This window comes from Haliotis rubra, unplaced genomic scaffold (genome assembly GCF_003918875.1).
Source record: "Haliotis rubra isolate DU_JTF1 unplaced genomic scaffold, ASM391887v1 Scf4, whole genome shotgun sequence".
Taxonomy (NCBI): domain Eukaryota; kingdom Metazoa; phylum Mollusca; class Gastropoda; order Lepetellida; family Haliotidae; genus Haliotis; species Haliotis rubra.
Window position 1 is genome coordinate 6,884,659 of NW_025767079.1, and position 72,089 is coordinate 6,956,747.

The 72,089-nt window shown below is 38.7% G+C and overlaps 4 protein-coding genes across 5 annotated transcripts; 2 read left to right on the forward strand and 2 right to left on the reverse strand.

Annotated features, from left to right (window-relative positions):
* Positions 1-2,865: 2,865 nt before the first annotated feature.
* On the reverse strand, positions 2,866-20,961 carry LOC124287162 (28S rRNA (cytosine-C(5))-methyltransferase-like). Its single transcript, XM_046723646.1, is given in 11 exon segments — positions 2,866-3,639; positions 3,641-3,878; positions 5,452-5,630; positions 8,129-8,175; positions 8,177-8,245; positions 8,595-8,699; positions 8,701-8,737; positions 17,800-17,908; positions 18,920-19,025; positions 19,216-19,401; positions 20,752-20,961. Coding segments are annotated over 11 exon segments (1,299 nt in total). The 5' UTR covers positions 20,845-20,961; the 3' UTR covers positions 2,866-3,509.
* Positions 20,962-20,975: 14 nt separating this feature from the next.
* On the forward strand, positions 20,976-36,312 carry LOC124287161 (glycosyltransferase 8 domain-containing protein 1-like). 2 transcript variants are annotated; one of them, XM_046723643.1, is made up of 9 exons: positions 20,976-21,108; positions 23,457-23,561; positions 26,557-26,782; positions 28,246-28,363; positions 29,500-29,587; positions 30,211-30,311; positions 31,863-32,029; positions 33,440-33,552; positions 35,516-36,312. In XM_046723643.1, exons 1-9 carry the CDS (start codon positions 21,072-21,074, stop codon positions 35,683-35,685), a joined length of 1,125 nt encoding a protein of 374 aa, XP_046579599.1. In that variant the 5' UTR covers positions 20,976-21,071; the 3' UTR covers positions 35,686-36,312. The 2 variants fall into 2 exon arrangements, with proteins under 2 accessions (XP_046579599.1, XP_046579601.1); XM_046723645.1 differs by having other exon boundaries at positions 20,976-21,096.
* A 4,668-nt stretch (positions 36,313-40,980) lies between these two features.
* LOC124287274 lies at positions 40,981-45,934 on the reverse strand. Its single transcript, XM_046723774.1, has 5 exons — positions 45,853-45,934; positions 45,251-45,305; positions 43,759-43,909; positions 41,953-43,425; positions 40,981-41,680 (listed from the first exon to the last, which is right to left on the reverse strand). Exons 2-5 carry the CDS (start codon positions 45,290-45,292, stop codon positions 41,640-41,642), a joined length of 1,707 nt encoding a protein of 568 aa, XP_046579730.1. The 5' UTR covers positions 45,293-45,305; positions 45,853-45,934; the 3' UTR covers positions 40,981-41,639.
* Positions 45,935-47,170: 1,236 nt separating this feature from the next.
* On the forward strand, positions 47,171-60,083 carry LOC124287160 (adaptin ear-binding coat-associated protein 1-like). The gene is made up of 7 exons (XM_046723642.1): positions 47,171-47,308; positions 50,999-51,099; positions 53,033-53,137; positions 55,041-55,122; positions 55,458-55,566; positions 56,346-56,671; positions 57,532-60,083. The coding sequence occupies exons 1-7, from the start codon at positions 47,217-47,219 to the stop codon at positions 57,596-57,598; spliced, it is 882 nt and encodes a 293-aa protein (XP_046579598.1). The 5' UTR covers positions 47,171-47,216; the 3' UTR covers positions 57,599-60,083.
* Positions 60,084-72,089: the final 12,006 nt, after the last annotated feature.

The following is a 72,089-nucleotide window of genomic DNA, read 5'->3' on the forward strand; positions in this document are numbered from 1 at the left end:
AGTGTATCACTGGCCTCCCCGTGTTTGTATTCTATACCCCATCAAGTACCATGTTGTTTTAGTGTATCACTGGGCTCCTCATGTTTGTATTCTATACCCCATCAAGTACCATGTTGTGTTAGTGTATCACTGGACTCCCCACTGGCCTCCCCGTGTTTGTATTCTATACCCCATCAAGTACCATGTTGTTTTAGTGTATCACTGGGCTCCCCATGTTTGTATTCTATACCCCATCAAGTACCATGTTGTTTTAGTGTATCACTGGCCTCCTCATGTTTGTATTCTATACCCCATCAAGTACCATGTTGTGTTAGTGTATCACTGGCCTCCCCATCTACCATGTTTGTATTCTATACCCCATCAAGTACCATGTTGTGTTAGTGTATCACTGGCCTCCCCATGTTTGTATTCTATACCCCATCAAGTACCATGTTGTGTTAGTGTATCACTGGCCTCCCCATGTTTGTATTCTATACCCCATCAAGTACCATGTTGTGTTAGTGTATCACTGGTGTTTGTATTCTCCCCATCAAGTACCATGTTTGTATTCTATACCCCATCAAGTACCATGTTGTTTTAGTGTATCACTGGCTCCCCGTGTTTGTATTCTATATTCTATACCCATCAAGTACCATGTTGTTTTAGTGTATCACTGGCCTCCCCATGTGTTTGTATTCTATACCCCATCAACTACCATGTTGTTTGTTTTAGTGTATCACTGGTGACTCCCCAGTGTTTGTATTCTATATATTTTCCCATCAAATTACCAAAAATAAATAAATAAAAACGTCAATGGTTTTTTTTCAAAATGAACAAGAAAGCCTGGAACGCTTTCAATGCCAAAATCAATCACAAGACCAGTGTGTCCAACCAGTGTGCAAAATAGCCACTGGCCCAAGACTGACTGACTGACTGAGTTTGGTTTTACTCCGCTTTAAGCAATATTCTAGCAACATCACGGCGGGGGGCACCAGAAATGGGCTTGACACATTGTACCCATGTGGGGATTCGAACCCGGGTCTTCGGCGTGATGAGCCACCGCTTTAATCACTAAGCTACCCCACCGCCCCTCACTGGCCCAAGAGCTCATGGCTAGTAAAAATCCAGTCGCGCCATTAACTCTCCACGGTCACTGACATAGCTAGCCCAACTAGCCCCCCCCAAAAACAGTCACAACTTTGAACACACATTTACTGTGTCTTGTAACCATACAAGTCTGGTAATATGTGGTGTCACTGCCTCTTGCCACTTGCCTCAATCTTAGCACTCGTCTTCAAACCACTAGCAAACCATCAGCAACAAACATCTACCTCACACTAAATGGAAAAATGGGTACCATTTCTGGTGACAGTAATATTGCTGGAATATTGCTAAAAGCGATGAAACATAAACTCGCTCACTCACTGGACAAAATGTCTAAAATATATTTATAACTTAAAAAAACAGAACCATACCATTCATGTGGTTTATATATCGTCTCTAAATGTACAACACATTTCAGGCAGAATCAAATTAATTGACCACACATTCGTTTTTCCCCTTCACTCAGTCACACTAGCCAAGTGGTTAAAGGCATCCGCCCGTCACGCTGAATCCCCATTTTTGATTCCCCACATGGGTACAATGTGTGAAGCCCATTTCTGGTGTCGCCTGGCGTGACATTGCTGGAATATTGCTTAAGCTGCGTAAAACTCACTCACTCATTCACTCACTCAGCGGTTAATCTGGCACTGCAGCTTCACACTAAACTTTTCATGAGCTCATTTTTTTGCATCTTGCGTTTAAGAACATGGACCATACTTACTGCATCATTTTTTGTCAATATCCATGAGGAATCATTGGAATATTATTTGTTCCTAATAACAATATGATATGAATGATATGAATTGGTTGATAATACAAAAAAAATAGAATAGTGTACCCAGAATGATGCTGGAGGTGATCAGCCTTTTCTTTCATATTTCATGGGTTTTTTATAAAAAAACTAATGCCTGATAATAGTGATAGTATGGAAAAGAAATAAACTTGCCAGATTCAGACACACACACCCCCAAAAAAATAAAATTATAGCATACTCAACAGTTTAATAATAATATAGATCATTTGTAATGCGCTTGATTCCACAACACTAGGCCATGCTCTAAGCACAAACACAAGACAGTCAGTAGCGAAGAAAAAGAAATGTCTTTAGATGAGATTTGAAACTTGAGAGAGTTGGAGCAGATCTGATGTCTGTAGGGAGAGAGTTCCACAGGCAAGCAGCTGAATGTTTGAAGGATCTACGTCCGAAAGTACTGAGGCGCGTATCCCCCTAACCTTGGACCACGCATATGCACACTCCTCTGAAATCCTGGCTTCACCCCTGCAGATGTTTCATAAAAACAGAGAATTGTTTCCTGAACATGTTGGATGTCTAGGAAACTAGGAAACAAATATGTTGTGCAAGTGAAATTCAGTTGTTCATCCTTTTCTTTCAGGAAAAGAAATACTGTGTTGCAGAGGTTGGGAATACATTTTGCCTGCAATAAAAAAAACACCCACCCTACCTCATCCCATTGCTATTAATGTTCTGGTTTAAAACTATAGAACAATTACACATACCCCTCTCAGGCATTAATAAAATACTCAAAGTAGCATTTAAAAAAAAAACCAAATAACAAACAATTATTTCAAATGTAACTATTTTAATAAAACTGATCTTTCATTAAACTGATTCAGTAAAACGACACACAGCCTTTCATCATAAATGTTTAGCCACTGTAAAAGGTTACAGCATTTAATCAGAATGATTAAACAAAGTGTAACACAGCATGTTTCCATAACAACTATCCTAAAATGCTAAATCCCTTGTTTTGGGGGGGTGGGTTCTCATTAAATTTTTCAGTTTCCGCTTTTCTGCAGATGTGCGGTTCTTTACGCCTGTGACCAGTTCATGCCTGTCAGCTAAACCATGAGCAACATGTACATTCTCTGTTATTTCCCACTTCCCGAGCTTGGAGCCGAAGCCCATGTGGGTCGGTCTTGCACGTTTTGCCTCTGGAGGAGGCGTACATTGTAGAACGCAACAAGAACGGTTGCTGACATCCAGAAAGTCAATACTTCGTTTCCGGAACATTTCAACTCTCTTACCCTTAACTGAGGATTTTCCTGAGTGCTTTTGACTGCCACAAAACACGTTTTTGACTGGAGTGTCACAGGCCATGGAGTTATCTACCCTTAACACTTCTTCAGTTTCAGTAGCCAGGTATGAGGACTCTAAATCTTCAGATTTTGGGATAATTCTGTTTTTATTGTCATGTTTACTTGGCCAGGTATCTTCACCATCTCCATCGAAAACGTCATCTTCATCATTGACCCTTTCAACCTCATTTACAACTGAGCTCAGAAGAAGATTCTTCTGTGCCTTTTTGGCCTTTTTCTTTAGCCTCTTCTTTTCCTTTCTTGTCAACGTCCCGTTGTTTCCATTGTCCTTGATCCTGTTTTCTGAACATCCAACAGGATCCTTTTCATCACAAATACCGTTCCCCTTGAAATGTCTTCCTTTCAAAACAGGCCACAAAGAAACCATTAGTCAGATTGTCCTCAGGTGACATCCGCAGGCACATCTGAGCATGCTCATAACCTTTGACCCCCTCTGCTTGGCCAATCAGCGAAGATCAGTTTCAGTTTGAAGTCTTTGCCAACCTTCTGGATAACTTCCTCCACAACTTCCTCATTTTCCTGTGCATGTACCGAGCAGGTTGAATAGACCACCCTCTTCACTCTTGGAAAGGACAGGGCATGTTTCAACATGGTCACTTGGAAATTTGACAAGCTCTTCAGTCGAGCTTCAGTTGAGTTTTGGTCATCAGACAAGTGATTAAGTCTTCCCACGATTCCTGAAAGGGAAAAGAAATTGTCTTAATTTTCCTTGTATGTCATGCAGAGTGAAAGTCCCAAGTTTAATATTTTTCAAAGTTCTCCTTTCCTTGATTCAGAGGTATTTTATAATTGAATACAGACCCTGGCCCAATTGGAAGCTGCTTTACAGAGGATCAGGAGGCTGACGGGTATGAGGAGGAGAGTGCTGGCTGTCATACAGTCATATGGAGGTTACACTCAGTATTGACCTTGAATCGTGTAAGACACGCAAAACAACATTTTCAATGTTCACATTCACCGATAAATTCAACATTGAACATTCCAGGGCAATACTTGTACAGACATGGTTTTGAATAAATAATTTATTTTTAAATGAGCAATTATCATCATAAAATCAACATGGATTCCATTCATTTTGTCGTTTTTCATGAGTCAAAGGATTATACGGGTCAGAAAAACTCGTATTTCCATCGTGGTCACCAGGAGAAGTTTTATGTTCGTGTTAAAAACATATCATTGCAAAAATACAGGGGGTGCTTAATTAAGTTCTTTGTGTATATATTGATCTGCTCACCAGCAATATACAACTCACAACATCCAACTCAAAATTAGTTATAACTACAACAGCACAGGTTTTGCTTAAATCCAATTTGAGAATTTTAACTGAATAGTTATGAACTCTTGGCACCATGAATGAGCTTCAAAGCTAGATAAATCCCTGAATATTCTTTTCAGTACTGTAATTTCACCTGATAATTATGTATGTAATAGCAAAAAACAAAGAAAATGCTATCAGCAACAATCCTAGCAGTTGAATATAGTGACACATTGTCAGGAAAGTCACTGAGTTTGCCCACCCAATCCCCAATCAAGTCACCACCCGTGAAGATCTGGGTTAGAATTGGTCTTCAGTAACCCATGCTTGTCGTAATAGGTGACCAAAGGGATCGGGTGGTAAGGCTCGCTGACTTGGTTGACACATGTCATCATATCCCAATTGTATAGATCGATGCTCATGTTGCTGATCACTGGATTGTCTGGTCAAGACTTGATTATTTACAGACCACCGCCATATAGCTGGAATATTGCTGGGTATGGCGTAGAACTAAACTCACTCATTCATCAAGTTACCTCTTAAGATAAACGAAAATATTTTACTCTTCTTTCAATATATTATATTTCCATTTTGAAGTACATATCACCAAATTAATATAGTGGGCAAATACACCGACAATAAAAGACATGATAAACAATAACGATGAATGGTTTGAAAACATTGTTCAGGTTACTGTGTGAATCTGAATTTTCAACAACCACTGACACATGGAAACAAATTCTGGCAACTTTCAACACAGAACAAACAAATATTCTGAAAGTTTCTCTTTATTTCATATATTCCACCTACTGCCTTTCTATTCATAAATTTAAAACATCTTTGGGCCAAAGATTCTAAAAAGGTCTGGCTGAACAACATCAAATGGTGTGTCTGGTCCTGAGTCTTCTTTCGAGGTTGCCGTCACACACCTGTAATATTGTTGAGCTCTGCATTAAACAACAAAAAAATGAATAGACCAACTAGACAATTCTCACCAGACCCGCTGCATGACGGATCCACCAGCATGTATTCCACGTCAGAGTATTTCTCCTCCAGAGGGTCAACAGACAGGAAGTCCTGACACGTCTGCTCTGTGTTGGTGACTCCAGCCACCTCCAGCAGCTGTGACATTGTCTTCAGACGCCGACGGTCTTTGTCAAAGGCAAAGATTTTCCTGGAAAATTAGTTCAGTTTATAGTCATGGACAAACTAATGTTTTCACATATGAAATAATGTAAGTAAAACTAAATATTCCACATCTCCCACTTGAACTTTTGTTGAGAATAACATCATATATTCAGTCACACAAAAGTAACTTTCCCTGTTCTTTGGCCCTTCTCGCAAGACATGATCTTTATTGTTTTAGAGAGATTATACCAATATGATGGTGAAAACAATCTAAGTATGTGACAAGTCACAGCACATAATACATATTGTTAGTTCCAAATTCAAGATCCAGACATCTTTATTCAATTCAACAGGACCTGTAAGTCTCGCGAGGCGCTACTTCCGGTACTAAGCTGGTTCCCGGCTCTCTTTACAAGTACCAACTTGCAATATGCGAGATAGGGCCAAGCTTACTTCCGGTAGCAGATTTCCGGTGACAGGCTTATATAAAAAAAAACAGTTATGGTTCCAAATTGTGCAAGCGCCAAATATGACTCTACCAGACTGGACCAAGTGTACAACCATGCTTGGCTGTCACAGCTGTTGAAAGTCATCATAGTGGGGTATTTGGGGATGGTTAGATCGGAAATTTGTTATTCCTGCAAGGATTATCGGTTTCTTACTGTCAACTGACAACCATGAGACCATTCGAAAAGGTATGAAACATTGTTTGTCACCGGAAGTACTAAGGTCTCGCGGAGTGCCGTGACCTACTTACGGGCCCTATAACACCTGCGTATCTGAAAACAGAATCATGTCCATGTGGTGAACACTATTGCTGGTGTTACATTCTCATCTGTATTATGATATCACTGGTATAAAGTCATGACCAGTATAACTACTGTGACAGTGACAAGTGACAAGTTTATTGGTATTTGGGGCCACGTGACCCATATCACTAATACATAATAACTGCACACAGTGCACATACCGGTATATCATTCATTCACAAGTAATATCAAATTGGCAAGTTTCTTTTCAAATACAACGACAAAGATTTAATAAGTTTTGTGTCAGTGGATGCTAGCAGTTGATACATTCTTGAAGCAGACGGATTCTTATAACAATATTCAGGTAAAAACTGTTGTCTGCTTATCTCATAGTAAGGGCAAATAAATAGAAAGTGAAATTCATCTTCAATACAGCCCAGGAGACATTTGGTACATAGTAATGCATTTGGGTTATCCTAACATTTTTATCTATCTAACTGAACTTTCAATTTATGAGATGCACAGTGAAACTTACAATATACCCTCAACAGGTCTTTTTCGGGAAACAATTTAAGAATATACTTTTCAGCATCCAAAACAGATTTAAAACCACTGTAATGTTTTAGAAATGATGACCCTGAGGTTTTACAATGCCAGTTTGGGAATTGTATGTCTCTACATCTTTGTGAAAACAAATTCATGGAAACGTTAATACTACCGCAATCTTGAGTGAACCATATGTACGAAAAGCCAGTCAAACAATAATATTCGAATGCGAAAACCCCAACATATTCTATCCTGTTCATCAGAATGTTTCATCATTTCATAACCAGCCCTGGGATACCTTGATCTATCCATTCGAATAAGTCTGCACCAGTATCTAATACAATGACTATAATAATTAGCACACAAATAACCTGTATTATGCTATCACTGGTGTAAAGCCATCACCAGTATAACTACTAACTATTACTGAAAAATGCCTGAGCTAGCTGTAGTGCACGGATTGTATTGCTCATGAGATTAAGTGAGTGGGTGAGTGAGTTGAGTTTTACGCTGCACTCAGCAATACTCCAGCTATATGGTGGCGGTCTGTAAATAATCGAGTCTGGACCAGACAATCCAGTGATCAACAGCCTGACCATCGATCTGCGCAATTGGGAACCGATGAAATGTGTCAACCAAGTCAGCGAGCCTGACCACCCAATCCTGTTAGTCGCCTCTTACAACAAGCATAGTCGCCTTTTGTGGCAAGCCTGGGTTGCTGAAGACCTATTCTACCCAGGATCTTCTCATGAGATTAAATTAATATGTGGTGGCATGTGGTCCTGTGCGTAGAGCTCAGGTCACAAATCAGTTGAAATTAAGCAACGTTGAGCGCGGAGAGTCCTTGGATGGGTGACCATGTTTGGCAGCTTGACTCCTGAGGGTTTCTAGGACTTCAGTCCTGCCCCACAACGAAGCACATGTGATACATCTGCTCTCACCTCAGGCAAATGAGTTTGTTCAAAGTTGCCTCTGTTCACCCTGCAGAAAATGGGTACCCAGTGGGATAAGTCATGTGACTATTAACTTTCTAGCGCCTTACAGGCAGCTTGGATTATCCGGGGTAATAATAATCAGATTCTGATAACAGCTTCCAGTGAGCAACTTGTCAGATGGACACTAGGCGCTACATAAATGAATTATTATCATTATTAAATTGATATGTAATAAATAGCTTCAGAATGCATGAATCATTACTGCATTACTCGGCCAGAACCCATCACTAAATTCCTGAGCATAGAACACAAACCCTGAGTTTCTCAGTAGACTGGCAACATGGCTGGTCTTGTTGCCGGGGTGCTGCACAGCTGTCAATCACCACACTGCCCTCTGGTGGAAGCAACACATGGGCGGGGAAACAACTGGCCTGGAGGGGAAAATAGTCGTGTTGTGTATCAGCAAGGAAATTTTATTGCAATATGTTGCAATAGAGGTACTGCGATATAATGGGATGAACCTTATATATTAATGTCAAAAACACGTTAACATTCCAATGCTGACAAGACTGATGATTAAATTATGTTATAAAGTACAATCAAATAGTTTCTGTTTCAGCCCATTGATGTTTTTGTTGGAGCTGTCTACTTGGTACTAAATGATTAAAGAGTTTGGGGTAAATGTGCTCATCAAAATATAAAATTATAAATATGTTGATGAAAATCATGTTAAATAAACAGGAGTCCTGTCTCAACCTTCACTCTTCAATCTTTTCTCACCTTGTCCTGCAGGATTATCTCCCCTGTCGTACACAGTCTGTGTTTATGGAAGTCGGTTCCAGGAGGAAACACCAGCAGATCGGGGAGATGGTGATCCTGCAGAAACTCTCGCTGGCCCAGCTTCGGGCACGTCATCCACAATGCTGAAATAACACGGCTGATGAAGGTAAAAGCAATCTTTAACAATTAACAATCTGATTTACAGTTACATTGAATCAAGGAATAATCGAAACATGGACTTCATTAACAATCCAGGGTATTATACAGTGGAAACCTGATAAGTAAAATTTCAAGGGACTCGCCAAACTTGTTTACTTATCAGGTATTTTACTTATCCAAACTGATAAAAACCTGCAAATGAAAACCATAGGTATGTATATGTATGCATATGTAACAATGAACAACTTATCAGGGCTGGCCTCCAGTTGTCAGTGTATTGTCAACTGCTTGACGCCAGCGAGCTGTAAGTAGGATGTTTGTTTGACTGGAGACTGACACGACTGCCCCTCATGTCGGATTATGTAGTGATCGCTAATTTAGTTATCCAGTCTCTTTTGTTAAGTAATTTACTTCCAGGGACCGTGAGAAGACGTTTAGTTAAGCGGTATTGTTTACTTATCCGAGTTTAGTTAACAGGATTCTAATAGTGATAATTAATGAAGACATTTGCCCGGGACCGAAGAAAAGTGTTTACTTATCAGGTCTGTTTAGTTAAGCGGTCTTTACTTAGGCGGTTTCCACTGTATCTCCATTGTCTTGAGACAAGTACCCTTGATCCATGACCATGATAACTTTGATTCGGAAGTGACGCTTCAATCAATATCCCTTCTGGTACAAACATAGCTCAGAATTTTCCTTGATGTGCATTTTAGAAGTTGGGGTGATGAAGGGTGATGAAGAATGATGATAAAGAATAAAGAAGTTGTATATCCATAAAAAGTATCATCATTCAGCTCCGAATTTGACTACTGCCATAGTGTTGTAACATCATTTCAAAAGATGTTCAAATTAAAGATGGTACTTCTTTTTTATCTGCCTGGTGCCTGCGGTGAGATGACATATCAGGGAGTGGTCAGTCTGAGTAAACAGTGGCATGCATATAGTATCCAGGTGGGCTAGCACTATGAAAGTGGCATAAGTTTTGTCTGGCACAAATACCATATATTACCATAGATAAGCCAACCCCATAGATAGGCCGACCCCCAAACTTGACCCTTAAAATCAGTGTGAAAATGGTATGTTTCGTACATAAGCCGATCCCCTGTGATGGGGTCCTAATCGCGGCAAACACAGACCACAGACAACTAGCAGTTACCAATCATTATAACTTTGGTCCACATTATTCAAAGAATTCACAATCATATTGCGTCTACTCACGCATCGAAATGAAGTGTAGTTGACAGAAAATGGATAATATATTTTGTTTCGCTAAATATCATACTTATTGTATAGGGACGATCACAAGTCAACAAACTGGCTTGCTTATTTTACGTCAGAATTCATCACGTTATATTATTGTGCAAGTTTGAACATAATCGCCGTGAAACGTGTGCACAGCTGATTGCTATTTCCGGTCCAAATACACACGGTAATCTTAATCTTAATTTATTTATAGAGCAAAAACTGTAATTAAAATTACACAATTTATTTCTTGGGGTTACATAATAGTATTCTGTATTATATTTTACTGATGCTTACATCAGAATTCATCCCGTTATATGATTGTGCATGTTTGAACTTGATCGCCAGGAAAAGTGTGCACAGCTGAGTGCTATTTCCGGCTTAAATACACACGGTAATCTTAATCCCTGCAAATAATACAATGCCCCGCAAAAACAACTCAGAACTTAAAAGGTAAATAATCATGTCTAGTGATGTTTAATTGCAAATTTGACGTCTTTACTGACAGAGTCGTCTTCTGTTGTTTGTTCACGTGAAGTGATACGATGTTGTTTTCTTACCCCTGGAAAAAAAAAAGTTTGACGAAAGCGTAACCCATAGATCAGCCGACCCCCTTCTACAGACTGCTTTTTTTCCCCTCAAAATTCGGCTTATCTATGGTAATATACGGGTAACCTTCATTTAATTCATTGGTCAGCTTTTCTTGAACCAGCAAATGGGTTTGAGGGTATTTGTCATCATAGTATGACAATATAACATTCTGAATAATCAAGGTCGGGAAGAAAACGCCATGTTTTTAACTATTATCTATTACTTAAGAAACAAATTGGAAATTGTCCACATTAAAAACAATAATGTAATTTTTGGAATAAAATTGATATTTTATACTTATCCTGACTCATGCTCTTTTTGCTTGTCTTCTTCTTCTTGCGAACATAGTGGAACACTTGTATCTCCCTAATTGAAGCTCCCTTCAATTTAAAATCACTAATTAGTATTCACCACGAGTTACCTCCTTTCCACAAGCGCGGGAACGAGGGCGCCACCTCTACCCATGTGCCTCACTCTCTCCTCATATACTGAGCCCAACATTTGAATTTACAGGAAATCCAAAGTGTTATTTGGGGAGGATGGGAGGGCTGACCTCATGAGTCAGGATAAGTATAAAATATCAATTTTATTCCAAAATTACATATTTTTCCTTATCCTGACTCATGCTCTTTTTTGCTTGTAGCATCCTGACGGAACGGAGGTGGGAATATCTAATACTTTGGATTTTTAATAATTAGTGATTTGAACTGTGATGATTGTAATAACCCTATGGGAACTTCATAAAGGCACTGAACTGATGAATTCCTGCTGCTAACTTATCAGCTGCCATATAAATGGTTATTACCATGTACTTATTATGATAAAGTATATATAACATTAATACAATGCTTAAGACTAATAGACTTAAGCTTGTTAATATGCTAGTATAAACTCCTTAGAGTTTGTTAGCTAAAATACTTTAAGATATAACATAGTACTAAGCTTAAGATATGATTAAACTTAAGCTAATTATATAATAACAAACTCTTTAGAGTTTGTTAGTTAATATACTTATATGATATAGATATAATGCTGAGCTTAAGATATGAATAAGCTTTAGCTACATATATAATAGCAAAAACTCTGTAGAGTTTGTTAGCTAATATATTTTTATAATATGAGTATAGTACTGTGCTTAAGCTATAATTAACTTAAGCTACATATATAATAGCCAAACTCTGTAGAGTTTGTTAGCTAATATATTTTTATAATATGAGTATAGTACTGTGCTTAAGCTATAATTAACTTAAGCTACATATATAATAGCCAAACTCTGTAGAGTTTGTTAGCTAATATATATTTATAATATTAGTATAGTACTGAGCTTAAGATATAATTAACTTAAGCTACATATATATAGCAAAACTCTGTAGGGGTTTTGTTAGCTAATATATTTTTACAATATGAGTATAGTAGTGTGCTTAAGATATAATTAACTTAAGCTACATATATAATAGCAAAACTCCGTAGAGTTTGTTAGCTAATATATTTTACAATATGAGTATAGTAGTGTGCTTAAGATATAATGAACTTAAGCTACATATATAATAGCAAAACTCCGTAGAGTTTGTTAGCTAATATATTTTACAATATGAGTATAGTATTGTGCTTAAGATATTATTAACTTAAGCTACATATATATAATAGCCAAAAACTCTGTAGAGTTTATTAGCTAATATGTTTATAGTGTAACCATAGTACTAAGCTTAAGATAAGATTAGACTTAAGCTAAATGTATATAGCAAAATAAACTCCTTAGAGTTTATTAACTAATATACTTTTATGTTAAAAACATAGTACTGAGCTTAAGTTATGATGAAACTTAAGCTATATATATATAATAACAAAACTCCATTCGAGGTTTTGTTAGCTAATACCTTTATAATGTAAACATACTGCTTAAGATATGATGAAACTTAAGCTAATTGTATAATAGCGAAAACAACCCTTTAGAGTTTGTTAGCTATGATATAAACCTAGTATTGAGCTTATGAAGGAAAACTTAAGCTACATATATAATAGCAAAAGAACTCCATAGAGTTTGTTAGCTAATACATGTTATAATGTAACCATAAAGCTTAAAATATGATGAAACTTAAGCGAAAATATATAATAGCAAAACCCTCTTTTAGAGTTTTGATAGCTAATATACCTATATGATATAAACATAGTACTAAACTTAAGATATGAATAAGCTTAAGTTACATATATAATAGCTAAAACTCTGTAGAGTTTGTTAGCTAATACATGTTATAATATAACCATATTGCTTAGAAATATGATGATACTTAAGCCAAATAGCAAAAACTCTTTAGAGTTTGTTAGCTAATCTACTTATATGATATAAACATAGTACTAAGCTTAAGATATGAATAAGCTTAAGCTACCTATATAATAGCAAAACTCCTTAGAGTTTGTTAGCCAATATATTTTAATAATATGAGTATAGTACTATGCTTAAGGTATAATTAGCTTAAGTTACCTATATAATAGTAAAACTCCGTTAGAGTTTGTTAGCTTAATTAACTTAAGCTATGTATAAAATAGCCAAAAACTCTGTAGAGTTTGTTAGCTAATGCATTTATCATGTAACCATAGTATTACTCTTAAGATATGAATAACTTAAGGTAAATATATATAATAACAAACTCTGTAGAGTTGTTAACTTATATATTGTATGATGTAATAATCATAGTACTGTGATGATAAAAGGAACTTAAGTAAATTATACATAGCATGAAGCTATTTAGTATTGTTATAAGATAAGTAAAAATCTGTTAGATTGACTTATCTTCTCCGAGAACTGTCAGCTGTTGTCGAGGACCATGGGATCGAATTGGTGTATACCTGAGGGCGTCCTCGGTGGTGATATCTCTCAGATAATGGTTTGCAACCACCATGTCAGTTTCAGAAATAAACCCTCCATTATTTCAATCACATTGTGTAGAACAATTGTAGAAGTTAGCTATAATATCATGAGTATTAAGCTCATGGAGGGTCGAATAGGTCCATCCGCATATGCGCGTGGTATGACAGTTCTGATCCAAATGGAGATATAGTACATGAGACTTCACTCTCTTAGCGAAGTTGATGATAGAGAAATAATCTGTTGCATTTTTCCTCCTGTTTGGTTTGGTGGAGATAAATTAACAGTGCTCTTGCTGGCCATCTTGATAGAATCATCGTATCATGGGGTCCAAGTATGTCATCCAAGCGTGTTCATAAACCTCACTTGTGAGGTGTTGGAACACTATATTCATATCCCAGGTTGGCGAAATTTCCGTTTTATTCTCCAAACAGAAGTTTAGTAGGTTTACTAACCATCTAGTTGTGTTAATTAAACGATGAAATTCAGCTGTAGTCTGAAGCGCTGTGGATTTAGATCCACTTGTATCTTTCGTCTAGGTAATTAAGCTCTGAAGTCCTTGATGTAGGTGCACAACCAGGTGTGTCTGTCCTCGTTGAACTTTATGTAAAATCGCCTGACTGCCGATCCCTCGTCTTAACTTGACAGGGGGAGGTCTCTAACTTGAAGAAAAACAGTCTAATCATGAATGTTCAGGTTAACTGGACTGTAATGAGGCTTGCTTTCGATCACTGATATATAGTTGTCACTTGTGGCGTAAGTCTTGAACTGTGAATTGAGATGCGACCTCTGTGTAGAGTCGTTGTCCCTCAGTGGTCCAATCAGAACAAGGCATTTTGATTCTGTATAATACCAGCTGTGATGTCACCGGTGTAGCGGGGAAAAACCCACCTTGAATAAATTCTTGTCGTCGTTGATATTAGCATAAGCGTCGGTCTTCACCGTAGCTTCGAAGTTATCCGGTGACCACGTGTTTGAGGGTTAATGGTAATGTAGCTGAAACCTCCGGTAGAGAAATATCTCGCTCTGTAATTTTATGCTGGGTAGGTTATTTTCCTGGTTGTCGTGAAAGTAATTTCAGTTTTGAATATAATTCCGACTTCCTTATATATAAGGGTATAAACAACTTGCAAGTTGTGAGCTTGTAGACTGTATACATGAATGTATCGTCATAATTGTAGAATTAACGTTGAACTTGTTGTACATATTTCTTCTCAGAAACTTTGGCGATTAAGAGTTATACTGCGCTGTAACAAGGCTGCTGTTCAATTTCGATATTGAATTGTCTGCAGATATGCGTAATGGTCGCATGTAGATAATCGTATCGATCGTCGGGATTGTATATTAGCAATTTATCACGGAATAGTTGATTTCTGTGAAGATCTATGCAATGTCGTTGACTAATAATACAGCGGCGTTCTGTGTTGTAAATAGCCTGAGCAATTATCTTCCAGTAGGCTTAAAGGCGACATCTGGCATACAGTTGATAATCAACTTATGCGGCGTCTTGAAACGGACTGACAGTAGCTATATATGGCGAGTGGCTAGTATATGGAAACCTTGGAGGAGACTTCCTCGGTGAGCGCCGGAGACTTCGCGAAGTTCTCGAAGTAACCCTTCTAGATCTTCTGGGTGAAGTAGACTTGGAGCCACTTAGCCTTAGCGACCATCGCGAAGGTGTCGAAATCAAAGCCCGATTAGTATATATATATATATATAAATATATATATGGCTTGCCGTGAACAGCCTCTGTGTTTAACAGGATGTGGGATCGTGGCGCTTGCCTAAAAATAGGGCGCATGGATCATCTTATCATATTCAGAAGTGGGTGTTCTGAAGTCTGGTGATAAGTGTCTAATTGATCGTTCTAGATCTATTTAGGCCAGCGAACATCGTCGTCATGGATTCAACAGAACCAATATCGATTGTAGTTCTTATACTTGATATCGATGATCAACTTGTCTATGGGTTGATCTTCTGGGAGACTTGTGAGGAGCGTTGATAGTTTCGCGAAGCTCTTGTATAGTCCCTCGATGTCCTTCTAGATGATGATGATCTGGATTCAGGTGTCCTTGCGCATGCCTTCGCGAAGCTTCCTCTCGTCGGTCGGAGAGACGACGATATGACCTTCAGCGAAGGCTTCCGTGATGTCTGATGGTCGAGTCCACATCTAGGGATGAAACGCATAAGGTGATGATCTATCCTGCCTTCGCGAAGTCCTTAGCGAAGGCTGTATCTAGGTTCTTTCGCCTTTCAGCGAAGCTGTACATCTAGGTCGCCGTCCAAGGTGGTCCATTGACTTCGCCAGCGAAGGTGACATCGTCCTGGCTGCTTTCGTTGGCGGGGTGCCTCTGGGGTGCTGTCTACGTTGGAGCCTTCCAGCGGCTTCGGACCTGCTACCGCGAGATATAGTGGTCCTCCATGATGTTCATAATTTGTTAGTGCATCATGTCTTCTGGGATGGTCTGCGGCGAGGTCGTCGATGCTTTATCTGCGGTGTTAATGGGGGTCCACGGGAAAATCGTCCGACATCAGTGTAGAGGCATCAGGCTGCATGGTGATCTCTGCTGATGTCGTTGTAGCTGTCACGGTGCGTTTCTTGTGAAATGCGTCGGGGATGATGATCAGCTGATCATCGTAGAGGTCCAGGTCATCGGCTGGAACAATCTCGGTTGAAAGTCCTAGTAGACTTACGTTGATTTTCCCTCAGAATTCGGCGCTGCCCTGGGTGTGCGGCGTCTGCGTTGAGTGTTGGTAATGATGGGACCCTCAGGGCGATCATCCAGCATATCGCGTTGGTACATCAGGCTGCATGCTGATCTGTGCCGACATCGGTCAATCTTTGATGTACATCTGGTATGATGATGAGGCTGATCATCATACAGGCCCAAACTCGCGATAGGAGCGGTCTCCGGCTGTTGAGATGTGGTAGAAAAACCCTCTAGTCTTCTGCTGCGGCGATGGGATGTCTGGGGAAGCAGGATGCTTCTTGGAGATGGCGGACTACGTCCACACCTCTCCACCACTCTAGCGGAACACCACGCGGAGAGTCGGCCAACAGCAGTAGACTGGCGAGGGTTCGGTGTATCAGTCATACTAGACTCTGCATCGCCGACCTATCTGCTGTGGCGTGCCAAACGCCAAAGTAAATATTAATAAAAGGTAGAATTGGATAAATTAGTACCGCCCAACTGCAATGTGAATATAATAAACATGGCGCCGTACATCATATTAAAGGCGGATCAGCAGCAGCATAAAAGCGTAATCTGCAATAGTACAGAATTTTCATCAGCGTAATCCACTGAAACAAACACGGCGTCCATTGAATAAACTGTAAAAACGACTAAATATCAATATATAATGGTTGAAGGATACTAGCTAAACCTCTATAGCTGTCTATACGAGGTAACTAACTAAATATAATTCAAAGGATATAGTGTGTCGGGAGACACAGGCGCTCTCACGTCCAGCTCACTGGGCGAAGAAGGAGAGAGTGAGGCACATGGGTAGAGGTGGCGCCCTCGTTCCCGCGCTTGTGGAAAGGAGGTAACTCGTGGTGAATACTAATTAGTGATTTTAAATTGAAGGGAGCTTCAATTAGGGAGATACAAGTGTTCCACTATGTTCGCAAGAAGAAGAAGACAAGCAAAAAGAGCATGAGTCAGGATAAGGAAAAATGACACTTTTATTCACAGGCACTGAGTCATCAATGCTTTATCAGTCTCTGAACAGAAATAACAAATAGATATTCTGACATATTTGTAAACATGGCTACAAACTATCGGAATGTCAAATTCTATATTTATATTTAGATATATTTTGGTACACATACAGAATACCGGATACCTACCAGCCATATTGTTAAGTGTCACGTCACCCTAACGCTAACCCTAAACCTTACCCTAACCCTAACCAAAAGTAAACCTGCTTGCTTTCAAAGATGGCAGAAGGTATCCGGTATTCTGTAGTCTTACCTATATTTCAATACCAATTTTGCTACCCGTGAAGGTCCGGGTTAGAATGTGCCTTCAGTAACCCATGCTTGTCGTAAGAGGCGACTAACGGGATCGGGTGGTCAGGCTTGCTGACTTGGTTGACACATGGCATCGGTTCCCAATTGCGCAGATCGATGCGCATGCTGTTGATCACTGGACTGTCTGGTCCAGACTCGATTATTTACAGAACGCCGCCACATAGCTGGAATATTGCTGAGTGCGGCATAAAACTTAACTCACTCACTCACTCATACCAATTATGCTAACAACAACACTTGAAAACGAGCTTTTGGAACTTTTGTCAACATTGTAATAAAAAACTTTGGCAAAAGAAAATGGAGAATGTCCGTACTTCTTCGTTCCTTTCACAAGCCGCCAGCCTTCTTTCATGAAGGTTTCTGCTGCTTTCTGCAATGTAGTTTTCAGCAGGTTCACACGAACATATCTGGGCAGAGGTACAGCTGAAAAAGATCACGTGGAGACCAAAATGAGCAAAAATACTTCACATGCTGACACTGTCAGTATCTTAACTGATCAGTTAATGAGTGAGTTTAGTTTTATGCCGCTTATAGCAATATTTCAGCAATGTCACAGCGTGGAACAACACCAGAAATGGGATTCACACATTGAACCCATGCACGGAATCGAACCCGGGTCTTCGGCATGATGAGCGAACGCTTTAACCACTTGGCTTCCCCACCACCAACTTAACACTAGTGGTGGTCTGATTAACTGAAAAAATCGAAGATTGGTCGCAGTGACTAAACGACCAAGCAATCGAACATGTTTTCTCATAATCGAACCTACCAATCTTGGAACACTTGTTTGCATTAACAATATTTTTCACAAGGCTGGTTTTGTCTGTGTCATTAAATTTACATTTCATAAGCACTACATGTACAAGCTCGTTCCAAGTCATGATTGAATTTATCTTAAAGAATCCAGGAAATATGTGTTCCTAACATACTAATCATCATTTAAATATGCAAACTTTGCAAATGGACTTTATGCAATTTTCAAAAAACAAACAAATTACTACATGTTTTTTCTTTCTTTTTTTGTGCATTAACAAAAATAACAGGAACATTTGATAAATGACCCTAACCAATTATTTTCGATGATTGATCGGTTGTAACAGACCAATCATCAATTATTTGATTTTAACCAATTCCCAACACTACTTAACACATAAAGCATGTTTGACTTTGTTTGTTGTTCACACTGTATAACATTCCACCTATACATGAGTGTGTAAATGATCACCTCTGGACGAAACAAACCAGTGGTTGATAGCATGAGCAAAGATGCTGTACATTAATCACAAACAGTTGCTGTAATGATGAAGACATCTTACCATCTTTCAGTTGTCTGTGTATGGCGACCATGATTTCATTAATTGGTCAAAAGTATTTCCCCCAACAAAATTTATTTATTTTCAAAGGGTTTAAGAAAACAGTGATGTTTCACTCTACCATGTGCTTCCTCAGGGATAAGTTCTGACAGACTGGACACATGTTTCTCAGCAAGCAGACGGCCATGTTCCCTTTCTATCACATTCTTATGTCGCAAAAACTGTTTCTGAAATAACAAAATGACACACTTCATATTGGCAGTATTTCAATTTTTAATTATCTTCATATTACATTTTTCATAAGCATGACAAAGACACTTCACAGAGCTTTTAATGTCTTCATGAAGTTCTTTTGATTTTTTACATAAATATCTCTTTGATCTGATACCAAAACCACTTAATTCTGGATGAACTTACAGCTATTGCTCCAGCGTTGTCAAGTCCCTGTCCAATGAGAAACTCGTACAACAGGACAATCAATACATACTGCTTCTCATCATAGTTGCTGAGTTTCCGCGGAATCTTTGTCCTCTTCAGCAGCAGACTCAAAATCTGCCAGAACTTCAGAGTTTCGCACACCAAGGCATAAAGTTTGCGTTTATTCTGGAAGACAAATAGTAATGAGCTTGATAAGTAAGTTGTTGGAAAATGTCATCTTGAACCGTAATCAGTTTCATCACGGCATGTCAGTTTTGGGGAAGAATACCAGAGTCGCACACCACAGTAACTAGGTTGTGGCAAACACCAACGTTCGAAATACCTGCGTGCCCGACTGCCCGGGACCAGTTAGTTTCAACACGGACTGACAGATTCTCAAATTCACCTGCCCGACGGGCGGGGGGTTAAAATTTAGACATGTATATGAAGATATTTTGTGGGCAGGTAAGTTTTGGTCAGGGCTGGCAAGTTTTACATCTAACCAGACCTGTGGTCTGGCTGAAATTTTTGGGAGTTTCATACCCTGCAAACACTCATTCCACTCTACTGTAATGAATGAGTGAGTTTGGTTTTATGCCGCTTTTAGCAATATTCCAGCAATATCAAGGCGGAGGACTACAGTAATGAAATAAAAAAAGAAGATAAGACGAGGCCTGTCTTCCTTTACATCCTTGCAGCTAGGGGATGTCACTTTAAACTGCAATAAATTCTTTATCAACACTGCATATGAATACATATTTATGAAAATAGGTGCTAAAATTGAAATTCACTGCCAGAGAAACTGTGATATAAAGTTAGAAGGCAGAAAAATTCATTTTAAACAATTAACAGTGCAGTTCGATTTTAGCATTAAGTTGATTAATTGGAAATATGAAATGGCAATTTTGATATATACACCTAAAAAAATCGTATTTTAACCGCTACATAAATATGTATAAGTCTGCTACTAGACGATTTGACCATATCAAACAACAAAAGATTTATTACTCCCAAAATAATTTATTCAGGATTTTGATGACAATATATTGTTAGCACATTTTTCACACACAAAAAAACAACATCCATTTCAAACATTCATTCATTATATGCATTTCAGCATTCACTCATGATGCATTTCAAACATACATCCATCGTTCAATGATTGTACATTTCAAACACTCATTAATTCTAAACATTCATAAATTATTTATTTCAAAAAAGGCTTTCAGTCTGAAACACAAGAGAGTCATCAACAGCCATTAAGTCCAAGAGTGCATTCAAGTGTCCCGCGGTCACCATGCTGCGCCGTTTGCGTAACAGTGCTCAGTGGTCTCTGCGTGGTGGCACAAGTATGTATAAACTGTAAATATATATTCATTGGGTAAAGATTTGCCTTTATGGGTACGAGTCATCCATGTGATCATTTACGCGTGGCATATTTATTGAGTATGTTTGTTGGGACCATAAACAGGTCTGGGTATATGAACAGACGTTGTCGCATGATCATGAGCGAAAACAGAGGCCATTCTTTCTTACATGAAAACGGGAGGCAAACACGAGTGATTTGACCGTTCCTTTCTTCTGCTTGACTGACTTCACTATTTTGGCTGTCTCGTTGTATATATTCATCGTGTTGTCATTGGAATTGTGACTCCAGAAACAGAGTTAAGGGTACGATGTTCAGTTCAAAACATATCCGCGTGTTTCAGAGAAAGCTGCCATTTTGGGGGGATAACTCTCGACATCCGGTTGCTTTAGTTTTGTTTGTGCCATGTAAGCGATCGCAACGTGTCAGCTGAGATTGGTACACATCTATTGTTGAAGCCTGGTATCTTGCAAAGTTTTCAGCGTACAAGATGAATGTCCTTTCAGCGAAGAAAGGTTTCCTTTACAGTATGCATGCATTAATATTATTCACACTAACCATCCCGACAAAGCTTCATCGCAGAATGCAGATTCGTTATTCAGGCGAATGATTGCATGCACTGTAAAGCTGAGGCGAAATAAAAGCTAAATACTGTCTTAAACAAAGAGACCTGACATCTCGCTTCCCTCAAGTGAATACGTTGCTATTTAGTTGGAATATTTAGAAAATAATTTCGATTTTGCAGAATGAAAGGTTGTTGACTAAGATGAGTAAAATTAAAAACCAATTCCAAGAATTATCACTAAATACCTTGAATTGAGTTGAGACAGGATATAGGGCCATGTAGGTTATATGGGAAGCATTGCAAACTATCACCAACCCTTAATCCTCATCCTTGTGCACAAGAAACATATTTATCATTATGTAGGACCACAACAGCATTTTGTATTTACCAATATGGTTACATTTTTTTAGGAACCTGTGAAGTATGATTGTCTGCAAGTCTCCCGATTTGTTGCATTCATGTTTGCCCATTATGAGGCATTCTAAACTTGTACAGTCTCAAAAACTGGATTATCCATAAAGGAAATATTTCCTCTGACTGTGACCTTTTACTAACCAGATAATTTGTAAAATGGTCAAAGAGTTGGAAAAGTGTGTTATGCATGTGAAAGGGGTGAAAATATTTAACTTCTTAGTCTAACTAAAAGATCCAGTTTTCCATTTTAATGATGCATGTTAAGAAATAAGGTAGCAAGCGTACCAGTATGATGTATCTTAAACATTATTTAGAAAGGCTATTTTCTCATGTTGTGTCCTTTTGAAAGTCTCGAAACGTTCTCTAAATGATTCAGATTGCATGCAACTGTTTCCGATTTGAAAAAAGTATTTGATCATCTCAGATCCTGATGTATGAGCTTTGGTCTAATTATGACACATTCCAATTTCTGTTGTGATTTGTAAGTGCATGTGGTCAGGCTTGCTGACTTGTTTGATGTATGTCATCGTTTCCCAATTGCAAGATCAATGTTCATGTTAACAGGATTACAAACTGCTGTCATATAGCTGGAATATTGCTGAATGTCACACTGAACAACAAACTGCTGTCATACAGCTGGAATATTGCTGAATGTCACACTGAACAACAAACTGCTGTCATACAGCTGGAATATTGCTGAATGTCACACTGAACAACAAACTGCTGTCATACAGCTGGAATATTGCTGAATGTCACACTGAACAACAAACTGCTGTCATACAGCTGGAACATTGCTGAATGTCACACTGAACAACAAACCAAACATATTACTGCGTGATACATACAATTCAAGTTAACCTTAAACCCACTGTATCAGAATAAGATTAGAAGTGTTTAAAATGGTATTTTTTTCAATCCATGAAATGCACAGAAACTGATTTAATGTTTATGTCCTTGTGTCCTTAAATTCTGCAGGCCTGAGTTGTATACCATCTCTGCAGTGTTTATTGGGTGATAAACAACAATGGAGAGTTGTTTATCTCTTATACATTATGTTTGTGATTGGTGTCGTATTCACTAGGGATGCCACGATACATCGATGCATCAATACTTTTTCTAAGAAGATACAATTATCGATACATTCCAAACTGTATTGATATTTAGCTTTGAAAGTATTGGTTTAAATATGTTTTGGAATCGTTTACATTTTGCAAATGTTTTTTTATGTTATGAGAGTTATAAATGATTATTTTTCATGCACAAACATTGGAAATTCGAACTTTTTAATCGCTGAGAATGAAAAATGTTCATCTTTTCATGGACAATTATAAAATATGAAATATTAACGTTCAAAATGTAACTAAATTTACACAATAATACCACGATAATAGGTATCATGATACTAATGATTCATGAAACTTATGTATCGTGGCATCCCTAATATTCGTGACCACCTCCGTGGTGTAGTGGTAAGAGCGTCCGCCCGGAGAGAGGAAGGTCGCGGGTTCGACCCTCGACCACGTCATACCAAAAGACGTTTAAATATGGTACTTGTTGGTCCCTGCCTGGCGTTTGGCATTAATGGGTACAACAAGGACTGGTCGGCTCAGAGTCAGTATAATGTGTGTGAGTGGGGTTTTCATGCTTCACTGCTGCGTGGTATCTCAGTGGCCTCGCACTATAAAACCAGCTAAAGTCTGGGCTAGTACAAGCAGCCGCACATACACACGCATGCACATCGTCATATGAGCGAAATATTCTCAAGCACGTCGTTAAGCCCAATTTCACCTCACCTCACCTTAAAGATGATCTGATATTTACATCATATGTATTGACACACACACCTCATGGTGGGATCTACATTTGGATAGTCATGTGTTTCTCCATTGTTTCCAGTTGGAGGTATCCTGCTCGTGGTGTGGCTGAGTATTTTCTGCTACATCTGGTTCCCGGACATTATTCCAGATTTCCTCCATCTTCGAACTAAAGGATCCGCAGCCAGTAGGTAGAACTATTCAATTGTGTTTGTGAATAGCTTCATCTGACACATCTGTCGGTGGACATACAGTAGAACACGGATATAACGAACTCCAAGGGACCAAGAAATTAAGTTCGCTATATCCGGTGTTCGTTATTCACATTTGACCGCCATCTTGGATTGTAGAGATGTAGAGACACGTATATGCTGAGGCTACAAGAGAGTCGAAGATAGAATTATCTGTACCTTTGTTTTGTTTAACACGTTAATAACCATCGAACAATGTTGATTCGCCATCAACAAGGTTGATGTATACCGCTAAGTGGCTGAGCTGACACTGAGCTGACACTGAGTGAGTTGGCTAATCACGTCGTTAATTGGGGCTTGGGGGTAGTAAATCAGTTCGCTAAAGCCGTTAATTCGCTACTCACGAGTTCGTTATTCGCGTATAATTTTAATGATATTATAAAGGACTGTTGACGGGACTTTTAAATTTGTTCGCTATATCCGTTTGTTCGCTTTATCCGTTTGTACGCTATATCCGTGTTCGCTATATCCGTGTTCTACTGTAGTTCATTAATCTGTCTCACAGTCCCTGAACCACATTATTTTCCGTAATGCCTAGCCTTCCCTGCAATGCTAAAGCTCTAAATGAAGCAAGTCTTGACTTCCCCTGAATCTCCCAACTCACTGGGGCTCCTTTTCAGTTTAAATGGGTTTATTTGTTACTAGCAAAATTATATATATTCAGGGACTATGCGTTATTCTAATAGTTTAGTACTTCACTGTGATTATCATATTTTATAATGTCTATGAAAAGACAAGTCAAAATGTGTCTATACAGTAGATTTTACCATAACATTCAGTGGACAGGCTGTCTCTGTCAGGATGACTTCTTAGAAATGTGGTGTTTCAAATCCAACTTGTATGTTTTTTTAGACCTTCTCAGACTCTAAAACTCGTAAAGGTCCGGGTTATTAATGGTCGTCAGCAGCCCATGCTTGTTGTAAGTGGCGATTAAGGGATCAGGTTGTCAGGCTCGCTGGTTTGGTTGATAATGTCATTGTATCCCAGTTGCATAGATCAATGCTCATACTGTTGATCACTGGATTGTCTGGTCCAGACATGATTATTTACACAGCCCCGCCATAAGGCTGGAATATTGCTGAGTGTCGTGTTATATGCAGACAAACAGAGGATAGTATTTGGTGCAGGTCTGAAGCCAATACAGTGCACTCTGTCAAACTCGGACTCTGTCAAACTCGGATTGCTGTATAAACAGGACTGAACTCACGGTCCCGACGTAATCCTTCTTTGTTGTCATAAGAAAAAAGTTCTGTATCTCGGACTCTCATTATTTTGGATTTCGGACCAAAGTGTCGGCCCGATAAGGTAGTTACATGTAAATACATTGCTATATAATTCGGACTGAGCAGGAAGTCCGCTTGGCCAATAAACCTTGAATAAACATTCCGTTGATTGGTTTGTGTATTTTGTCTTATTTACTTAGCAGGAAGTCCGCTTGGCCAAGACCGCGTGGTCTAGCGGTGAACGCTTATTTACCTTTGATGCGACTAACACCAATTGTAAACTATAATTGAGCCGATAATGTCAACTCAGTGTCAATGTCACTATGCATTTAAGATGGCATCAGACACAGTGTGATATCAATCAGTTGTAAGAAGCGATTTTATTGGATAAAGATTGGTTTCTAATGAAGCTTTTTCGCCACTGTCTGCTATAAGGGTAGTGATTGGTCAAAATCGGACACATGACCCAAGGCAGCCAATCATATTACGGCAATGGATACCGTCCTCGTAAACGAAAACTTTTAGATATAGACGAAAGTTTTGGGTAAAATAATGCTATTCTGAACATATTAAGTAAGAAATTGCTACCTATACGTAAATTATGGAACGTATTCGACTTATCGTGCTAGGCTATGACCTGTGACAAAAATGCTTCATGTTTATATTTTCACATTGAACATCGTGTCCGAGTGTGAAGATTGAGGCGGCGAGAGCCGAGATGTCACTTGTCAGTGACTTGACTGACATTACATGATCGCACAAAAAGATGGAAATAGTAATTTTATATGTACGTTTGACAACTTTTATGAATGTTGTTGTTGATTTCATTCATTAGTTTATTCAATTTATTTCATGAATTCCTCTAACATCGTTACTTTGCTCTTTGACAATGATATTGTGGACCCGCTGCCGAAGCAGGTGTCCGAGAATCGTTGTTTTCAATAACATTGCGAAAAATAGTTTATAATTTTAATTCTGCTGATAATAGGGAGATAACTCCATTAAAATCTGTGTACTTCGGACTACTGTATAATTCGGACTTTTTAGTCGGTCCCAAGCTGGTCCGAATTAGACAGAGAGCACTGTATGAGTATAAATTCCACAATTGGAATTAAATATTTACCAATTCAAGTTGCCATGGTTATGCTTGATGTCATGGCTCAGTTGAGGTGACAGGTATTACACTAGCAGCATGCCTCATGAACAGGCTTCAATTCTTATTTTTTAGGCCATTGATTTGAAGTGAATGCCATGTTAAAATATCATGCATCGAAGAAAAAAGAATGTAATGTAAGAGTAAATTATGAAAAGACAAATAGACATGTATTTCAAATTTGTCTGCGCAGGCCATTGTGTTCTTATTTCTTCATCATTTGATGCTTGCAGTGACATACCTAAGGGAGACAACCCTCTGTAGCAAATCTCAGGATAGATATCTTGACTGACTACATTTCCCTACAGTTTCAATCATTTTGTCATCTAAGGTGACAGAACTCAGCGTGTAGAGTTATGTGCCTTTGACACCCCAGGAGCCTCTGAGTCTGGAATCAAATCCTAATTTTTCCCTGATTATGTTTTAAAAGGTTTGTCAGCACCTGTACCTGCGCTTGTGATCATCATTCTCCTTTTTCTCCCCAATCTGACACTCTGGGTAACTGGAACACTGTTGAAAGCAGCATTAAACCCAACTCACTCACTCCCTTTGTAGAAAAACTCCATGGAGGAACTGGATCTATTAAAGACGCTGCCATGGACAAACTGTCCAGCAACATCAACATCAACCCCTCCTCCCCTGATGTTGTCCACGTGTGCATCAGCACATCCAAGAACACTGTGGGTGGTGCCATCGCCCTCATCAACAGCATCGTCGCCAACACCAAAAGCCCTGTCATGTTCCACATCGTCTCTGACTTGGCCAGCATGGATCAGATCAGGTATGTACAAGGGCAATATTTACATCGTCTTGGCCTCTATACAGAATGTTTTGAGAACAGAAGTATTAGAATAACACTATTTGTTACAGATTATGTAGAACTCTCCATTCTGAAAGTGAATGTTCCAGAAACCAACCAACAAGACTTTTGATCATAGGTCTTTCATATTCTGTGCCCCAATACTTTAGAACAGGAACAAAGTTTAAGGATAAACTTCTTTATTGAAACAGATGCGACATTTCGGTGTTACACGATAACAGCGTTATCAGACAAGTTAGCATTTACACCAAAACTTTACATCTATGCAATAAAGAAGTTGTCAATCCATAAAAGTTGTTCCTCTTCATAATACCACCTTCTAAATGCCACTTAATGAAACTTTGACAACACATCTAAAGCTCTGACCATCACTCCCTGCGTTCAAGGCCGTTTAACGACCTATATTTAAGACAGTACTATGTAGTCTGAATTGTGCATCGCCATTATGGGTGGGAAATAATACCGGTTAACCGATATATTGCAATTCAAACTTCACAATACCATGTATTGCGGTACACTTTTCGCGAACCGGATCACCCGATACGATCGGTAATTTTCGTGATGTAGTCAAAACTACTAATAACATTTCTATTTTCTTTATATTATTATATATTAATAGTTTTGAGAATGTTTATTGTTCATATAATTGCATTTCCGTGACTTTTAAACCATATAAATACAAAAAATAGATTGGTAAGGGTAAACCAAAATGGCAGACGCCGATGCAAATGCTTTTTATCGAGTTCCAAAGTCTTCCGAAGTCTTCAGTTTGGAAACATTTTCAATTGATCTCTTGTACAAGTACATCTGATTCCGGTGGCATTGTTTCAAACGAAAGGAAACAGCAATTTCATTACATTAACCCATGTGTTACACTTTCACAATATATTGCAATACATATTGCAATACACCAACACATATAGCAATATATCGCAATACGAAAATTTTGGCTTTACCCAACCCTTAATCGCCATCCTACCCCTTCTTCCTCATTCCTGCTACAACATATGTAGTGCTGTGACCAGCAATTTGGTGAATGGAATCTGGTGCAATACATGTAAACGTCTTGCTGTTGCTGTTGTTACTGTTCAGTCGAAGTCAAGCTTCTTCCATTTTCCTAGTGCTGTTGTATTGTTGACAGCTCCAATGAGACTTCAAGGCCTATGGAGCTGGACTTTTGATTTGAACAGATGATCTCAGTTATGGTGTCTGTAAAATATGCTTATGATATCCAATGAATTTTAAAACTTGGTTGCCATGGTTTCCTCATAATTCAGATGAACTTTAGGGCCATGTGGATTGCGACCGCGACCATTGGCCATGGCTGTCACCTCCTAAAAACCTTTCATCCTGTTATACCAGCAAGCCAGGAAGCATGTCCTGCTTCTGACCAATATGATAATCTATTCTCAATCTGATTTCAGCATATGGATTAAGGAGACCAAACTTAAGACTATAAACTATGAACTGAAGGGATTTCCTGCAGATTTGGTGGCTGGGAAGATAAAAGTGAGAGGTGGTCGCCAAGAACTTGCCAGTCCAGTAAGTAGTTGTCTCCCTTTCAAGTATTTTACAGTTACTTTTCTGACCATGCTTAGGGAATTACCATTTGTTACAGGGATACTGCTGTTCAGGAAAGTGGGAGTTTATGTTAGTTTGTTGGTTTGTTTGTTTGTTTGTTGGATATAGTCGACGCCTCGTCCGTCTGTCCGCCCGTCCGTAATCATTTTGTTTCCGTAGCATAACTCCAAAAACGTTCAATATTTTTCAGCAAAAATTGGTAGATATATTCAACAGAACCTAAAGTGGTGCCTTTTGCTATTTACAGATTTTTGTCATTTAAATTTTTCTCGGTTACATGGAAACAATTCGGACTTAGTCTCAAAAAGGATGGGTTGGCTTCGTTTCCGGAGCACAACTCAAAACCGTTCAATATCTTTCAACAGAACTTGGCAGATATATGCGACAGATCCCAAAGTGGTGCTTTTGGCTATTTGCAGATTTTTGGCATTTTTACTTTTTCTGATTTCCATGGAAACAATTCAGACTTAGTCTCAAAAGGGAGGTGGGACTTCGTTTCCGGAGCACAACTCGAAAACCTTTCAATATCTTTCAACAGACATTGGCAGATATATGAGACAGATATTGAAGTGGTGCGTTTTGCTGTTTACAGATTTTTGCCAATTTTTCTTTTCCCGGTTTCCATGGAAACGATTTGGACTTAGTCTCAAAAGGGAGGGATGGGTTTTGTTTCCGGAGCACAACTTGCAAACCTTTCAATATCTTTCTTCAAGACTTGGCAAACTTATCAAACAGATCTTGAAGTGGTGCCTTTTGCTATTTATTTGTATTTTTCATGATTTCCATGGAACGATTTGGACTTCCTAGTCTTAAAATTAATCAAGTAGGGCTCTAAAATTAATCAAGTGGGGCTTTAAGTAACTTTCAGATGATTTGTTCTTTAAAATATGTGAGGGCCGGGGGGATTTGTCATCTTCTGATGACTCTTGTTTTTTCTTTTTCTTTTTAAGAAAACTGACAGCAACAGTGTATCTTGACTGAAATTAAACCAAATATATTCCTCTAAAAATTACATTTTTCGAAAATGTAAAAGAATATTTCATTCGATAATCTATGTAGTTAGCTGAAATTTGACATTGTTGTGTTTTTCCTCTCAGATGAACTACGCCAAATACTACCTTCCGCAGCTGTTTCCGAAGCTGAAAACCAGAATTATCTTCATCGATGATGACTGCATTGTGCAAGGTAAGATGATGGCGATGAATTCCATCATTTCATCTGAAGTAAATCAATGGAGACAAGGTCGTTTTGAAAACCAGTGCAGATAAAATGATGACATGTTGGGTTCATCTTTAGGGATATATACTGAGGGAAACAAATAAGGGAACACCACTTCATCACAGTGTTCCTCTATTTATTTTCAGATTTGCACCCACAGTGTGATACAAAGAGTGTGAAGAAACCTGGAAAAGAATAAAGGAACACTTGTGCTTTCATGTGTTCCTTTATTTGTTTCCCTCAGTATATGTGTTGATGTAGTTGAAAATGTTACAGAGTTATGGCCCTTGATTGATGTTTTGAACATCAGACACTGATTCCTAGGAAACCCCGATAGATGTCATTTAAAGAACATCATTACAGGATCCCTTTAATTTCAAATCTGAAAACCGCTTTTGAGAAATGAATAGCTTATGGAGTCAATTTCTTTGTATATGCTCAGATGAGAGTAAGATTTGTTTCTAGCAAAACTATCAACTGGTTCATATGTCACCATGAATCTTTGTATTTGTGATCTGTGATTTGTACCGCATCTGTAGTCTTGAACCATAATCCATCACTCCCTGAAACGTCTTCATCTTGTTGCCTAGGTGATATATCGGAACTCTACAACATGAAGATAGACCCTGATCACCTGGCTGCTTTCTCCTCAGATTGTGTTGGAGTGGGGAAACATCTCTCCCACATGGAGGTAGCACTTGCTGGTGTTCAATTCAATGTTCTATCTCTGTTCTTTATAGTTATCCAATAAGTTCTGATGAACACATGGTTTGTTCTCTGAGAGTGTCAGGCTACAACAGTTGAATATCTCGGGCCAAGTGACACCACATCACACTCGCTTGTAAATAAAGCCTTCTGGAGTAAAGATTGACCAAATGATAAACTAGCTTGCCTGCACATGTCTAGATCCTTACAGCTGGATCACATTTGCCACGGGCGCTGTACAATAAAGTAGTCTATGATTTTCAGTACGATTTTTTAGGCATCATGGGTGACTGCGGGTCATGACATTTGAGGGGCGGTGGGGTAGCCTAGTAGTTAAAGCATTGGCTCGTCACGCCGAAGACCCGGGTTCGTTTCCCCACATGGCCACAATGTGTTAAGCCCATTTCTGGTGTCCCCCGCCGTGATATTGCTGGAATATTGCTAAAAGCGGCGTAAAACTAAAGTCAGTCAGTCAGTCATGACATTTGATTTCACATTGTCTACGGGCATCGAGGCAAACCTGCATGGAGACTGCACAGAAAGAGTACGGAGATCTTACAGAGATCGTGCAGTTTCCATGCGGTTTCTTCAGCTCATACGGAGCCCAAGCAGCGTGTGCAGAGGTCAAGCGGAAATCGGTTTACCACGTACATCTTGGACCTCTCTCACGAACTGAGACAAATGATAGAACTGTTGTTCATGTATATACACATGGTAAAAATGATTGGTCCATCATAAGGCTGTCGCACAGCTATCATAAGGCTGCCATGGGATGACCGCAATTTCACGGGCACCGCACGGTGATTATGCGGTAGCGGTGCGATGGTCGTGCGGGTATCCCATGATTGCCATACGAATTTTTGGAACTAAAAAATCATGCGTTTACTGCACAATGACCATGCGGCCTTCGTGTGGTGGCCGTGCAATGCCACCTACAGGCTATGGGCTTACATTTTTTCAAATTTCGCTGTTTGACAAAATTGTAGAGGCTACGGCGCCCATAGAATTGTGTGATGATTGTACAACCGCCCCCTGCCGCCACATCTCATCCACACGGAAATGGAGTTACGGACAGTTTACGGGTACCGTAGACCCATCACAGGCCATATGTGAACCAGGCATTAAGTGTTAAACTCAGCCATCATGTCAAGAATGTGGTTACACATGCTTCAATTTCTGAACAAATGTTAAATTTGGAGTGAATGAGTGAGTGAAATATTGCTTAACACCGCATCAGCAATTTTGCAGCTATTCACTACGATTTATGTATGTAGACATTGGGTTTTTAAGTTGGTGGGTTTACTTTGAAAAGTTCCAATTACATTGCATGTCACGGACAGAAGTTTGACAGTTTTGCAGAACATGTTTCCTGTTTTGTCCTGTATCTGAACAATTATTATTTAAAAACATTTTAATCCTTTAGGCAATAAATTAGTGTTCTTTTTGTGTCTTAAGGGCAAAGTCAGATGTGTATTCCACCCAAAACATTTTTTAAAAGTCTCTGTAGAATTGCACAACTTCACTTTTCTTTCCACAGAACAATTATGCCAACTACATAGACTTCAAACACAAGGCGGTTGTTAGCATGGGTATCAAACCAACAGAGTGTGCCTTTAACACAGGTGTGTTTGTTTCTGACCTGTCCCTGTGGAGGAAGTTTAACATCACCAAGAAGCTGCAGTCATGGCTGGAACTGAATGTCAAGTAAGGCCTTTGGTTGACTTTTTGTTGCATTGAAGTTTGGGAGTTTAGCAGAGGAATACTTCACAAAACAAAGTGACTTATATACTAGTATAGGTACAGAGCCATGGGCATCAGAGAACTTGTATTGCCTTTTCCTGTGTAGTTAAATGATAAATTTGTCCATGTAACATGGATCAAAAGCCCACTTAATGTTCTTTTGCAGGTTGGAGTTATGTAGTTTCTACTGAACAAGACTGGACTGTGTTTGGTTCAGTTAGCAACCTTCTGACAAAATTATAAACCTCCAGTGACATCACTCTATTGTCTCGTCAGATACTCCTTTTATCGAGTAAACCTCTACAGTCTGTCTGAGTCAAAATCTCCCCAATGAATTGCACTCTAACTCAAAAACAAATAATCATAAATGACTTAAACCAACGCCAAAGTAAATAGGAAAAACACCAACTCTGCAGAATTTTGTTATAATTTTTGTCAACAAAATATAAAAGTTGTGTAACAAACCATCATTATTTTCATTTGATAATTCAAGATTTGTGACAATGGTGTAACACGCGTCATTTACGATTATTTGTTTTTGAGTTAGAGTGAAATTCATTGGGGAGATTTTGACTCAAATGGACTGACTATACAGGCAATTTCGCAGGCTTTCTCCAAGAAATCCCGGGTATTTTCTACAGAATTGACCACATCATGGGGATTTTCTGAGGAATAGCCCTTGACTTTGAATTATTTTACTTGTTTTGAAGACTTTGTCTTGCTATTACTGAATACGATCGTAAAATATCACATTATTGAAAACGTCCAATATATTGTGACGATGCCTGGTTTCGAACCTGCAACCCTTCATTAACTAGCTTGGCGGTTTTATCCACTAGGCTACGAAGGTTCGCTGTGAAGATTGAGATTGTTTGTCAGTATGAACCATGTGTTCCTCACAAGACAGGTAGTGTGGGCAGCGCACGTGCAGGACACAGGTAAGGCATGCAGAGCACATGTATTGCACGTGCAAGGCAAGGTATTGGCTGCCAGTCGCATCCAAGTTGATTTCATCAGTAAATACAAAATATTAAAATTATATCTAAAGAATATCTTCGGTCAGTTCATAAGTTCGATCAAAACCTCGGAGTCGGTTTTGATCCTTCTCGTATTAGTTACTTGATCCCTACACGTGACTGTGGCGGTTTTAACTATGGTTACCATTTTCATAGGACAGCTTCCCAGTAGATGACTGGACACTGAATGTCAGACAGAAGTTAGAACAAGCACAGGCATTTGTTGCTGGAGGAATATTGTTGTGATACAATGAGCATGCTGAAGGTTTACCAACTGCATTATTGTATTAATGCTGACTGTACAACCTATTTGAGTATAAATAGACTGTTATAAGTTTCCTTGTTGTCATGGTTACAGAGAGGAGGTTTATGGTAATGAAAAGGGAGGAGGAGGATCTCAGCCCCCAATGATGCTGGTTTTCCACAAGCTGTTCTCTAACATCAACCCCATGTGGAATGTCCGACACCTTGGTAAGTTCACTGTGGCCATCACTGCAGTTCTCAGGAAGACCCTTCTGTGTCCTTAAATCCATAGCAGTATGGTGCCATCACCAAGTCACACTTAGATCTTGTCAAACTTTGTGTAAATACTGCTTTGTGTTCTTGTATTGATGTGTCTGATGAGCGAGTGAGTGAGTTGTGTTTAACTTGGGGCCATGGGTGACAGTTAGTACAGGTGCTGCACATCACTGTGTTGTAATCTGTGATGGTTGGTTTGAATCCTGGTTGGCTCCAAAACAATTCAAGTTCTGTCAGTACCATATTCATGTTTGTGGGTTTCAATTTGTGCCTTGGAACACAGTTCCAAAGGGAAGAAACTTGGGTTGATATGGAGTGAGTGAGTGAGTGAGTATGGTTTTACGCCACTTTTAGCCATATTCCAGCTATATCACAGCAGGGGACACCAGAAATGGGCTTCACACATTGCACCCATGTGGGGAATCGAACCTGTATCTTAAGCGTGACGAGCGGGCGCTTTAACCATTAGGCTGCCCCAGCGCCCTGGTTAATATGGAAACTAATATGAATAATCCAATATGTCATGGGCTCAAAAGTACCAGTTGGTTGCATTTGTTGTCAACAGATAATATGAAGATGCATGGCTCCAAATAAGATACGTATCTGCGTAAATTATGCATGCATAATTCAGATGTATGCATTAAAGTCTATGAGTGAGAGATACGCCTAACATTCTCAGAATAAGAGTCAGATTTTGTTTACATGGCGTGAACCGAAGCTGTCATATTGTTTCAGTCTCCACATCCTATCATAAGATCTGGAATAGTGTTGGTTGTCTGTATTGAAGCGAAGATTGTCGGGTTTTTCCATTTGATCGCCGTTAATATTTCTAATCCACGTTTGGTTCACAATTAGTTTAAAAGCTAGCCCTTAAAAAGCGTTACTATCACAATGTTTCCGGTCCGTATCAGATATAATACAGCTTTAGGGCTACTGTGGATTACGTGATGGCCTTAAACCAGCGTATGAAATCATTTAATGCGCAATTGCCCAACGCGTATTGTCATTTATTTCCTGTCGTCTGCAGTAAGAATGACTAACCAAAAGAGCCTCGTCTAGTTTTTTTAAAGGAAAACTGTTTCAGTTAGCAAGGAAAAATAATAAAACCATGCAGCCTGTGAAATACTCCTCCTTTTATTTCCGTATGGTATTTTACTCCTCAATTGTAATTTTGAGGAGTGGAATACCCCTGAGTCAAAATAATTATCTGGAGCCCTGTGATGTTTGGGTTGTGATAAGATGTCAAGCTGAGATGATGATGTTTGGGTTCAGTTACAATGAGGTCTCGGTAAACTGATGTGATGATTTGACCATCATCATTCTGAGATGGTGTCTTGATGCAGCTGATTACATGGTGGTGTTGTACAGTCAGGTCATGTGTAGTGATTCGGAGGCTGTGATCTTGTCTTGTTACAATGTTGTCTGATAAGCTGATAAAATGCCATTGTGATAAGTCTATACATGGATGTCTTAGTTCAACTGTTACAATAACATCTTTCTCATTGTATGTCATTCCAATCCAGTGAGAAGGAGTTGTTAAGCATGCATGTTGGATAAGATAGTAAGATAGTAATCTTACTGTTAATATTGAAATTTGTTAGTATTTTTATGCTGCTCTCAGCAATATTTTAGCTATATGGCAGTGGTCTGTAAATAATTGAGTCTGGATCAGACAATCCAGTGATCAGCAGAATCAGCATCAATATACTGTTGTGTGGTCCAGATTCATTCATATTGTGAAACTTCTATCACCTCACAGGCAGCTTGTATACTTCCCAGGGAGTTGAAAATGAAAATGTGCACATCATTCCTTCGACGGGAATAAGAATGAACAGTTTGAGCATGTTTTTGGCTGGAGATTTGACGCATTGTAAACAACACATTATTATGATGATGATGCATGTGACTATTCCAGGTTTGACTCCCGGGTCCAGCTACACCGCCCACTTCCTTCAGGGAGGCAAGCTGCTCCACTGGAGCGGCCGCTACAAGCCATGGGGACGCAGCGCTCAACACTCAGAACTGTGGGAAAAATACTATATACCTGACCCAACAGGTCACTTCCAACTCATCAGGCGAGATTAATACAACTACTTCCAGGATGTCAGGACTTCAGCCGTACTGATACAGTCTAACCAAAATTAAATGGTACTTACACTTATTTGGGGCTTGTCATAAAGAAAGCTCTTCTCAAGGTGAGCTTACTGCCCATCTTGTTTTGGTTAGACTGTAATGAAACTATGGGTAAAATTGAGGCTTTAAGGGATATTATAGGTAACTAACTTTTTATCAAAAATGTCTTGTAAACAGTTTTTTTTTAAATGAGCAATATATATAAGTTACCGCATACTGGGTCAGGTATGATTTTTAAGTAGTTTTATTATGTAGAATGTGTACAGTAATATTTCATTTAGGAATTGGAAAATACTCAACAGTAAAAACGGTGACTGTATTCTTGGATCAGAAATGGATTATTATTCAGTTGCAACAAATATTTGAGAAATGTGAAAAAAAAGTCTGTTTGGTATGAAGTTTGTTTGAATTTCAATTTATGCTTTTTCATTCATGTTATTAGTGTTTCTAGTTGTAGCGGTTAGTTTAGTCACGTAAACTTTGGATGTTATATACTGAATTGCATTATGACCTTTATGGGGTAGTTGTAACACTGACAAGGATCTGTGGGCAGTGTGGCTCAACACACCATTCTTCACTGAATGTTTCAATATCAAACAGGGCCTATATTTTCAAAGCTCTCTTAGCGCTAAGATAGTCGTAAGTTAATGTTAATGTATGGCACTTATGACTATCTTAGCGCTAAGAGAGCTTCGAAAATCTTGGCGCAGGATGGTAGGGTAGCCTAGTGGTTAAAGAGATCCTTCATTAACTGAAGACCGGGTTTGATTCCCCACATGGGTACAACGTGTGAAGCCCATTTCTGGTGTCCCCCGCAGTGATTTTGCTGGAATATTGCTGAAAGAGGCATAAAATCATGCTCACTCATTATTAAACATGAATGGAACATGGTGCTTGGAATTCATCCAAGAACAGCAAACTCTCTAAACCTGAACCTCTGTACACCGAACCTCTCTCCACTCCAGTATGATATTCCATACGATTCAACACTAATACAATCCACTGGCATGAAGTGGATAATGCCTAGTCACACAGAGAACCATTCCATAGGTCCGAACTCTGTTGTTTTTGTCATGTGATATTTAAACAAGTAAGGTCATCAGGCTGTCTCATGTTTTTGCAATGTGCACTTTTTACATGTACATATCAGTAAACAGAAAGTTGTACCGACACATTTTGAAAACGCTTCTTTGAATTTGATATATATTTGGCAAAATGGCAACTTTAGGAAATTAAGATGCTCTTGTAACCAACCAAACACAAAAGTGTTGTTAAATGGTTTGAATCTCAAAGTTATGAGTTTTGAGATGTGCTAAATATTTTTTTGTCATATATTTCGAATTGGAGGTTATTGTTGATTTTCAGTGTTACAGTATATGTTCTGACTAAGAAAAGTGTAGATTACATTTAATGGCATGATATTTGAAAACGTGTGATTGTACATTTCAGTGAGCAACTCGTAAACAAATTTCATGTCAGGATCTCAACTCATGAAACCTGGATGAAACAGTAAACAGCATTAATGAAATATTTTGTCTGAAATTTGTTGCATATCAATGTTATGAGCATTCAGTACAATTCAGAAAACCAATGCAAGAATTTGTAATATCCGTCCACTTCAAATTTGTACATTGTACACCTGCCATACAGTTACTATGGAAGCCTCCTACATGAACAACAGCTTGAATAATCCCTCGGTGACTAACAACTGAACCTTAAGGCCAGACCAATTTTATTTCTTGCTTTTTACTGATAGTTTGTCCTCAGAAAACCTAAATGCAGGAGGAATTTTTTTTTTAAAAATCACCAATCAAAACAAAAACCCACATGAGTTTTTCAAGAGCATTGTTTTTCAAGTTAAGACTCGCTGAGGTGCTCGAAGCACTGATTTCAAACACAAATATTGTTAGATAATTCGGTTAAGAGTCTCTGAGAACAGGTACCATTGTTTTAGTGTCCAACAAACTGCCTGGTGTAGGGAAATTCTCACTCCCGAAAATCTAAACATTAGGATTTTGTTTTTAGAGCGGGAAAATTTAATTATTTTTTCTCCTTATTCTTGAAAAAATACGACCAGCGTATCCATAAAACAAGAAATAAAATTGGTCTGGCCTAATGAAATATTTTCTAGAAGCTAAATTAAGAACTTTCTTTTGCCCTGTTATTAAAATAGCAACTATCAGTTGACCTCAAAGACCTGTGTATTGTGTTGGTCAGTGCTTTTGGTCAAACATCTAGTCCCTTCTCTTGAACCTTTTTTGTATAATTTATGTGTTGAAAGATAGTAAAGAATTTTGTTATTCTGTTGAAGCGTTTATTGTTAGAATAAATGTCATCAAACACAGGTGAGCTACAGTCCCTTTCTTCTATTTATGATGTATTTATGTATTATGTTAGAGGAACTAGTGTGTGCATTACATATAACAAACATTTATTGCCCTTGAGCACTTGTAAATCAGTTATGAGTTCATATGGATTTTAATTTTGACAGTTACTGCACTTCTCTGATCTTGAGTATTGTTAAATTTGTTTTCATTTCATGGCAAAGTTGTGAAATGATTGGTAAATGTCATTGGGTAAATATAATGTTTGGGGTATATGAACTCGACAGGTATTGGTTAGGTGCTTGCTACTGAAGAATTCAAAATGAGTAAAGGAGGTGTTATGACATAAATACCAAAATTCCATGTGAGATAATGAGGTGTTAATCTGGTTCTTATGGTTACTAGAAACTCAAGATTCCCAACGAGGGTTTTTAGTTACCAATAGTTGGGTGCCATTGTCACAGCTTGAGGGAATCATACAGATTGTATTTTCATTTCAGCTTGTACGAGATATCATTTTGAAAGCTATATTTTGGGCATGAACTAGTTGCTTTGATTTTTCAGTGTCATGTTTCAGTGTAAAGTGCTGTATCAGATAGTGACGAGATGCATTCAGTACAACCATTTTCTGAAAATACATTCATGACACTTTATTATTTCAAATACTGTGGTATTTATGTCTTCCATTGTCTTTATTTATATGATGTTTGTAGCACTTGCATCTTCAATGTACAGTGTATCCCAAATTATATATTCACACATCACACTTTTTGATTTTGTGCTTATGAAAAGTGTCACAAATCTGTGTTGAACGGTTATACCAAACTATAACTGCAGTATATGATAAGCTCGGTTGAATCATTCTTCCAATTTCATTGACTGCCTTACATCCACATTAGTTGAAAACAAACATTTCACTGTCATGTCAAACTGTGCCATGAATTTTAGGCAAACAGTAGCATATGTTTAATCGTTAAGCTCTCACTCAGACAGAGTTTGGGATTTGAGAGTCTTTTCATCATCATCTGTTACAGCAGTAGTGTTGGGAATTGGTTAAAATCTCATAATTGATGATTGGTCCATTACAACCGATCAATCATCGAAAATAATTGGTTAGCATCATTTATCAAATTGTCCTGGTTATGTTTGTTAATGCACACAAAAATAATGAAAAAAAATGCAGTTCTTTCAGGGTTTTTTTGTGCAAATTTCACCTCTTTAAAAGATGACTAGTATGTTAGGAACATAAATTTCCTGGAGTCTTCAAGATAAATTTAATCCCCGACTTGGAACGAGCTTGTAGTGCTTATGAAACGTAACATTCAAAACCAACCTTGCGAAAAATATTGTTAATGCAAACAAGTGTTATAAACTTGTTACAAACTTGTTTGTGTTCGATTATGACAAAATGTGATCGATTGCTTGGTCGTTTAGTCATTGCGACCAATCTTCGATTATTTCAATTAATTGGACCACCACTATACAGCAGTGGCTTACAGTCCGCTTGACGTGAAATATTTCTGTAAATGTGTCCTTGAATCAAAATGAATACTCAGTGCTAATGGCTATTGAATCTCACATCGAACAAATATGCTCTGATCAAATACTAATATTATTGTATAACTGTGATAGAATATGGGCGTTTGTCAAACCATAGTGCCATTTGAAGGGATCTCTCTTTTATTTTTTATATTAATGTCTGTGACAGACAAAGGACCTCAGGTCATTGAAAATGATTTTCAGAAAAATTGTTCACTTGTTGGTTCCCAAGAAACTTTGAACTTGATTGCATTTTGAGAATGGAAAGAGGCTGTTTCTTGACCTTGATCAGGAAAACTTTAAGTCATTTATTTAGAAAACGTTTATGTTGAAGAATAATATTTAGACAATGGGTTTTGTTCCATTAGAAATGCTTAAAGAGGAACTCTTGTCAATGGCCTTGTTTGTTTTTTCCAGACATGTGTAAATGCCATGTGTAAACATTGGACATTGTCTGAGTTTGATACCGAGTAACAACTAAACTAAGAAATACTGCATCTGCATTTGGTAGCCAACGGGGTGGTTTAACAAATCACTTGAATCGAGTTCCTCTGTATATGTTTGTACCCAGCATGTTTCTCTTCAGATGGCACTGTGACAAGCAGGAAATAGTGCTTCTTTGTAAATCCATTAATGTTTTTGTCAGTATTGTAATGTTCTCTGTCAAATGATACAAACATTTTGCAATAAATCATGTCTTCATGCATGTCATCTTTTATTTACATTTATTCTGTCACAAGGGGCAGTTGGAAAGGTTTTACATCATGTTGTTTGAATTTTGCTGAATGGAGCTTTAAACATCACATTCTGCAGACATTCCTTTGTTAGACCCTTAAATATCCAGGTTAGAATTGTTTTTCAGCAACCCATGTTTGTGAAAGATGACCAGGCTCGCTTATTCCATTGATGCATGTCAGTATTTCACTAATTCATCCAGGGGCGGTGTGGGTAGGCTAGCGGTTAAAGCATTCGCTCGTCACGCCCAAGACCGGGAATCAACTCCCCACATGGGCACAATGTGTGAAGCCCATTTCTGGTGTCCCCAGCCTTTATATTACTGGAATATTGCTAAAAGCGGTGTAAAACTAAACTCACTCACTCACTCACCCCCAATTCATCTATGGATGCTCATCGTGCTTCAATCACTGGATTGTCTCGATCATTTACAGATGGCCATCAATATCAGCTTGAATATTGTTGAGTGCAACAAATATGCAATCCCCTTGATGTTTAATCCACACATGTAATAGCTGTGCTCAACTTCCCAGAAATGCCTTGCAGACATTCACACTTCAACAAAAGAACTACATCGAAACAGTGAGACCATACATTTACTTCAGTAATTTTCAAGTAATAAAAACAGTTTATAACACATAATGGTGGAGAAGCTCTTGTTTAGAAACATTGTTGCCTTCATGACCTAGGCATTGTGTTCATGGCCTCGACTTTAGTGGTCATCACCTTGACATTGTCTTCATGACCTTCACATTATGTACATGACCTTGATATTGTGTGTGTGCTGGAAACATTTTCCTTGTGACATGAACATTGATCATGTTATTTTAACATTGTCTTTGTGATATGAATACTGAATCCCAGTATGTTATGGTGAGACATTTTGTAAGCTATGAATATATCCATAAAATATGATATTTATATGTTAGATGGAAGTCAATGACAGCCAATGAATGCAGAGAGAAAACAAAACATAACATTAGAAAACAGAAAAAACATAGCTTCCAGATACTCGCTTATTTTGCAAGTATTCCCTTTACAGACCTTAAGTGGCCCCAGAATTTAAATCTCAATTATTTGTTACACACATTATGAATTTATCAAATGAAAGATTCATTTCATGTTGATTATGATTCTGTTACGATTGCATGTCATTAGCGATACATATATATATTAAAGACAAAAGTTCTCTCTCAAACACACTCATGTTTTGTAACTAAAACGTGAACAAGAAAGCTTCTTGAATCTTGATCTTCTCAGTGTATGAAGAATTATTAACAGTACACTACAACTTCTGTACTGGCTTTGCTATGAAATGTTCACTTGATCTTCAACAGTATTCTCTTGCCCTGAAACAATGAAGAAGAACCATGAGACATGTAACATACAAACAGTTGGATTACTGTTGGTGTTTGTTCTCCACTGTGTCAATATGGCAAACAATAAATATACCTTTTTGATGATCATTTGAAGGATCTCTTCACCTTCATCTAACAGTGTCAAGGTCACCCCCCAAATGGCTATAAGTGGGTGTCTGCCCTTTGTTATAGTGATGGGGATTATGTATTATAACTTTACTTGGTACAGAAAGTGTGCCTGTGGTTTTAATTATGGTCTTCACCTTGGATTTCACCAGGAATTTTCCTTTTCTTTAATCGAGTTGGATGTTGTGGAGGTTTGGCCATGGTGCCCTGAAAGTCTTTAGCCTGTTCACCGACCAGGGGCGCTTTTGTCAGCTTCACAACGGACTGTTCACCCACGACAGATGAATCCAGAACTTCAGGACAAGCTGTGGGAGATGTCTGAGGTTGTGATTGCCAAGAAGCATGTCCTGGTAAATCCTGCCAGTCCCCAGCCTCCTGCTTGTTTGATCTTGGAGTCTTTCCACTTGAACCTTCTTCATTGATGTCTTGCGTTTTATCTTTGGATTTATTTGAATCTGTTGTTTTGTGTCCATCAACGCGGATGGATACGGATATCTCAAATGATCCGTTTGTGAAGTCATCTTCTTCAGCCCTCTCTGGATCCTGTATGGAGGATCTGTCTCGTTGGCCATCATTGTGAGAACATTCGTCTGATGTTTTGTCAGGACCATGTGCTGTCAATTTGGAGGAAGCAGCATAGCTGTCAGTGGTGATTTCTTCATCATCATCATCATCATCATCATAATCGACATCCCCATCATAATAATCATCATCATCGTCATTATCATCTATATCCAAACCAACGCAGCGGGCAGTTAGCCTGTTTATTATCGGGGGATAGGCAGGGTCACTGAACACCCCTTGTGCATCCCCTTCTGCAGCGGAAATCACAGACTCTTCCGACGAGGACTCGTAAACAACAGCAGCATCAACCAAATCTGTGGTGCCTTCTTTATGCTTTTCAGACTCAAACTTGCCTCTGATAACCAGATCTCGTCCACCATTCGGCTCATTCTGCCCACTCACTTCGCCAGGAGTGCTCATACCTTCATATTCTTTGCCACTATCCTGGTTGATATCATAGACCTGTGTGTGATCGTCAACGTTCCTACCATGATTTGGCCCTATTGAAGCTTTACTAACGTGACTTTTACCAGGACGTCCTTTTACATGCACTGCATCATACGTTTCTTCCACTGAAGCAACATCACGCATGTGACCTTCACATTCAGCCCAGGCTGATTTGCAGTGGCCAAATCTCTTCTGAACCTTCTCATACACCTCCTTGTCAATCTGTGTCACAGTCAGCGAATGTCTCCGTTTGCCCCGACTCTTTGTCTTGAAGAATTTTTCAGAAAAAGGCCCCTTCTTTAATTCACTGATTCCGAGTTCATCAGAGTTTTTGACTGTTTGCAGGTCAAGATATCTTGACCTGAGGTCAATTGCGTTTTTCCTGGCCTGCAGCTTGCAGAGGAGGCGATCTCTCATCTTCCGCCGGCCGGATATCTTGCGTCTTTTATGCTTGTGTTTTCTTGTTCGGACTTTCCCTTCACGTTTGTGTCCGCCATCGCTCACAGTTTTAGTTGGGGAAGTAGGGTCGTGGTCCTTCGTACTTATTTGCTTATTTTGACAACCCTCTTCTCCAGTCACGGATTTGCTTTTTTGATCTCCTGGGTGAAACAAAGAAGATTCTGTTATCAAACATGCATTGATGTTTATGGGTAGACAGTGGAATCTGTCTATTACGGACTGGCCTGGGACCGACTCTTTTGTCCGGATTGTAAAGCGGTCCGAATAGGACAACTTTTGTCTGTTACCGTAGACACTGCCACGATGAGTTACCGTATATAACCGTAGATAAGCCGAATTTTGAAAGGGTTTCCATAACAATGTAATCAAAATCAGAACTTTTACTATACCTATCCTCGCAATCGTATCTTCTGTTATGCACAAACATTATCAAACTTTTTGATAGATGAAGAGTGCATGATAAATGTCCTTACCATCAACTCGAAGAGAACTTCCATGTCCACGACATATGTCCACGCCAATCCTCAAGACTTTCCCTATCATCCAGTATCTGCGCCTCTTCCTCTTGTTAGCTCGGGGCAGAAGAGTCCCCGCGCTAGCAGGACGCCAGCAAGCTGCACACAGCTATTAGGAGAAATGAGCTACTGTTAGCAGCTACTTGTACATGATAATGAAGAAGAAGATGATAGCAGGCACCACTTCAGTGGCTCTATTGGAGCGGTGGGGGTAGCCTAGTTGTTAAAGCGTGCGCTCGTCACGCCGGGTTTGATTCCTCACATGGGTACAATGTGTGAAGCCCATTATGGTTTCCCTAGCCGTGTTATTGCTGGATATTTCTTAAAGCGGCGTCCTAAAACCATACTCACCCACTCTGTCTCACGACTACTACTACTGCTACTACGACTGCTGCTGCTACTACTACTGCTAATTCTACAAATAATGTTGCTGATGATGACGGAGGTAAAAGGCGCTGTCACATAAGTGAGATCAACGATGCCCAGTGCTCCACTTGAAGCGCTCGTAAAAGAGGAAACACATACAATCAAGGTACTATCCCCTTACACGCTTCAGCTGTGAGGTACTTACTACAGATACAATTTTATAATGTTTATGCTTTAGAAATATTAGTAAATTCTGGAACTAAAATTGCACCTTCCAAAATATAAATAGGATAATACACACTTTCGCGGAGATGAACATGGACATGGACCGAAATCAGGGATGTCTTACGCGGTTCAGTTATTATTCAGTTCAACATAACATTGCTCCAAGACTGCATGGATGATATGTACAGTATATTAATAAAAAAATAATTCTAAGTATATTAATTCTCAGTAGGTAAATCTAGATAAGCCGACAGTGACTAGTCTTGTAATAGGGGCGACCTTTTTTGCTATTCCTATGATCTTGAAATTATGGTGCAAATATTTGTTGAATTAGGGACTTATACAAGTCTAAACGTTCAACAGTATACAGTCATATGATACTCAAAATAAGTTGGGGACCACTCTATTCTTTCATGTTACTATAGGTTACCTATCTTGACATGATCGATTAACAATAAGGTGGCTTGGGAAATGAGTCCCGTGAAGATCCGGGTTAGAATTGGTCTTCAGTAACCCATGCTTGTCGTAAGAGGCGACTAATGGGATCGGGTGGTCAGGCTTGCTGACTTGGCTGACACATGTCATCGTATCCCAAATGTGTAGATCGATGCTCATGCTGTTGATCACTGGATTATCTGGTCCAGACTCGTTTATTTACAGACCGCCACCATGTAGCTGGAATATTGTTGAGTGTTGTGCCAAACTAATCTCAATCACTCACTTGAGAAATGAACTATATTATGACAGATTAACGTTTGTCTCTAAAAACAATCGGGTGGTCCGTTACTTCTTTTGAGTAGCATAATATATTATGTGTATAGCTGAAACTGAAATGTATAGCTGAAATGCAGAAACTCACCTCAATGCCAGCTCGGATCCACCGTGTCACTTTGTTCGACATCGTCACCGAGAGACTGGAGATATAAAAGGTTTATTTCAAATCGCATAAAGCCAGACGCGTAGCAAGCCATTTTCTTCGTCTAAGCCCGATAGGTTGCAAAGCTTTATATTTAGATTGTATTGAGGGCTTGCCAAACCTTTTTAACAACAATTATGTGTAAGCCCGGGCTTTTTGTTAATGTTAATAATGGTAGCTACGCCCCTGAAAGCAAAGATGAGGAACGGAGTATTTTTTAAAAGATGCATCCCAGCTATTTAGACACTCACTTACAAACCCACGTTTGCCGCTATACATCGTTACAATAATAATAATAATAATAATAATAATAATAATAATAATAATAATGAGTATTTATAAAGCACTGTATCCATCCACAAGGTGCATGCTCAAAGCGCATAAAATGAGAGAAAAGACACAGGTAGTGAAATAATAGTATGAAATAAAACGTATGAATGAAAACATACAGTATAGATGCACGTTTTTTTTTTTATTAACATCGTGTAATTCCCCTTTAATAAGCATTTGATAAAGATAAGTCCTAAACAGTTCGTGAAACCTACCTAGCTCTACCTCTTGAATGTCATGTTCATACAAGAATCCCGTTAAGTTCCATCAGATTCCATTATGCAGTCATGGATGTACGGAGACAAGAGAAACAATGGGGTGACGTCACAATCAGACACCATCACCCTGTCATGTGGACCAAGTTCCCTGTCTCCAAGATATCATTTTCTAAACAATGTTTAAGTTATCTTGTCTGTAATATTTTTTCTTGATTTGATGTGTATTGGTGCTATGCGTCAAAGAAAAGGAATAATGATAACATATTTATTGTCATAAATAGCTGACGTTAAACGGAGCTTTGGCTACGTCACACACAGACGTCAGTAAGCGATGACGTCACATCTATATGATATAATACGCTCTGAGGTTACATTTATGAATGAGTTAGTGTGGTTTTACGCCGCTTTGAGCAATAATCCGGCAATATCACGGCGGGGCTAAATGTATGAGTTCTTTGGGTTCCTTAAATGGGAAGAACAAAATGTTTGTTGTATTGTTCTTTAGTTTGTGATATTTGAAGTTAGAATTGAAACTATATAGACGAATGGTCAAAGCATGACAACAATTCTGTGAGTGTTTATTATCTATTATAACAGACGTTTGCTGACATGGATATATTTGCGGGGAAAGGATGATCTTGAACTTATAAAGAGCAGACCACACTTGCCGAAAAGTATCAAAAGGTGTGATTACGAAATGTAAACCTTTACGTATACCCTTCACTGGTAAACAAGTTTAAAGACACACTCCCAAATCCCGAGACCACATACTTTGGGTTTTTTTTAAGTTTGATAAATTGATTATATTTGAAAATGAACAACGGCGAGCATGTTGATCAAACAGATTTGATAAATATCATATAAAATGTAATTTCGGACAATAGAAACACGTCCTAGATCTACGTACCAATTCAAATAAAATGTATATGATACATATATATCCCTTTAATTGTGGTGCATTCTCAGCTCATCTGTCGATTTGTATTCACATTTCAATTCCCGTGAACACTCACTTTTAAAAAAAAAGGTTCCCGAAAATAGTAAATGAATTTTGGTATATGACACCGACTGGCCATGTGTCCGATGGTGTGGAGTCGGGTGAGATCAACACATTATCATAATTACCGCTGTGATCCAAATATTCGTAAAAATAACAATAAAAACGAAATATATAAATGAAATGGAATCTTTATCATCATTAGTAAGCAAATCAGGTAATTAAATGACATGTCACGCCCCCTTTTGCTCCCCCTCGTTCAACCGTTACAACAAAACCGGTCAAATTTCATTGTATGGATAAACGAGTTTACGTAAATCCCAACAAGTAAAGCTAGCTCACATTCCACATCATCGCATCCAACATGTCGAATGCCGAGTATGAGAGTGTGTTGTGTGTCAAAAATGAGGTGTTCGTTTACCGAATACCCCCTAGAACCTCCAACAGAGGACACAGGTTAGTTTTCTGCACAATTCTCGACCCACTTGTCAAATATAGTGTCAGGTTGTAAACGTATCTCGAAGCTCTTTCATTCCGAACGAATGATTGAGACAGGCCCGAGAAGGGTTGTAATCAAAATGGGGAGTTTCCATGGAAATACAGTGCATGTGTCTTTGATCAAAATGATAACATAATTTTGCGTCCCCTTTCATGACGGAATGATAAAGCAGTGAGCCGTAAACTCTCCACGACGGCCTCGAAACACTGAAAATGTGAAACCATGTCTATGTGTTGCATATAATTAGTCCCACTAAGAGCCAGTTACAACGATGGCACGTTTAGCTTTCCCTAGCAGTTTAACACGCCTTCTATGTGAAGTCACTTTTCTCAGGGATTATGACACTTTATTTACCAATATGCCCTCAACTAATGAAACTCAGCTTAAGGTTTGTTGTTTGACACCAAGCTAAGCAATATATGATATTTCTTCACATATATGTGGGTGGTCTGTAAATATTCAGTCTGCACCTGGCACAATCCATTGATGGATCATCAGCATCAATCTATGCAATTTAGGATACAGTGACATGCATCACCCATGTCAGCGATCCTGAGGGCTACAGGACATTTTCATGACTTTATCAACTTAATCAGTGTGTGCTTACAGTATGTTATACCCTATTTGGATTTTTGTGTGTGGATATTTTGAATGACAGTAAGTCATGAGGATGCCTCGTGTTAAATCATTCGTTCTTCAAACTGAAGATGTGGGTTTGATTTCCCATATTGGTGTCCTCACTGTGATATTGCTAGAATATTGCCCAAAGCAGCCTGAAACCCTGAGATATAGATATGTCATTTATCAGATTGCTGATAGTCAGTATTTGTGTCCGTATGAATTAAGATATTGATTTGTGTCAGCATTATGACTATATACATAATCATTACTGTTGATTGAATAAAATGATAATTGTGAGAAATTACTTTGGTGTTGCAGAAAGCATGAGTTCTTTTTATGACCAAAGTGTCCTGGGTGCCGTTCCACTAACCGATCTTATCTAAGATCAATCTTAGCAAGTAACGCCAATTTTACAATCGTCTTAGCCAAAAGTTCCATTAACCGATCTTAGGCTGATCGTAGCCGGTCCCGATCTTATGATCCGATCCAGCTTTGATCGAGACTCTTTCGTGCGAGAGATAGAGGAATGCGAGGCACGAGTTATTTCCCTTTGCATAGTCTAGCAAATGATGGAAGTAGTTTTCGAACCAACTGAGTGAGTGAGTGAGTTTAGATTTACGCCGCACTCAGCAATAGTCAAGCTATATCGCGGCGGTCTGTAAATAATCTAGCTAATTAAGATGCATAGCGTTCACTAACATGAGCGTTCAAGCAGTGAACGCTATGTATCTTAGCTATAAATAATCGAGTCTGGACCAGACAATCCAGTGATCAACAGCATGAGGATCGATCTGCGCAGTTGGGAACCGATGACATGTAAGCCTGACCACCCGATCCCGTTAGTGGCCTCTTACGACAAGCATGGGTTATTGAAGTTCAATATTCTAATCCGGGCCTTCATGGGTATTTTTCCAACCAAGTGTAAACGTGGAGAAAAAACCTAGAGCAAAATATTAGGGTAATGAGCACCTTGGTTTCAGGTGCAAGTGTGTGTGTACGCTGGGTATCAGGCATAATATAATAATAATAATGCATATTTATAGTGTGCCTATTCCACATCCTGGGGCATGCTCAAAGCGCTATGTACAGATAATTTACACGAGAGTATTTACAGCCGAGATTATAAGTAATATACTGAGAACAGGTTTTAAGTCTGGACTTAAAAAATGTCAATTGTGTCAGAGCTTTTATTATGTGCCTGAACCTTGTCAATCAGAATAAACAAGGCATGACGAGGCATCCTCTATAACCTATCTAGAATCTGTCAGTGGTCTTGAGTAACATGCGGCCTGCCTTTAGAATCCTCCACCAAATAAGTGCATGTCAAATCAAACATATTTGTATCATTTTGTTTCAGAACATTGTTCACTTCATGGCTGTCCCTATTCTTAACCATGAGGTTGCAATATTGTTGTACAAATGTGTTACACCGACTGGGTTGTGTTCCCATGACGACAGTGGTCAGACTGGCCTGACATTTGTAAGGCTTCAGTGCAGTGTTTGTTTACATCACAGAAATATACAAATTCATTTCATGGGGCATTTTAGGGGACGCTCGGTGAAATGCTCGCTCTTATTTTTCACATAGAATAGGAAAGCCACCATTTTGGTTTCTCTACGATTGATTTTAGCTATCCTAAGTTGGTCATGAGCAACTTAGACTTTGAATCTTAACTTTACGATTGACTTGGGTAAGATTGGTTAGTGGAACGGTATGCCGATCGTAACTTCACGCTAAGATTGGGATTTTAGGGATTTACGAATGGCGTAGGGCTAAGATCGGTTAGTGGAACGGCACCCTGATGTTGACTTAAAAATATCAGAAATAGACCTTATCATTAAATGGGAATATTCAACTAAAAATTCTGAGGAATAGCTTATAATCAGAAAAGATTTTAGATTGAAGAATATAAGAAAGAAGAAAATTCTCCCCATCCCTCAAGATACTGAAAGGGATATCTAGCAACGGAACAAATTGCTTAAAACCATGATATCACGGAAACATAAGGAAACATTTTTGAATTGGCAGGTGGGGATATTTTTTGCCATTTTGGCTCTCCAGAATCTTTGCACAGCCAGGAACCACTTGTGGAATTTAGCTTGGGATTATTATCTTGATTTGTCAACACCAGACCTAAGAAGTATACGTGTATCAATTATGTACCAGCTGTGCACACAACAAATTGGTTGTATCTGAGAGTAAACAATTCCCCTTTCCATGCCAGGTCGAGCACATTTCTGCTGATGCTGTCATGATATTGCTGGAATATTCATAAATGTGGCGTAAAGCAGTATTCACTAAGAATATAAATAAGGGTTTTCTATACTGATGAACAGCTGTTGTCATAGTTACAGATAAATATGAGTCATGATTATTCATGATGTAAGAAATGAATCGGGCACTGGTTTATGCAAAGCTGTCTGCTCCACATTTCCTGGCCCTGTTTCTGTTACCTGGTGTCTTAAACCCTGCAAATATAGGGCTAATTTCAACCTATCCATAAACAGGTAATGTAAGTCATGTTGGTGGGGTTTTTTTTGTCCTTTTGTTTTTTGTCAATTAATTCCTGATTTAGAATTTGCAGAAGACACTTGTACTAGACTGATAACAGGATCAATATTGAGGAAGAGGCTGTATTTTTTTGTTTAATAATATTAATGTTTTGAATGCAGTACTTTTCAGTCAGGTCGCCAGATTAAAGCTGGTCTGGAGTGAGTAAGTCAGCTTGATGTTATGCCGCTTTTAGCAATATTCCAGCAATATCACAGCAGGGGACACCAGTGGGGTATACTAGTGGTTAAAGTGTTCGCTCGTCATGCCAAAGACCCAGGTTCAATTCCCCACGAGTACAATGCGAGAAGCCCATTTCTGGTGTCCCCTGCTGTGATATTTCTGGAATACTGCTAAAAGCGGCGCAAAACCAAACTCACTCACTCACCTGCATATAGGGACAGTAGGATAGCTCAGTTTTGATTTCTTGGCTGAACAGTATAAACATCATCTAACATTTTCATTGAACTTGCAGAGCTGCTGACTGGAAGTTGGATCAGCCAGACTGGACCGGCCGACTCAGGGTTGTGGCAAAGGGCAAGGCTCTGTCCATTAAACTAGAAGATAAAAATTCAGGTAAACTCCCTGGAGATATTTTAAATTAAAAGGAAATTTGTAAGAACTTGTGGACAGCTGAATAAGATAAACTGAACTTGTCATGTCTGCATCTGTGGCCCATACACTACTTTCAGTGCGTCTGAGAGGGTACGTAAGTCCCAAAACTTTCAAAGTAAAATATAAATTATCACATTTTAAACGTAGTATTTTTGTTATTTTAACTGTTGGCTAAATTTTCCTACAATCGCCAGCGGCTGAAGGGATGGTGTAAATCCAGCTAGGATCCATGCAGGTAGCAAAAGTAATGTAAGTCCCCATGGTTCCTAGTATGGTGATCTACCTTCAGTTGGTGGCGATCTATAGCCCATTTTTATATTGTGTTGTCCCCTATAGTTAAAATGTTTTAGATTCAATTACTAGTTTTACATGTATATCTGTGATACTCTAGTTGTTTTACTGTCCTTCGTCGGCAGGTGTTTTCTAATATACATATATTTTATTTCAATATCAAATGTTCTCGTCACGATATGGCTGAAATATTGCCGATGTGACGTTAAATAATAACTCACTCACTCACTCACTCACTTTCAGTGTGTGAAATAGTTTCCAAATTTTGCAAGTCAGTAGGGATAGCTATGACAGAAAGTTACTTGCCCACAGAATAATTCTCTATTCCGACATTTGAATGTAGACACGGGTTACATCATTAAGCTGTTAATATGATAAACATTTTCATCAGGCCATAATCTTGCATGATTTAAAAGTGTGTTATGGCTTAACAAGTCGGAGAGAGTGATATATTTACAATGTACCCCATGAAAATTCACAAGCCAGTCTGGCCAGTGACTGTGGAGATTTACTGGCCCGACTGGATTTTTACTAGCCATGGGCTAGCGGGTCAGTTTCTGTTTCGCACACTGACTACTTTGCCTGTCATTAGCCAATTATTGGGGTTAGATATTGGTGTCCAGGTACTGAAGGCGTTAAATTGTTGGATTCTCTGGCTTATAAATAGGATTCAGGATTTTGCATCCTGCAAACCCCTGTGTCGTGTTTGGGATTGTTGTCAGAAAATCGGAAAATATCAACAGTTAACGATCTTGTCTCAAAACCATCCTCTTCAAACGAGCATCGACTAAGCGCACATAGGTAGGACTCTGGATATGTAGCGCTATACAAGTGTCTAATTTGATTTGATTGATTTGATTTGGTGTAACATATTTTAAGTTAACCCATTACCAGTATTAAATATGTGAGCTTCAGTTGTATACCTCCCAGGCAAATTCGAAAGTATTGCTTGACCGGGTTGAAGATTGTGTAGCTTCACAGGATATGGGTACAGCTCAAATGGAAATTGCCTTTTTATCTTCTGACAAGCCTACTTCTCTTCAGATAGAGACCCATGAAGATCCGGGTTAGACTTGATCTTCAGTAACCCATGCTTGTCGTAAGAAGCGACTGACTGGATCGGGTGGTCAGACTCGCTGACTTGGTTGACAAATGTCATTTTATACCAATTGCGTAGATCAGTGCTCATGCTATTGATCACTGGATTGTCTGGTTTAGACTTGTTTATTTACAGACCACCCCCATTTAGCTGGAGTATTGCTGAGTGCGGCATAAAACTAAACTCACTCACTATAGTTCGAACAGACCACCGGACATCCTAAAGATACTCAGTGTCTTTGTCCTTGTCTGTCGGTCAGTGCCATCTTTGTCCTTGTCTGTCGGTCAGTGCTATCTTTGTCCTTGTCTGTCGGTCAGTGCCATCTTTGTCCTTGTTTGTCGGTCAGTGCCATCTTTGTCCTTGTCTGTCGGTCAGTGCCATCTTTGTCCTTGTCTGTCGGTCAGTGCCATCTTTGTCCTTGTCTGTCGGTAAGTGCCATCTTTGTCCTTGTCTGTCGGTCAGTGCCATCTTTGTTCTTCCTTATCCTTTGCTGTCCTTATTTAGGTGAGCTGTTTGCGGAATGTCCCATCACTGCATACCCGAGCATTGCAGTAGAGGCAGTAATGGATTCCAGTCGGTACTTCGTCCTCATGATCAAGGATGAGCAAGGTAAAACAACAGAGATATGGTCGGTCCATCACCACAGAATTGTCTTTTTGTTGATATTATTAAACATGCACATAGCTGAATTCAAACAGATGGCCCATTTCTGGTGCCTCTGTGATATTGCTGGAACATTGCTAAAAGCGGTGTTAAGCTAATCTCACTCGCTCATATGAATTAATGAAATTATACAATTACTTGCTTATTTACATTTGCATTGTTCAAATGGGGCAAATATTTCTTTCTTAGGGAAGAAAATGCATTGCATTTTACATTTAATCTGTTTATTAACAAAGTAAAACCCATAAATGTGTTTATTATGCTCGATGTCTTGACTGTGTGGTTGAATGAAAGTATTTAATACTGACTAAAGTACTGTCGGAAATAGAAAAAAACTGTTTTTCCACATTTATATCCACAATTTATGTAGTTAATATGTGAAAGTGTGAAATATCTGTTAAACTAAGTTCGGCCTAACTACAGTCTCAGTGGTGGGGAGATAGGAAACGTTGAAAAAGGACTTTACTGAGGAGAGATTAGTGCAGAAATGAGCAATGTGTTTTTTGTCCAAGTCCAAGTTGACTTATTTGGAACAGACCTTGGCTTTATGCAAATTAGTGTGCGATAATATTATATTACAATGGACATTTTTTAAATGCCCGTTTTGAAATTAGACTTAGCTTCATTAGAAACGATAGCTGACGTACAAAATAATATTTTCAATTGTGAAAGGATGAAGCTACGACGGAGTCTCACTACTACTATAAAAACAAACAGACATGGGGGGTCGTCTCAAAAGCAAAACCAGGCCGGGTGTCGCAGACGGTGGCTGGGGTCGGGCTGGGGGTGTTGTTCTCTAGTCGCGTACGTCCCAATTCGCCTACATTCTTTAAACAACATTTCATGGTCTGCTGACTGTTGATTATGCAATGATAAACTAGTGTCAACCCTATGATCTAAGGTGGACACTTCTAGTTGAAGTAGTTGATGGTCAAAGAGACAGTTTTTTTACGAATTTATCTATTTCTGTTACTTGTTATTTTTTGATCACAATGAAATGATAATTTATTTATCATATATCACATCATACCATGAGTAGAGATATCAGCTACGTTAAGATAATCCTTTAGGGGAATTAAACTGGGCAAGTAGCAATTTACAAATAATATCCAGTCCTGTCGATCTTCGGGTGGCCATGCTACCTATATATTTTGAGACATTTAATACGATGGCTTGTTTAAGCCTTTCTATGGGTATCATACTGTTTTACATATCTCAACATAAACTTTATGAAAGAAAGACACGTGAGATGTTAATCAATATATGAGACATATTCAACGTACAAGAAAAGGCATTGAATATTTTTGAGATGACCCCTTGCGCCTGTAGGCAGCGCATGCATTTCATGCCAGGTGAGTCCACGGTCCATCGTCATACCTGGCTGAAGGACCTAATTGCCATCTATAGTCTGATCTATTGCTTTCAGCAGCTATTCGTAATTTTTTAAAGTTTTGCCCAATTTTACGAGTAAACTTGCTTTTCTGGATATCCTATTACGCATCCCACTGAACGCCCAGTTAGGCCGTTGTGGGTTATTTCAACATATGCTATTTGCAATTGTGTAAATTTTAGGGATACAGAGTAACAGCCCAAAAACAGTTTTTTTCTATTTCCGACAGTACTTTAGTTAAGGCGTGTTAATAAAGACGTGTTGAAAACATTCAAAGTACTTTGTCAGGATTCATGGCAGCTTGTGATTGTTGCCATGTTGGTAAATTGCCACACATTTGAGACTTTGCATTGATTGTGATGTGTCTTTCATATAATGTGTGGTAAATATTATTATGTTACTGGTACAAAACTTTCGTCTTTTGTAGTCATAAAGATGTAAACTGTATATATGTTGCAGGTCGTAGTGCTTTCATTGGAATTGGGTTTCAAGACCGCGCAGATTCCTTTGATCTCAATGTCTCGCTTCAGGATCACTTCAAGTAAGTGAACTGGCATTTTGAAAGTTTGCTGCAAATTTTGTGTTTATTGTTTATGGTTTTGTTTTTTGAGTCATAAATAATATTTAAAAACACACAACTGCCTTGCCCATTGTAATTTTGTACATGGTATTAAGCTCAGATTAAATTGACCTCATGAAGATCCAAATAGAATTGGTCTTTGTCAACCCATGCTGTAAGAGGCAACCTATGGATTGAGTGGCCAGACTTAATTATATTAATGCTCTTTTTTTCATTGCCCCATTTTCCTATATTTTTTAAGCATGTTCATATCTCAGGATGAAGTTGTTGCATTTGTCTGTTGTTTTCATCTGCAGATGGCTAAAGCAAGAAGCCGAGGCTGAGAAGAGTGCAGCCTCTTTAGACAGTGGACCTAAACTGGACCTTGGCTTCAAGGAAGGGCAGACCATTACACTCAATATTGGGGTAAGTGATCTATCAGCAACATCCAACAGTCTTGGAGAGAGTGAAGTTTAACATTGCATCAGCATTGTTTCTGAGAGCTGTGGTGTTATGTCAGCTGAGGGCATGACAGTGTAATAGGCAGAATTACATGTCTTAATTGTCATGGTTTTCTGGTCTAGGCCATTATGATCCATGATCGGATACTCTTCTGAATTAGTAATTGCAAATGTCTGCAATGTGAGTCTCAGTCTGAGCTGTTCTACAGCATCAGTCCAAGATGCCATGGTTTTACTGAGTTATCAATCTTATTGAGATTTCATCTTGATCCTTTTGTTGAGACATTTGGAGTGCTGAGAACTAGTGTGCAAAATAGTTACCAAATTTGCCAGTCAGGCCAGCTATGCCTGAAAGTTACTAGTCCACAAAATAATTCACCAGCCCGAAATTTGAATGAAGAAACTAAGCAAAAGATTACAAAAATAGATGAGAATAAGATATTGTCAGCATGACACGGGTTTCATCATTAAGCTGCTAATAAGATGAACATTTTTATCAGGCCATAATCTTGCATGATTTAAAGGTGTATTGTAACTTAACAAGTCAGAGATAGTGATATATTTACAAAATTACCCCATGAAAATTGATTAGCCAGTCAGGCCAGTGACTGTGGAGATTTACTGGCCTGAATGGATTTTTACTAGCCATGGGCTAGCGGGCCAGTGGCTATTTTGCACACAATTGTCTACTACTGCCATAATTTTCTTTCCTTCTTTATCAACCTGACTCTTCCAACATTACAGGCTAAGAAAGATGGTGCTACCAAAGCCAGACCAAGAGCAAAAGCAGGAGGTGCAATAGGTTTACTCCCTCCACCACCAGGGGGAATTAAGTTGCCACCAGCAGGTGGTGCCAGTGTACAGCCACCACCTCAGGCAGCACAGCCAGTGGCCCAGCCAGTGGCCCAGCCGGCTAGTCAGCCAGCCAGTCAGCCAGCCAATCAGAGTGGAACTCAGAAACTGGACCTGCTGTTTGACCTGGGAGTGGCGCCATCGTCTGCACCATCACAACCTGTCCAGCCCACACAGAAGGCCACGCCTGACTTGTGGGGGGACTTCACCAGCGCAGAGTAAGGACAATTACGACAATTTGTTGGGTAGAGAATTAGAATTGGGGTGCAAGAACTCATGCTTGTCATAAGAGGCGACTAATGGGATCGGGTGGTCACGCTAGCTGACTTGGCTGACACATGTCATCGTATCCCAGTTTTGATCACTGGATTATCTGGTCCGGACTCGATTATTTACAGACTGCCGCCATGTAGCTGGAATATTGCTGAGTGCTGCGTTAAACAACAAACCAACCAACCACCCAGCATTTGTAATTGTTCAGGTGCATAACTATCCCAGTCAGTTTACTGTAATATAATTTTCGTCTTGTGTGTACAAGAGAATTGACCCAAATCTGCCAAATGACCAAAATAATTCATGATGGCTGTTCATTTTCTTTGATGATGGAAATGTTTCTTTGACATGTCAGTAATCAGGATTTCATGTGTCGTGTGGTACGTTGAATCACAACCTTAATATCAAGATGTGTTGTATGCCATATGGGTTCCTGCTGACATGAAGGGGCGGTGGGGTGGCCTACTGGTTAAAGTGTTCATCCATCACGCCAGAGACCCATGTTCTATTCCCCACATGGGTACAATGTGTGAAGCCCATTTCTGGTGTCCCCACCATGATACTACTGGAATATTGCTAAAAGCGGTGTAAAACCAAACTCACTCCTGCTGACATGAAGAAAAATTTGAATTTGGAGAATTTTACTGTTTATTCTGAAACATATATTTCAATTGTGCTCAACTTAATCTCACTTTCTTAACTGAAAATAGTATCTTTGGCCATGATTACAATGATAATTGTAGAAAAAATCATTTTTATCCATGGGAAAAATTGTTATTAATATCAACCACATTTTTTGTTCCAGTGGCGGGCAGAGTCAAAACAGTAATTCCAGCAGTGAAGGAGGAGGCGGGCCATGGGTCCAGTTTTGATGACAGTAAACAGTTACTTCCCTTTTCCCAATCCATTGTATATATGAAGAGAATCGGCGTTCATCGGAACGTCCACAGTGTAGCGTTCACGTCCAGTGACGACGTCAGAGTCACACACATCATCAACATAGCTGTACATAGCGGTTGTATATTTCACATCGTTATTAGAGTCATCTGTGTGGGAGGCAGATTGTGTAGGGTCTGCTGCGAACAGTAGATATCTACAGGAGCATCACCATATGTATTAGTGGATTTAAGACATTTCCTCACTCTTTTCTCTGCACAATTCCATTAATCTATTACACATCTGTTTATGACACTTTAGTATAGGTAGGACTTTGTGGAATAATTTCAATGATGGGACATTTGAATTAGGAAACAGTTAGGATTCTTAGTTAGGTTTCTTAATGGCCTTGATCTCGAGGTCTTTGTGCTAGATTCTTTCTATGTCAATGTTGTAGCTGAACAGTCTTTCTGAAGCTTGGTCAGGGTTGATGTGACGTATGTTATATAGGTGATGAAGATGCTATTGTTAGTGTTTAGAAGGCTATAGAACGTGTTGATAGGATCATCAGAATACACCAACATTTTGATGTTCCGAAATCTGAATTTTATGAGACTTATCTTCATTATTTTATTGAGTTTTCTGAGTTGAATTAATATTACCTTTCCATATTTCAGACACGTTAAATCATCGGAATTTCATGATAATTTGAATTAAAGTTGTTATTTTCTGACGTTGATTCAAGTGGATGTTATGTAAATTAATTAAACTGACATGATCATTTTCTAGTAAGGTTGAAATTGGTGCTTTTGACACTAATTTTATTTTTTGAATTTTGTAAAATTTGACATGATTTTAATTTAAGTAGTCGGATTTCATGTTTGACTTCGTAATGATCTTTGGAATATGAAAAATAGAAACTATATGGATTCCTATGAGCAGTATAGTGTAGTTTAGAATACGGGGATGAATGTTGATACGCCCTTTAGACTCGGTGTTGTAATATCTGTATTTCAAGACACTTACAGGGAATTCAGATCATTATCAAGCATTTTAGAACTTGGGCCAGCTGGAATGTTTCATTTATCCTTCCATAAGTTGAAGCACCATTTGATCAAGGTGCTGGTGTTATATTGTTCCCAACTGTTGTGATGGGGACTCATGCTGTCGACCACCAGTTTCATTTCCTCTGCATAAACATGTGTAGCCTGTTTCAAATATAGATGTAGGCTTGAGAACTATCTCAGGTGTGTACACTGCCGCATTGTGGAGTTTGTAGCAGAAATATAAGTATGTCAAACCTGTGGTTGATAGCAAGAGCACAATAAATCTTTACCATCAGTGAATGGGGACTCAAAGTCACTCACTCACCAGATCCTCATTTTAGTCGTCTTTGTATAGTACGGGCAACCTGTTCTGCTCTTATTTCTAACAGGGAAGGTTATCTTGAAACATGCTTCACGGGGAATGGTGTCTTCCTCCATTTTCAGGACCGAAATGTTACAGTATTCAAAACCAAGTAAACACAAAACAATGTTTAAAAATAACAAAAATATTCATCTTTTCAACATTTCCACATTGTAATATTTTGATGTTTTTGTGTAATGTATGATTTGTTATCACTATGAGTTTTAGCAGCGTGTTGCAGACACTCCTGCCACATATATATCTGAGAAATAGCCATACTGGCATGTTTCAGTTAGAAGCCATTGAGTTGTGAATTCCACACAACTACGTTTATGAATATGGTTTCTTTCATCTTTGAGTTTTTTTTCATTAAATCATTTCTTACTCAAAGGAGAATTTGTACTCACTTAAATCAGATTTTCATTTGTGTGTATTGCTTAAAATACAAACAGTTGAATCAAGTACAATCCAGTACAGTATATTTCAGAGACAGAACATGATTTAGGTCTGTGGTGTGAAAGCTATTGTATAGACGCTGATGTGGGTCAACAGTTATGTCCCTTTAATTTGCCAGAAGCTATGATCGTGGGTTCAAATCATGGTTCGTTGTGATTGTGTTTCCAGGTTTTTCAGCACCATACCTGTAGGTTTCTAAGTCTGAGTCAAGTAACACAGTTAGACAATTGTAATCTGCTGCATCTTGTCTCATAAACCGGCAATTATACATCCCTGGAAACCTTTTAGTGCAATCTATCATTATATTCAAGGGCTTTATGTTTTATTTATTTAGACTTTTCACTTCACTGAAAGGTTTAATGTTGAGGCAGTCTGTCCATTGATGTAACACTAACCATATCTGTGCCACTACTTTCTTACAACTACTCATCGACATGGTCAACCAGACGGGAAAATACTCACCCTCTGTTGGGATGGAAGATCATGGAAATAAACTCAACCGTAAATTCTTGCAGTAATAGCAGGAAACATAATGTTTTTCCCAATCAAGAACAGGTATAGATTTATGTAATATATTATATGTCATTTTGGTAAAATAATAAAGAAGTACCTGTTCGATCGGCATATTGGTCTTTTTGTCATCATGGTGAGAAATCTGAAGATATTAATCTTTGCCCTGGTCTGTATGTTATGTTCTAAGATAGCCCATGTACATTTTAGTGATCGAGAAACTGGTGGGGTGTTTTGTGATCTCTTGTGGATAGTAAAATATCTTTAAAATTAAAAATTTATGAACACATTTTTTTGTTTTGTTCACCTAATGGTCTTAAAAAAATGTTGTCTCCCAAAGAGTAAAGTTATTATGTTCATGTGTTGTGGCATGCGTATAAAATTTAGTATTTATAGTAATTGAATTCAAAGTATTTTGCATTAAAAAGGCATCGTTTCTAGCCCACTTGTAGATTACATATCACAAACAGAATTTTTTTTCAAATATAGCCCACTGCAAATCTTGACATTTCTCAAATATTTCCTTCAAGGTAGATTAAATTTCAAGTTTCAATCTTTATATTTTATTTCTTTGGTGAGAAAATACATCCCATGATATAGCATCTACCTGAAGATATGGATGTGAACAAAAAATTGCAAATAACTGTAAGTTGAATAATTACTCTTGATAACTGAAAACTAAACTTTATCTCTAAACATTATTCAGTGATAAAACCACAGGGACCCAGACTGTGTTTTTCAGTTGTAGCAGTATTTAGTTCTCAGTAGGGAACTTGATAAAGTTGTTTTGAGTTTAGGAGAATATTTGTAGCCAAAACACTGAGGTCACAATCAGTGATACAGCGCTGAGAGAACCGGTCTTGAGTTAAATCAAATATTGCTTTTTTAGGTTTGGGGCCATTGATGGCCCTGTTGAGTGAAAGCACTCAAATCTCTTCCCTCAGAATTGCTTCCCTTGGTCTGGCCAGGATGCCCTAATTTGTTTGAAGTGCAGATCTAGTCTGCCATCATTTAAATGATACAATGTTCAAAGACATGTTGAACCTGTAAGTCAACTTGTAGTACAGAAACATCTTGAAATATTGATTGTCTGAGATTTAATATTGATGGTTAAAAGTTTCAACTACTGAAAAGCATGAGACCAAACTAACATCGATATATGAAAGCTCAAATTGTTCATTTCAATTCTCAAATTATTAAAATATAGATATAAGTTGCATGTAATTTACTTTCTGTAGCCTAGAGTTTGTTCTTGTCATAGATGAAGTGACTGCATCTTGGGTATCATTGTGATTATATTAAAAGCTGTATATTTATATTCATTTGTACATATATTATAAATATTGTGAGAAAATGAATCATCATCAACTGCTGTTACTATATATATTGCTTCTGTTTTGCTGTAGTGCTGTATTTTGAAAGACACTGTTTTTTATTGATTCAATGAAGAACACCTTCTTTTTATGGAAATGAACATTTTGTTTTAGAGTAGGTTAACATGGATGAAAAGCATTGTTTGAAAATGAATTTATTGTGATTTCTTGATATCTGGTCCTGACCCAGATTCAGTGTGTTTCTCCATATTGAATCAGAGTAAGATATTCGATTTGTATGATCTTTGAAGAGATTCAAAACATTGCTGCCTTTTATTGACCGTTCTCTTTGGAATCACTGGTTTCATACTCATGAACAATTTCAGTAGCTTTAACCAATATTTGAGGGGCGGTGGGGTAGCCTAGTGGTTAAAGTGTTCGCTTGTCACAACGAAGACTTGGGTTCTATTCCCCACATGGGTACAATGTGTGAAGCCCATTTCTGGTGTCCCTCTTCCCCCTCCTCCCCACCCCCGTGATATTGCTGGAATATTGCTAAAGGTGGCTTAAAATTATACTCACTCACTCACTCACTCAGCAATATTTGACTCTTACCAATGTGACAAAAACACCAATTCGAGTTCCTTCACCAATACATATGGTTAGTCCTAATGCCAGAAGCACGGCCATACATGGAGTATTTCTCAGCTCGACTTCAAACAACAAACAAACAATAATCCAGGATGCTTGTTGTCATGAGAGGTTACTTGGATCTGTGGACAACCTGATGACTAGTTTAATGGTTGGTTGGTTTGTTGTTTAACTCAACACTCTGCACTCAGCAACATTTCAGCTTTATGGTGGTGGTCTGTAAATAATCGAGTCAGAAGCAGACAAGCAAGTGATCAACATTATGAGCATCGTTCTATGCATGTGGGATACGATGACATGTGTCAACCAAGTCAGCAAGCTTGACCACCGATCCCGTTAGTCGCCTCTTACGACAAGCATGGGTTACTGAAGACCAATTCCAACCTGGACCTTCTCGGGTTGACTAGTTTAATGACATTAAGTGAAATTGTATGATGGAAGACCAGCATAATACCTTGGATACAGATATTTGTCTATTGGATAATCTGGATCCTGAACACTTCTTCCACCTCAGTCAGACTCACAGATGTGACTGACGGCTGTCCAAAGGGTCTTTGATTTTGATGGTAACATGCGAAAGCCAATAAAATGCAGCAAGTACTTGCGAAGTAGAATTACATTCCATGTAAATTATGTCATTGTGTTTGTAGGGGATGTAGATATTTATGTTGGAAGATGTGTTTGTTTTGAAAATATGAGAAATTGTCAAGTTCGATGAATAACTGGAAAATGGAAAACGGGTCTCAGTTCTAGAGTAAATCGTTTCCCAGGTGTTTGTTGGTGCAATTACATTTTTTATTTACATTTTTAAGTTGAAACAAAAAGTTCAGTTTATTTAAATCTTTTTGGCAACAGTTGTATATGCAAAAGGCCACTAGAATTATTACACTTGTTTTTGAATTAAATGTCTTCATACAGTAAACTGTGTTTATAATAAACATGCTTGAAGTGACGACTATGACAAACTGTTTTTTTCAGCCCAGGACATTTGCTGTAAATTTAGGTCAAAATATGTATAACAAACAACTGTTATAATGAAATTAAAGTAGTGGCCCCTTCGAGTGTGCAAGAGGCGCAGTGGGGTAGCCAAGTGGTTAAAGTGTTCGCTCATCAGGCTGAAAACCCAGGTTCGATTCCTCACATGGGTACAATGTGTGAAGGCCATTGCTAGTGTCCCTGGCCATGATATTGCTTGAATATTGCTAAAAGTGGTGTAAAACCATACTCACTCACTCGAGGGTGCTGTAACCATAGTTTACATTATTCTGAGTACATCACAACTGATTGGTCATACTTGTCAGTATTTTAGCATCATATAGATATGTGTCATATCAGTATGCCATTGTACCGTTCTTCTGCATGACATTTTGATTTGATTCCTACAGGCATAAATTATTTGAACTTGTTTCTGGTGTCCTCTGCTGAGATATTACTGAAAATTGCCAAAAGGTGTGTAAACCACACTCTTCTAAGGTTTATGTGGAATGCCCAACAAAATTTATGATAACATATAATGGAAATCAAATGAACAAGAAGTATGTTTCATTTGGCCTGATTGTTATCAATTATTAAATTCATTAGGCATACACCCAAAAATGATGGATGATATATGCAGCATATGTTGTGTAGTGTATGTAAAGAGGTTTAAGGTTCTAAGAAGTTTGAGGTAGGTATTTATGCATAATTGTCTGTGTAATGGTGTCCTAGAAAATAAAGTAAGACAGGTTATAATACATGGGATTGGTGCCTCTATTTGACAGATGGTTCACTCTGCTTCTGTCAACAGATGTTGATTGTTTTCAGGATGGCATGATAAGTTTAGTGGCCAATATGAAGATAAACCATTTCACAGGACTGATTTTGTTGTGTTTTGTTGTTGAATTGACTGCATGTGAATAAAGGCGGATTTAGCTGATGTGAATACAGTGAGGACGGTTTACTTAAAGGAGAATACGAACGAAAACAAAACTTTTGATATATTGTAAAGGATATTCTAAAGTCACATTCCGCGATTCGCTCGGTCAGGTTCAGATTGACTTGACTAGTCGACGGGTGAAGATCCGGGTTAGAATTGATCTTCAGTAACCCATGCTTGTGGTAAGAGGTGACTAACGGGATCGGGTGTTCAGGCTGGCTGACTTGGTTGACACATGTCATAGTATCCCAATTGCCTAGATTGATGCTCATGATGTTGATCACTGGATTGTCTGGACCAGACTCGATCATTTACAGATCGCCGCCATTTTGCTGAGTGCGGTGTTAAACAACAACCAAACCCAAACCAGTCTCCTCTGACAATTTAGGATTCCGGGTGTACCCACACAAGCAGTGCAGGCAGTGATAGACAATTTAGTTGATTGGGTGGTCTGCGCGATGATTACATTTTGGCTGATGATCTGTGACCCGATAACGATACTCATATCAGTCACTGTAATATCTAGCCCAGAATCGAAACATTACGTGTCTTGCGCACACATCGCGCACGCACTCCTGTGCATTTGAAGCTGTTAGCGGGCCCTTTTCTGGTGTCCCCTGCCGTGATATTGCTGGAATATTGCTTAAAGCAGCGTAAAAACATACTCACTTACTGCTACCGGCTAAGATGATCAGTGGCCTTTTTGGTGCATCTCATCGTAGCCCAAATGCGTAAAATTAACTCTTGATGTCAATCACTGGATTGTCTGGTCCTCACTATTATGTAGAGACCGCAGTCTTATATCTGATACAGTGCCGGGTGCGGCGTTAATAGGGAATAAAACTTCATCAAGCAAAAAGCAAAATTGTGATAATGATAACGTACCCATTATATGTATCCGACAAACTCTGTAATAATACGTTAATCTCCTAAATGTTCCTCATTGTCAGCAATGTATTCTAAACACACTCTGCTGACCGTCAGTAATATAGGAAAGACATACTCAATTGACGTTTGACTACTGGCTTGAGCAGTCGGAGGAGGATGGGCATCATCGTATGTTATTATTATACACGACAGAGTAATAAACAGATGTTGCAAAAGCACTTCAACAGGGAGGAAGGATGGCTAGTCGGAGTCAATCCAGTACAGAGGCTTAACGTTCTGTTGTCTTCAGTGCAAGGTCCATTAACGTCCTACTAGACTAACAACTAGTCTCTGAAATGAACATATTTTACTGAAAAATGTTCATAGTAAAAAAAATTAATAATATAATGAAAAGGAGCCCTGAGACTTCATTTTTCTGAAGCTGAGGAAATCTAGACTTGCCACATTTTCTAGACTTGCGTGGGATTTCTTGGATATATTTGCTTCAGGGTCTGTACGACAGACTAACGTCCTACCAACGTTGGCGTTACCAAAGGGGCGGTGTGGTAGCCAAGTGGTTAAAACGTTCGCTCGTCATGCCGAAGACTCGGGCTCGATTCTCCACATGGGTACAATTTGTGAAGCCCATTTCTGGTGTTTCCCGCCCTGATATTTGATGGAATATTGCTAAAAGCGGCGTTACGTTACGTTGTGTTACTGAATGACTTTTACCACAAAGAGCATACTTCAGACAAGTAGGTGATACACCAACACTTAATGTAATACTGTTTTTTTTAAAATATTTAAAGATGTATTATATTACTATTAAATAATATTACCAATTGTTAAGTCATATGTTGTGTATTAGTTAAAAGAAGTAAATGAACACCCGGTTCTTGCATTGTATTGCGCAGTAATATATAAGAAATATAAATGAATAGGGTGTTCATTTGAGTGGTAAATAGTTCTCTCGCACGAAAGCATCGCCCGATGTTTAAAGTCATTAATTACGACCTCTCGTAGCCTTGCTCAAAGGCTGTACTGAATGCTAAGCCCATGGATGTATAGTAATTCTATCCTTTAAAGAGGCAACTGTAGATACGCAGACTAAGTGACCGTTCATAATTTATGGCTGGGGCTGGGGGTGGGGGTGATGATGATTTTTATTGAGAAGCATGTACAATGTGAATGACCCCCCCTAAAATTTACGTACAACGTAAGTGACACCCCCTGCATGTCATGTACAAAATCAATGACCCGCCCTTCCCTTCCCATAATTTCTAAGCATAATTTTAAACATATTTCTATGTACAAAATTGCTTAAACCAACCCCACCCCCCAATACGTGTGTACAAAATTGATACCCCCCCTAGCTCCCCAGAACAAAATGGGTGACCCCCCTTAAAATCATCATCATATCTCTCACACACACACACACACACACACACACACACACACACACTTAAATTATGAACGATCTGCATGTAGATCGGCTTCTTGGGGATTCCTGGTTGAAACAATCGCCTCCAAAACGGTGACTTGGGTCTTTCGGTTCGGCTCGGTGAGTTGATTGAGAGGGAGTCAAGGTACTCAAACAGTGCGGGGCGTTGAGCATTATGTCAGTCATCGATTGTCTATTCCACTCTATAATCATACACAGGCCATCGCCATAGTGAGTGAGTGAGTATGGTTTTACGCCGCTTCCTGCACTATTCCAGCAATATCACTGTGGGGACAACACCAGAAATGGGCTTCACACGTTGTGGCCATGTTGGGAATCGGACCCGGGTATTAAGCCTGATGAGCGAACGCTCTTAACCACTACGCTACCCTACCTACCCGTCACTGTCATACAGCTGCGAATAAACAACAAAAAGTAAAATAACATCAAGCAGTCCACACGTTGAGATGTCCTAAAATATTTGCTCAGCTCACTATGTGTTCTTCCATGTAAACGGGATGCCAGGTTCAACACTGTTGCAGATTCAAGAACCGAGAATTTGACGTGCAGTAAGTGTTTGTCTTAACTTTGTTTAGTGGCAGTAGGGATCGAAGCGCTGGTAAAATGCCGAATGCTGGTGTTGCCAGATTTTAGCGGCAGACATCACCAACGGGTAATTCAGAGTTATCGGCCTTTGTGCAAACGATCTTCATTTTCTACATTCGTTGCACTCTCCTACCCAGAGTTCCATGCGGCAAGCCAGCATAGTACCACTGCAGGCCAGAAAAATGTGACGATTCGTCACATCTTGCAATGTCCATTCAATTTAATGTACAGATTTCTTTTACTCTTTTATTTTTGACGAGTCTACACATCTAACTAAACATCTTTAATAGAATTGTTTAGTTTCACTGAGAAAATATCCAAAAACGTGACACTATTTCGATTTGCCTAGCGATCCTTTGTTTACATAGGTTGTACGGCTCCACGTGCTCTCATCGAAGCTGATGGAGAGCAAACGATGCAGCCAGTTTGATCTCTAAATATGTACTGTCATAGACCTTACTGTCGCAGTTGTGGAAGAATATATATGTAACAATGTAAAACGTTATGAAGAGAGCGCCGAAAAGCTTGTGAGTCCAGTCTCTTCTTATTATGAATATCCGCGTTTGTTAACAAACAAGAGAAAAGTCCGGTCACGTGATATGCAAATTAGCCTGTGGCAGTGTGTGGTTTTTGTTGTCATCGTGTGCCGGAGTGTGTATTCGTTGGGGGAACATTCCTCAGTTATCGCCCTTTACTGCTTCGACAATAGATGGCGCCAATCACTACGGTCCTAAGTACTTCCGGCATAATGATGGCGTTCAAAGTTTGTTGCACGGTCCATTTCAAATGCACAGCAATATTACGATGCCTGAGACGTGCTGCCGTGCCTCGGGATGCTGCAATAGAGGTTCGACGTGTCCGAGAGGTCAAAACTTGCTGAAATGGAGGTTGACCATCATTCGAAGTAACGACGAATGAAACAAATGCATGACGAGGTAGCCGTCAGCTCTTGCTGGTCTCACTCTCAGTGTTGTGTGCCATTTCCACTTCTGACAGAGCGATTTCGTTACTGTAACTAATTATGGTAAGTAACACGTATTTTGTAACTTTTAAAGTTTGAAGAAAACGTTGTTTTTGTTATTCTCCTTACGAGCAGGGGTTTTGAATCGATTCAGGGAAAAAGAATGTGTTGCAAGAGGGACACATGCTTTACAAAACTTTTCACGCGAAACATTAGGGGCCTCTCACTGTAAGAATCATCAAAACTTACAGTACACTTTTCGCTTTACAAAGGGTGCAGCCCAGTTCTGGTCGCAACAGGCGTCACCGTCTGTAGAATGCCACTGATGTTATCGTCTGATATCGGCATAGCTAAGATACGTAGCGTTCACTGTTCATGTCAGTGAACGCTATGTATCTTAGCTTATATCGGCACCCCAGTGAACATGGTGAAGATTAGCTATAAACATGATAAAACAGTTTCTGTAGTAGTTAGGCTTTATTCATTGTTAGCATTGTTTCAAAATTTTCCACCGTACTTGAACACAGCTATTGGATTCTAATTTCAGGATAATCTATTGAATTTATTTTCAACTATATTTCAATTATATCTTAGCAAAGCATTCATCACTTGATATGGCCTGTTGATTTTACCTGGTTGTCTTCTCTCATACAACACCTGGTCATACATCTTAAATACAGTTGTCAGTTTGACACTGATTTATTTTGGATAATCTACTTATAATTCTAATGTATGTGATATGTTCATTTACTGTGAAATATTTAAGTCAGCCTCCGACGATAAACAACTTTATACATATTATGCAATCTGCTAATGTCGATGTGATTAAGAATGTTTCTTTATTTTTATATTATGTACAAATTAGAATTAAGAGCAGAACATTTTTATAAATCATTGTGTACCATTCATGTGATGTGTGATCATGCATTTGACTGTATTATGGGCCAGTGGCCTGTTACTGAATAAAACTGTCTGTCTGTCTGTTCACATATGCTTATATCTCCTGATGACAGGTAGGTAGAGTAGGCAAGTACATTGGAACAGTACCCAATTTATTATTTTCAATGTTTTAAGGTATTTGGCATTTCACAAGTAAATTTTCATGTGAACCAGTGGGTAAGCTTTCATTTGCTTCTTGCTTTTAAAAAGCAAGTTAGCATCATTATATACATGTTTGCAAAGTTGTTTATGTTGGACAATAACACCTTTGCTCCCTTCATTGTTGAATTAAAGTTTACCAAGAATGCTAATACACAATTGACTTTTTCCCTTTAATGCATCATATTACATCCCCCTACAGGTGCCTGTTGTCCACAAAGATGAGGCCCGGGTGATTCCAGAATACACATGATACAGGTTAATGTTGGTTTACTTTTGGTATGAATTTGTCAGAATAATTCTGGTGTACTTGTTGAACACACTTCTTTGTATCAGACATATCTCCCTATAGAAAAAAACATTAACGAGGAGAGTTACTTGCTTGATAATGGTGTTAGTAGCTACACCACAATGTCGCTCATATTATATTAAAGAAGTTGTATATCCATAGAACTCTCCTTGTTGTTCATCACACCAACTTCTACATGCCACTCAGAGAAGGAAAAAATGTCAGCATATTTAAATTATGCTTCTCCATAGTTGAAACATTTGTTAAGAATAATGTTTTCCACCTTTGATCTATCCGAATGAACATGTTCATTATGTGACATGTCTTTCTCCACAATAGTGACTTAAATCTGAAAATGATACATTTTCTCATAACTGGCAGTCATGAGATAATATTACCCCGTATCAGTTTGGATAGTAATACTCCACTGATGTTTTCCAGGATGAACACGTTTGAGGCAACAGAGAAAAACAGATGCTGTATGACCTATTCTTTCCCTGGACTGTATCAGCTGACCCACTTAATGTAGGTGGATACTTGTGATCTTGAATGTAACATCAGTGAGGTCGCTGGGGAGGAAACAATCACCCATGATGATTTTGATGGCAAGAATATTGAGCCAAACATTTTCTCTCTAGACTGGGCACAGGCCAAATATGAAAGTAACTGTATATCAACACAGAGACAAACATGCAGTGCTTCAAGTACTAACTATTATGCTTAGTGCTGCAGCAATTTTCATTTACACAGGACTGTCAAAATATTCAGACTTCACTGTTGTACTTCCATTTTTGAGGCAATATGCATGTCACCTAAATTATCTGTACAGCAATATTGACAGTATGATTGTCAGTGTGGAAAACATCAACATGCATCTGATGTAAGTGTTAATCAAGCCTTATGGCGTCTCGTGGCGGGCATGTTTACGACTTGGCCCTGTCTAAGCGCAAACGGGCATGGAGATGAAAGTAGTTTAGTACTATTACCAAGGAAAGATAACTCTGAAGTTCCAAACATGGCTCCTAGAATCCTATACCCCGTGGGCAAAACAGCAATACAGTCATTCTCTTTGTAAATATGTTTCAGTGTTTAAAGTTTCTGATCCTTTAGCTCAAAGTTTATGTTTAAATTGTGCTTTGCATTGTTTAGCTATGTCTCAAACTTCAACGGTGCCACCATTTTCTTGCTTTGAAATGCGTTTTACTACGCGCGATTTGATTGGTTTGCCACGATTCTTGGCAATAATGGCGTACGAGTCTTCTTGTAGGTCACGGAAAGAGGCGAGTAGTTACGAATGCATTTTCTCTTTGCGATATTTGGATTGTACACTTACTTTGAAACACTGAATCCCTACGAGCTTCAACAATGTTGCAGATTCAAGAACCGAGCAAGGCCTGTTTCATGTCATCTGACAGTGACAAAATTCTATCGAGGGCCTCTTACTTACTGTTCTTACTGCTACGGCCTCTTATTTCAATGACGATAATGTTGCCTTAGTTTTTGACGTGCAACAGGTTGCTATTAAAGAATAACATTACCTTGTGGCAGAAAAATCGAGAAAACATACTAAAACTCAAGGCGGTAGAAAACAAACAGAAGCTGTTTGACACAGAAATATCTTTGGTGCGGGATGTTTTCCATGTACAAAATAGATTGTTTAAAGGAGGCAAATAGGCATTTTAGAAGTTGTAAAGAAGGAATACCAGGTTCTAGCGATAGTCAACTTCTTTATTCACTTGCTTAATAACGGTGTTAGAATCTACACCGAAACGTCTCACTCAATAAAGAAGAATGCAATAAAGAAGTTGACTGTCCATAGAACCTGGTTTTCCTTAAATTTAAGACATGGTTATTCGATGGTGTAACACTGGTATCACGGTTGGATTTTGGAATAGAAGTTTGTAGTGTGTCTGCAATTGTTTCCATCATAGTTCAGTTTGATGAAGTTTGTTGGTGGCATCCAATTTACAAACGTATATTTGTTTTGCACGTCAGTTATACACGGTTTCTTATTCTTGTTTATCTTTTAATGATGACCCAGTGCCGCAAATATTTTCGTTCAGGTGAGCTACAGTACCCTTTAGCTCCATATTTATTGCCAGCTTTGCATTTGGAAATGCAACAAGAAGCATGCAGTTTACAGCGCGAGTTGAGATGAGTAAAGTTTAATTGGAGTGATGTGCATCTCCGAAGGCGTGTAAAACAGACGAGCTATCACTCCTCAGTTAATGACATACAAGAACTAAGTTATGAATCACTTCCTTGCCTCAAACGAGAAAATGGTCCTTTTCATCGTATTTGTAATCACTATCTAAGTAGTATATTATGTATTTCGTCGTATTTATTTCAACATAAGGATTACCTCCTTGAGCCTTTCTTTTGCCTCCCCACATGGATTCCGGTACAAAACAGGCACCGCGTACATGTCACAGCATCCTTGGGAGGTGATGTTGCTCGTATTGACTGGTGTTACAGAACATTCCACCACTCACTCTCTGTCCGTTATAGTCCCAATCAGCTGTGTATTGGAATCTTGGCCAGTGTCAACTGACCTTGATTATATATTGAATGTACTTGACCAAATATCACCATCACTGACTTTCTGTGATCGATTAATTTTCACCGCTATTTTACCTATTACGACAAAGGGAATTTGTTTCATCGGATAATCGAGACTGGTTCGGCTCTGGCTTTGACGATCTATCTATCAAACGTATTGTTTTCCAAACGTGCATGAGATACCTCAGGATTAATGTACACATCAACCTGTTGCTAATGGGAACCGCCTCCTTTAGCGTTAGCACACTATTATAACGAGAGAAACTCCCTTAATTAATAATTAAAGAAACTGAATTGATGGCATTTTTGTGTATTTCATTATATCTTAACGTACATTTGAAAACTGTCTGAATGTGACTGTACTTACTATGTTTGCAGGTTAACACCACTCTCAGCTATATTCCAGCTATATGA

Coding starts and splice junctions, on each gene's coding strand:
- LOC124287161 (XM_046723643.1), top strand. CDS start 21,072: ATGAATGTCCTTTCAGCGAAGAAAGGTTTCCTTTACA. Junction 23,562..26,556: donor AACTAAAGGATCCGCAGCCA/GTAGGTAGAACT, acceptor CTCCCTTTGTAG/AAAAACTCCATGGAGGAACT. Junction 32,030..33,439: donor TGGCTGGAACTGAATGTCAA/GTAAGGCCTTTG, acceptor TCATGGTTACAG/AGAGGAGGTTTATGGTAATG.
- LOC124287274 (XM_046723774.1), bottom strand. CDS start 45,292: ATGTCGAACAAAGTGACACGGTGGATCCGAGCTGGCATTGAG. Junction 43,426..43,758: donor AAGTTCTCTTCGAGTTGATG/GTAAGGACATTT, acceptor TGTTTCACCCAG/GAGATCAAAAAAGCAAATCC. Junction 41,681..41,952: donor AATTCCTGGTGAAATCCAAG/GTGAAGACCATA, acceptor TCATTGTTTCAG/GGCAAGAGAATACTGTTGAA.
- LOC124287160 (XM_046723642.1), top strand. CDS start 47,217: ATGTCGAATGCCGAGTATGAGAGTGTGTTGTGTGTCAAAAATGAGGTG. Junction 55,123..55,457: donor TCGCTTCAGGATCACTTCAA/GTAAGTGAACTG, acceptor TTTCATCTGCAG/ATGGCTAAAGCAAGAAGCCG. Junction 55,567..56,345: donor CCATTACACTCAATATTGGG/GTAAGTGATCTA, acceptor CCAACATTACAG/GCTAAGAAAGATGGTGCTAC.